Below are 72,089 nucleotides of genomic sequence, written 5' to 3' on the forward strand. Positions count from 1 at the left end.
CCCACAACTGAGCAATCTTTAAGGAGGTCACTGAACGAGGAATAGGGGCTGACCTTTCAGGTGGAGAGCAGAGCCTGGGAGCAGGAACAAAAGCAAGTTTCCAGGGCTGGCGGGGTGGGAAGTGGTGAACAGGCAGTGGTAAGTTGTGATGGGCTCCTGGAGCTCAGAAATGAAGGATGGTCCGATCACTGGTGATGTTCAGAAGGAGTCACACTTGCAGTGTAGAGACACACGTCTAGACGCCATGCTGCAACACTCTTCCATGTGGATACTTGAGGGAGAGAGGGTGCCCCAGAGGAAGCGGTTCAGAATCTGCCCCTGAGACTTCCCATGGGTCTTTCTTCAAGGTCCCCTGGCACCCCAAGCTCACCTCTTCCAGTGCACTGCCTACCATGCTCAACTCTATGTTTCTGTATATCGTTTCATGGTGTGAGCGTCTAGCTTTCTTTCTAGGATACTCAGAGCCTAGAGACCAATTGAATTTATTTTATTCATTTTTTTAGTTGGCTGCGCCGGGGCTTAGTTGTGCATGCAGGATTTTCAGTTTTGGCATACAGACTCTTAGCTGTGACATGTGCGATCTAGTGCCCTGATCAGGGATGGAACTCAGGTCTCCTGGGTTGGATGCACAGAGTCTTAGCCACTGGACCACCAGCAAAGTCCCGAGACCAGTAAGATTTAAACAAACAGAAAACTCTGCAAATCACCTCTAGTGCAATCACCCCACAAATAAGCTCTGTAAACCACTCAGTGAATGTCCTTTGGGCATTTTTTTCCTATGTGTTCCTTTGTGTGTGGTGTCTGCAGTCAAAATTAGCTTCAAAATATACATGTCCTTTTCCAGCCTGATTTTTTCACCTCACAATGTTTATATTGGAACTGTATGCCAATATTCACTTGTATCCACCTACACCATAGCGTTTAGCAGCTGCCTCGTGTTTCACAGCATAGTTTTGGTCACCAATCTGTGGCCTCTGAAATATTAGGTTGTTTCAAATAGTTCAGTTTTTATAAATAAGGTACAGTGAGTACCCCTGTATGCATATCTTTTCACATTTGTCTAAATATTTTTTTAGGACACATCCCCAGAAGTGAATTTGTTTCATTAAAGATATATACAATTAAGGATTTAGAACTTATTGCTAAATTATTCTTTGGAAAGTTTATCTCTGTTGAGCAATATCTGAAGGTGCCCATTTACCCCACAGTCTAGCAACACTGTGAATTGTGAATTTTTTTCTTCCAAGCTAATAAGCAAACCATGGGATTTAGTTATTATTTTATGGTGAATTGTGGTGTTTTTTTTTGTTGTTGTTGTTGTTGTTTTTGCTATAAATGAGCATCTCTTGGACTGCAAGGAATTAAATGAGTCAACCCTGAAGGAAATCAACCCTGAATATTCGTGGGAAGGACTGATGCTGAAGCTGAAGCTGCAATGCTTTGGCCACCTGGAGCAAAGAGCCAACTCACTGGAAAAGATTCTGATGCTGGGAAAGATTGAGGGCAGGAGAACGAGGTAAAAGAGGATGAGATGGTTGAGTGGTATCACCGACCCAATGGGCATGAGTTTGAGCAAACTCTGAGAGATGGTGAAGGACAAGGAGGTCTGCAGTGCTGCAGTCCAAGAGGTCGCAGACAGTCAGCCAGGAATGAAGACTGAACAACAACAAACTCCTTCATGTGTTAATTGACCGTTTATATCTTTTCCTTTTGAAAATGCCCAACTCTCTGCCTATATTTCTATTGGAGGGTTTGCCTTTGTTTTCTTAATGATAAATAAAAAGATTTTTATGAAGATAAACTTCTGTCATTTACGCGGAAAACAAAACTCATTCCAGTTCGTCTTTGACACGCTAACTTTGTTTATGGCATTTTAAACTATTCGGAATCTGTTTCATGTGATGCAGTCATATTTAGCCCCTGTCTCTTTTATGGTTCCTGCCTTCAGGGTCAGGCTTGAGCGTCCATCCCCCCCCTGCGATTAGGTCAATGTAAACCAGATGTCAGTGCCGTCAGTCCAGCCGTGGCGACCGCAGCCACAGGCTCCGTGCGGAGGAAGCTCGGTCCATTCACTGGCTTCCCCAATAAATCCACTCACACCAATTGTTTGGTGGAGGGCAGGGAAGGAGGTTTCACGAGGAAGGAAACATCACCATTAAATGCAAAGCATCACACCATCTTTTTCTCTTTTGCCAAATCTCCCTTTAATTTCTCTCTCTAGTGAGCACACAATGTTCTTTTATTATGTGTAGGAAGCAATGAACCATCTTTTGATAGGTAAGTATTCTTTGAGGGTCCTGACCTGTACCCCAAGAAGCTTATCAAAGATTTCTGCCTGCAGGACTTCCTGGTAGTCCAGTGGTTGAGAATCTGCCTTCCAAAGCAAGGGAAGCAGGTTCGAACTCTGTTCAGGGAACTAAGATCCCACATGTCTGGGGACAACTAAGCCACAATTCAGCCCACTCACGGCCAGTAGAGAGTTCAGGCACCGCAACAATGATCCCACAACTAAGACGCAATGCAGCCAAATTAAAACAAAACAAACAAAAATTCTTCCAACCAAGTATGTTGCTGTCTTCTGAAACATTTTGGTGAATACTTTTTCCTCCAATTCATAAATTACACAAATCCAATTATGTAAATCTGTTACCATATTTTCTTATAGTGATTAATACAGTTTAATACTTAATATTTGAATATTTATGCTATTGGAAATTATTTTTGTATAGAGAGCATAAAACTATAAGATAACTATTACAATTCTTGTCTCCATCCATAAAATCATCACTAGACAGGGAGCTGGAGAAGGCCGTGGCACCCCACTCCAGTACTCTTGCCTGGAAAATCCCGTGGACGGAGGAGCCTGGAAGGCTGCAGTCCATGGGGTCGCTAAGAGTCGGACACGACTGAGCGACTTCCCTTTCACTTTTCACTTTCATGCATTGGAGAAGGAAATGGCAACCCACTCCAGTGTTCTTGCCTGGAGAATCCCAGGGACCGGGGAGCCTGGTGGGCTGCCGTCTATGGGGTCACATAGAGTCGGACACGACTGAAGTGACTTAGCAGCAGCAGCAGCAGACAGGGAGCTGTAGAGGGGTAGCAGATGTGTTTGTTTCTCTTTGTATCCTCAGTTCTTTTCACGGTGTCTGATGCATGTGTATACATGTGTGATCAGTTGCTTCAATCATGTCCAACTCTTTGTGACCCTATGGACTGTAGCCCACCAGGCTCCTCTGTCCATGGGATTCTCCAGGCAAGAATACTGGAGTGGGTTGCCATTGCCCTCCTCCAAGGGATCTTCCTGACCCAGGGATTGAATCTGCATCTCCTGTGGCTCCTGCATTGCAGGCAAATTCTTTACTGCTAAGCCACCTGGGAAGCCCATCTGATTCATAGTAGGTGCTTAATAAATACATATTGAATGAATAGGGAAGGTACAATGAAAAGTTATTGAGACCAAATTTTTCTTTCTGCAATTGAAATGAGGCTTGCCCTCTCGAGATGAAACTCAAGAACTCTTTCTCCACTGAACTGATCGGAATTTTCCACCTTTGTTTATAGTGACCTGGAGGAGAAGAATCATTGCAGCTGCCCTGGGTCTTCTTCCCCTTCATTTGGTAACTGCACCTTGATTTCCGTTTGTGAGCAGAGCCAGCTGCTTTGGGGCAACCAGAACACTGCGTGACTATGGCCATGTCACTGGTTCAGGGGCAGGCATGTGCCTCAAGCCACACCAAAGAGACGTTCCCCAGGGCTTTTGATGGACGTTTCATGAGAGAGATGCTCTCTTCACCTGGGGATGGTAGTGGGGAGGTCAGTATGCTAAACTGGTATCAGTGTGGAAAGACATTGCACGGTGACCACCTCTGCCAAACTGGAAAAATAAACCAACATCAAAGAGGTAAAACTGGGAGATAAAGAAAGATTGATTTCTAGAAAGTGCATTTGAAAATGCACTGGCTCTAGTCTGCATACTTTATTTGTGACAGTAAATATTCCTCTCTTAGGTTTAAGTCAACTTGTTGGATTTCTGTCCCTTGAGCCCCAGGTATTCACAATCTCAACTAAAGTATAAACCTTGCATCAGAGACCTGGGCTTGTTAACACAAAGATCTCAAAATGGTTCATAGTTCTGGTCCTGGTCATCCTTATGATCTTCCTGGACTAGCTAGAATCCTTAAATAAGCATCTTCTTGGAATGGAGCATGATTAGCTGTTGTTGATGGAGTCTCTACTTGACATTGTGAATACATTCATTATCCCTATTCTTTGCAACAATTATCGATGCTAAAGGAAATCAACCCTGAATATTCATTGGTAGGACTGTTGCTGAAGCTCCAATACCTTAGCCACCTGATGTAAAGAGCTGACTCATTGGAAAAGACCCTGATGCTGGGAAAGATTGAGGGCAAAAGGAGGAGCAGGTGGCAGAGGATGAGACGGTTGGATCGTATGGACCAATGGACCTGAGTTTGAACAAACTCTGGGAAATAGTGAAGGGCAGGGAAGCCTGCATGCTGCAGTCCATGGGGTCACAAAGAATCAGACACAACTTAGCAACTGAACAACAACAATGGAATGTTTGAGTCACACAATCGTAACTGAGAGGCAGTTGTGTGGTGGTTATGAGCATGGTCTCTGGAGTTAGAACATTTAGACCCAACTGTCTATTCCTACTACCCAGTGGCCACAAAACCTTGGAGAAGTTACTTAAACTGCCTGTGCCTTACTTTCTCTACTGATAAATGATGATAATAAAAGAACTGTGTTGTAGAGTTGCTCACAGGACTCAAGGAGAGATCAAAGAACAGAGAAAAGGACAGGGGCTGACCATGAACAAGTACTCAACAGGAATGAGCTACTACAGCTTCTTGGTGTAGATAGGGCTGGAGGGGGCAATCAGAAGCCCGCACCACCAAGAAATACACATGTCACTGGGATACTCCACCAGTAGTTCTAAAATCACTTTCACCTAGGGTTGCCAAGCCCGGTTTTAGCTGGTGAATGTGAAGCCCAGCACATCCTCGCTTCTTTATCATCCTGAGGGTAGAACAGGAAGGATGTGGAGCTTGAGACACTGCTATCTTCTCTGCTCAGCGGGGGACATTTGTCCTGCAGAGGAGAGACAGAGAGAGAGAGAGAGAGTGTGTGTGTGTGTGTGTGTGTGTGAGTGTGAGTGTGTGTGTGTGTGTGAGAGTGTGTATGTATGTGAGAGAGAGAGAGAAAAGAACTGGTAAGATGACTTGAGCTCAGAATCAACTCTTAAAAGGCACCTTAGTCCTTGCGCTTTGCATTTATAGAAGCCAATAAATCTCTCACTTTTCCTTAAGCAAAGTCTGTAGGGACATCTGTTGAAATTGAAAAGATCTGAAAGATACAGTCCCTCCATTTTTTAAAAGACTTTGTACTTTTTGGAAGGCATTGCTCTGAATCTTTTATTTGCTTTTATTTGTATTCATTGGAGTACAGCTGCTTCACAATGTTGGGTGAGTTTCTGCTGTACAGCAAAGTGAATCAGCTGTATGTATACATGTAACCCCTCTTTTCTGGTTCTCCTTCCTGTTGAAGCCACTACAGAGTATTATCCTCCCATCACTCCTAAAGAATTGTGTCTCTCAGCCAAAGTGGAAGGTAGGTTACGTTGCTCATTCAGCTGTTCGTTCATTCATTCTTTCATGCGCTTTATGAAATCTTATTGGGTCTCTACCCTGTGCCCACATGACTTATTTCTGCATTGACTATGACATTAGCCTGGTGGCCTCACTTGGTCATTATGAGTCCTTCTTCCTTCCTTTGTGAGAGAATGCTGAGTATTCCTAACTTCCAGAATTGTTTTGGTGACCAAACAAGACAACGTTTGAAAACTGAAGTCCTCTGAAAATATGAGATGATAGCTCTATGTTCTGGAAACCTGAGCAGAGAATACAACATCTACACTATTGTAAATGCTCATTTTACTGCTCCTCTGGGAAGCAGGTAAGATATAATGGTTAGTTAAAACGTCTTTGGTAAATTAGACTTACCACCAGGATTCCATATGTGAAATAGCGTGGTGATAAGCACGTAACTGTGAAGTTGTCTATTGATTTCGTGAGTTTTTTCACAGGCTTTCTTTTGTCTTGCAAAAATTCTTCCAAATGCAGAGTGAAACAATAGGAGTACATTTCTTCTTATCATAAATAAGATAGAACAGGGTAAGCCTAATTGTAAACTCAAAAATGGAGTTTTTAAACACTCGCTATGTGCTAGGTAAGCATGTGCTAAGAACTCTGTGATTTTCTTTGCAAAGTTTTACACTCCCTATATGTTTTCCTCATTTTATCGCTGAGAAAACTGAGGTTCAGAGAAGTTGCTGTTCTAGTCCCAAACCATAGCGCTAGTGGATGAAAGGGCAAGTCTCGAGTAAGTCTGATTTTCTTAATGACTATTTCTCAGGGAGCTTTTATAGAATGTGCAGTGTCTGAGGCTGGCATTTTAGAGTAGGTACAACTTGGAAAGGTGGAAGGGAGTCGTGTGAACGTCAGGTGGAAAGATGTGGAGTAAAGAACATGAATGGGAAACAATATGAAACTGACCAGGGGATAGATTGTTTACAGTAAAATTAAGATTAAACAAATCCTTTAGGGACAGATTGTGGAAGGCTTTGAGTGACAGGGATGAGTCAAAGTTTATTTCATAGACAATGGGGAGAAACAGAAAGTTAAAGCCAAGAAGTGGCACCTTCAAGATGTTACCTAAGGTGGCCGCTCTGCCTGCCATGTGCAGAGCAGACAAAAACCCTGACATATATACACTGCCATAGGTAAAATAGATGGCTAGGGGGAAGCTTCACAGGGAACCCAGCTCTGTGATAACCTAGAGGGGTGGATTGGGAGTGCGGGAGGCTCAAGAGAGAGGGGAGGATATAGTTATGGCTGATTCTCATTGCTGTATGGCAGAAACCAATACAACACTATAAAGCAATTATCCTTCAATTAAAAATTTTTTTTAAAAAGAGAATGATCCGAGGGTCAGCTGGGGCGGCCTAGGAGACCACCCCAGATCTGAAACAAGGCAGACTTCATGTCTGCCAGTGAAACATGAAGAGGAAATTTGATTGTCGACACCAAGGAGACATCTTTCTGATGACCTAATTGAGACGTTTGGGTTTTGTTCCTTGGTTTTGTTTATTTCTGCCGAGCGTCAACTCTGGCTTAATGTCTAATAAAGCATGTGATTGCCTTTACGATTCTGCAAACACATAGGCAGAGGAAAGGCAACCCTCCCTGCAGCTTCTGGAGATCTCCCCCTCCAAGGACTCTCTCTCCTTGCCAAGAATGTGAGGTTGGAGCCAGCCAGTTCTGGCAAGCTCCCCTTCTTCTTCCTGCAGTCCAACTCCCACCAAGTCTCTCACCCGGAGCCCAGCACGCTCCACCCAGAGTCAGGAAACCTGCCAATGCCTCCCAGCCTCCAGTCGGAGCCCCTTCTCTCCCAGTTCAACAAGTTTGGCCTCCTGGCCAAAAACTGAGTGTTTTGGACTTTGAAGAAAACATGCTCTGTTTTCCCCTGATGGCATCTCCGGGGCAGAGGGAAATAGACTGGCCTTTGTTCCTTTGTCCACAGGAGGAGATTACGGGAGGTCCCCAAAGCCGGGGCCGGGGCTGTGTGGGGAGGTAAGGTCTGGGCATTGGATTCAGCATAAGGCCGGCATTGTCCCATGGGCTTCTTAGAGAAACAAAACTCTTCAATTACTGAACTGCCCACTTGGGCTCAGAGCCAGGCTGACCCGATTACCTAGCACATTTTTTTTTTTTTTTCATGAATGTCCTTATCTTCCAGGTTCTTTTTGGGCTTTGAACATAGCTACCATATTGACATGCAGAGTGCACCTTCCTCACGTAGGATGTTTCCTGAAAGAAAAAAGAAAAGCCTAAGAACCTCAAGGGTCTCAGGCTATATCTGTAGGCAGCACTCTTAATGACTGGACTGGTCCGGCAAGCAATTGTGAAAAACGAGCTATGGGGTCCACTCAGCATTGGTCATCGCTTGAATGTGAACCGAGGAACCACCTACATCTAACTCCACATTCTCCCTGCTAGCACACTATTTTTTGGTTTTATTTTTTTATTGAGCAGTGAAGTCTCATTTTCAAATAAAATCATACATAGAGTGCAAATATGAAAATTATATTGAAAACTCAAAGTGGCATGTCGGCATAAATGTCCATTTGTTTAAACTCAGAATCTATGTTTAAAACACAATGAAACCACTTATGGACACGGGGAGAGGAGAGGAGAGGATGAGATGTATGGAAAGAGTAACATGGAAACTTACACTACCATATGTAAATAGATAGCCAATGGGAATTTGATGTACCGCTCAGGAAACTCAAACAAGGGCTCTGTATCAATCTAGAGGGGTGGGATTGGGAGGGTGATGGGAGGGAGGTTCAAAAGGGAGGGGATATATGTGTACCAATGGCTGGTTTGTGTTGAGGTTTGACAGAAAACAACAAAATTCTGTAAAGCAATTATCCTTCAATAAAAAAAATAAATAAAAAAAAAAAAAAAAAACAATGAAACCAATGAGTCACTGCTAATTTACACCAGCAAACTACAGTTGAGGCCACAGACAGCAGTCACAGTTTTCTGTAAGTTTCAGAGTGTCATGTATGTCTGAATTTTATTTCTGTTGCACAGAATTGGATAAATTTCTTTCCCACAAGATTTGTAGCTGCAAAGGGCTGGCAGTTCCTAAGGAGCTCATCTTGGAGTGTCAACATCTTCGGTCTTCAGTAAAATTAGTCCACATATTACAAAACTGCATTGTTACTAATATTTTAGCTATAGGATTTCATTCAGTGGTTAAGACTTCACCTTCCAATCCTGGGGGCTGCAGGTTGGATCCCTGTTTGGGGGGAACTAAGATCCCACATGTCTCATGGCAAAAAAAAAAAAAAAGAAAACCAAAAACGTAAAACAGAAGTAATATTGTAACAAATTCAATAAAGTCATTAAAAATGGTTGACATCAAAAAGTCTTTTTTTAAAAAGCTTGACTGTGACTCTACACTTTTTATCTTCAATGTCTGGTTCATATCAGTAGCTCTTAAAATGGACAATCATCTGAGAAATTACCTGTTGGGATTGTTGTCACCAGGTTCAACAGTTCAATTTCCTTCCCCCAGCACTTACTTATGCACTTAAGGAATACTACAGAAGGGTTCCTATGCATACAATTTTACATGAGAGGGCCCTGATTGAGCCTGAATTTAGAGGGAAAAAAGAAAGAAAAGAAACAAACAGAAAACAACAGCCTTTCCAAATCCATGCCACATTCCAAAAATATTCAAAGACACACATTTTAAGCTATCAAGAAAGATTTACTATAGCCTTCCCCAAAGTTAAGACAATCTGGCAACTCAAAGTATCTTATTGATGACCTCAGTCATCAATGAGTTAAAATGTAATCTGTAAGGCACTTACATGAGTGTTGTTTTATATAGACAGTTTAACAGCGATTTCAAATTGTGTGAGAAAAATAATTTTAAATACTTCAGGAATTCCTGAAGTATTTTTTTTTTTAAAAACTACCCGATGATTACATGTAGCTGACCATCAGTACATACGTATATACAATGGGATACTACTTAGCTATAAAAAGAAATGAAACTGACTCGTCTGTAGAGATATGGATGAACCTAAAGTCTGCAACACAGAGTGAAGTAAATCACAAAGAGAAAAACAAATATCACATATTGACACATATATGTGGAATTTAGGAAAATGGTACAGATGAACCTATTTTCAGGGCAGGAACAGAGGCCCAGGTGTAGAGAATGCACATGTGGACACAGGGTCAGGCATAAAGAGGAGGGATGAATTGGGAGGTTGGGCTTAATGTATGTGCCCTACCATGTGTAAAACCGATAGCTAGTGGGAACCTGCTGTATACCACTGGGAGCTCAGCTCGGTGCTCTGTGATGACCTGGGTGGATGGGATGGGGGTTGGAAGGTGGAAGGGACATCTGAGAGGGAGGTGATATGCATATTCTTATACAGCAGAAACTAACACACCTTTGTAAGCACCTATATTGTTTTTGGTAGTGGTTGCTAAGATATATCCAACTCTTGAGTTTGGGTAGGCTCCGGGAGTTGGTGATGGACAGGGAGGCCTGGCGTGCTGCAGTTTATGGGGTCGCAAAGAGTTGGACATGACTGAGCGACTGAACTGAACTGAACTGAACTTTGTGATCCCATAGACTATAGATCGCCAGGCTCCTGTGTCTGTGAGATTTCCCAGGCAAGCATTTCCTTCTAGGGCATTTTTCCGACCCAGGGATCAAACCCACGTCTCCTGCATTGCAGGTGGATCCTTTACCACTGAGCCATCTGGGAAACCCAAGATGACTATACCCCAATAAAAAACAAATTAAAAAAAAAAAAAAGACATCATGAAGGCTGACCCTTCTCCTTCCCTGACTCTCTTCTGTGAAATGACATGGGTATGAGCAGAGGAGGATTTACCAGGAAGGTAAGACGTTTCTGCCTCACGTCTCTCTCTTACAGGAGTCTATTTCAAGGCACTCCTCCTGCCATCTGTCTTTTTGAAAACTGCCAAAATAAGAATTTGTATTCTTTTCCCAAGAGGGCCAGGCAAACTGAGTAAGCCTCAGGCTTCATGAGACCTGGATCTGGGCCTGGTCATTGGTGGTGAGGAGTAAAAGCCCTCTGCCCTTGGTAGCTGTTCAAGTGAGTGTGTATTGAGCACCTACAACGCAGCAGGCAATATGAAGCTCTGTTTACTCCAACTTGGAAGTAGAGAGAAGGAAAGGGAAAGATTATGGTTCTGCACCTCACCCTTACTTCTGCCCTAACTCTGATGCTCCCAAGGACCGTATCTGTTTAGATCCTGCCTTGTGCTACCAGAGATATGAGGCGGCTCATGGGAAACACATTCAACAAAACTGTAAACCTCAAAAATAAAACCCGAGTCAGTGGAGACACCAAACCGAGCAGGAGCTTTGTGGATGCAGCCCGTCGAGTTGTTCCATTATCTAGGAGGTCAAAGAGGAAAACTTAAAGCTGGCGGGAATGGGAAGGGGGCTGCATGGAGAAGGGGTGTCAGGACCATGAATTCCAGGGCACATGGTGGCTGGGCATCTGGCTGGGCAGCCAGAAAGGTAACCCAGTGGTCGTTCAGCCAGTGAAGTCGTTATCACCAAAATCTCGGCTTTCTCTGCCCACCGAAGTCAAATAACAAAATTATGGAGACAGAGTTGGGAGGAAATAGAAAGGTGGCTTTAATCTTGAGCCAGTGGAGGAAAGACACAGTAGGTTCATGCCTCTAGGTCTGTGCCCTGCCTTCCATGAGGAATCTGGAGGATCTTACAGAGGAGGGCGCACAGTCAGAGGCAGGTGATAAGGGACAAAGTTGTGAGCATCTTGTATTCTTCTTCCTCTTGCATTGTTTTGAACACAGTCATATGCTGGTGTCTGGTAGCCCGGGTCGTTGGGTCCATTGTCTTCTGTTTATTGCACCGCGGCTTTCTTTCTGAAATGCAAAAAGAGAAAATCTACAAGGGGTGGTCTGCAAACAGTGCTGTAAAGGTGATCACCAGATACAGGATGTGATAAAAAAGAGTTAAAGGATAATATACAGGTAGGGCAGTGGTAAAGAATTCACCTGCTGATGCAGGAGACTCAAGAGATGTAGTTTCAATCCCTGGGCTGGAAAGATCCCCTGGAGAAGGAATTGGCAACCTACTCCAGTATTCTTGCATGGAAAATTCCAAAGGAGGAGGAGCCTGGCGGGCTACAGTCCATGGGGTCGCAAAGAGTCGGACACCACTGAGCATACATGCACACATACACAGGTGCAGAACATAGTTCCTGCAGAGTTAGAGGGTGATGGGTGTGGGATGTAATTGACATATCAGGTCAGTCTCTTGAAAAACAAACTACAGATTAGGAACAGTTAAAATCAAAAAGATTAGTTACAGACTACAGACTAGGAATGGTTAAAGTTAAAAAAGAACCCATCAAAGGGCAAGAGAAAAAAATAGAAAAACTTTTTCCACTGCAACAAAGTAGTCAAGGGCAAGGCTTCGTGGGTCATGGATACTTGCTACAGAGCTTGGACTTCTCCTGTTGGAACCTGGGAGACACTCAAGCATTGTGAGCATCGTGGTGACGGTACTGGATTTGTTGGTGACATGAGACGACTCTCAAGACTTTGTGTGATGTGATTTTAGGTTGCTCAAAAGACCCTCTGTCCCTCTTTCATGCATTTTCCTACATCCGGCTGTCTTTTTGTTGTTGTTCAGTCACTAAGTCATGTCTGAGTCTTTGCACCTCCAAGCATGCCAGGCTTCCCTGTCCTTCGCTGTCTCCTGGAGTTTGCTCCGATTCATGTCCATTGAGCGGGTGATGCTATCTACGATCTCATCCTCTGCTGCCCTCTTCTTCCTTTGCCTTCAATCCTTCACACTGGTTATCTTTCCTTTATGCTTCTACCTGCACCACCTGGCCTGAGAACTTTCTCTCTTGGCCTCCAAGGTGGTCACAAGACCCAAGATCCACCATCATTCTCTGCCTTTTGAGAATCTGAATGTTCAGTTAGATACGCAGATATGATGGCCATGGCAGCAGGTAGAGCAAAGTTTTCTTGTAGCAGCCATGGGAGAGAAGGTTCACCTGTTCTACTTCCCAGGCCCTCAGGGCTTCCCTGGTTCATATCTTTCCTAAAGTGTGGTTACTCATCCTCATTTCCGAGAGCTTCCCCAGTGTTCTTCAAATAGATACATTTTGTGCTGAAGTTAAAGGACATTTCTGTTATTTGTTATCAACGCTTGGCAAATGTACCTGCAAATATAACCCTTGATTTCTCCCTTGCAAATAGCTAATGACTGTACTTTCTATAGTCTATTACTTAGCTTTTATCACTTACTGATAAGCAATGACTCTAGGCAGAAAAGACTGTGGGTTTCTCTAAGTCATTTACATGTTAGCATGAATTATTGCTAACCCTTTAATTAAGGAGTATCTTGAAAGTGGCAAAGACAATAGCGTGGAGAATGGGGGAAGTATGTCACTGGGCAAGAAAGAGGAAATAGAGTTTCTAGAAGGCCCAGTTAATGGATTTCAGAGTTTCTCTAATGTTAATCCCATCTTCCTCATATTCTCCTCTCTCTTATTTCTCCATTCTTGACAACTCCTGTTCTCTTCAAGACTTCTGGACATCTCTAAGAAATCTAGAACATGTTGATCGTGACTGTCACAAACAGAGGGGTACATTTCAGGTCATTTAGACTCTTCCATGCACAAGGTCACTCTCTCACACTGAGCATGTTGTCTGTAGATGGACAGTCCCAGCTACAGAAGACTTGCTGTTGCTCCCAATAGTCAATTCCTGTGAGGGTTAGTGCTTGTCCAGAGCTGAGTCTGACTTCCTGCAAGGTTCACACATTGGCTCTAAATTTTTTTTCCTGAAACATGCCTGCTCCATCATCTATGGTTAGCTTACAAACAGTTGAAAATAGACATCATGGGAGTTGAAAGATTTCTCTGAGCGAAATATATCCACACAAGACATATCTTTTCATTGCCGGTGAGCTCCTCACACTGGATTATTTCCCCATCTTGTCCTTGTCTTTTTGGAAACATAAGTCCCGGAGTTGGACACAGAGAAAACTCCAGATGAGGTTTAATCAGTTAAAGCACACAGATCACTTCCTTTGATCTGGAAATATACACGCCTAGTTCTATTGCCTATTTTGTTAGTTTTCGAAATAACTGATTTGTTGCAAGCTTGGTTTTTTTCACATGAGAAGAAATTATGGAATGGAAAGTAGACAGAACTAAGTCATAGAGGCTCATATGCTGTGCAAAGGTATTTTGACTCTTACCTGTAGATGGTAGAAAGCATGATCTGTAGTCAATAGGTCTTGAATCTCTTAAAAGTTTTGTTTCCAGTTGAGTTTTTTGAACCAAAATACAGGAGCTTCCATTTGTCCCAGCGTGTGCCCTGAACCGGGGGGTTGCTTCTATGGATTTGACCCTCTAGGGGCTGAGTCATACTCTATACTGACTTCCTCCATCCAAAGAGATTTCCATTTCTTATTTTTAAGCATAGCTGCATCAACCGTGTGCTGTACTCTGCTCAGATGTTCAGTTGTGTCCAACTCTTTTGCAATTTCATGGACTGTAGCCTGCCAGGCTACAAAACTAAAGAACCTCTTGATGAAAATGAAAGAGGAGAGAGAAAAAGTTGGCTTAAAACTCAACATTCAGAAAACTAAGATCATGGCATCCAGACCCATCACTTTATAGCAAATAGATGGGGAAACAGTGGAAACAGTGGCTGACTTTATTTTGGGGGGCTCCAAAATCACTGCAGATGGTGACTGCAGCCATGAAATTTAAAGACATTTACTCCTTGGAAGGAAAGTTATGGCCAACCTAGACAGCCTATTAAAAAGCAGAGACATTACTTTGCCAACAAAGGTCTGTCTAGTCAAGGCTATGGTTTTTCCAGTGGTCATGTATGGATGTGACAGTTGGACTATAAAGAAAGCAGAACACTGAAGATTGGCACTTTTGAACTGTGGTGTTGGAGAAGTCTCTTGAGAGTCACTTGGACTGCGAGGAGATCCAACCAGTCCATCCTAAAGGAAATCAGTCCTGGGTGTTCATTGGAAGGACTGATGTTGAAGCTGAAACTCCAATACTTTGGCCACCTGATGCAAAGAGCTGACTCATTGGAAAAGACCCTGATGCTGGGAAAGATTGAAGCCAGGAGGAGAAGGGGACAACAGAGGATGAGATAGTTGGATGGCATCACCGACTCAGTGAACATGAGTTTGAGTAAACTCCGGGAGTTGGTGATGGACAGGGAAGCCTGGCGTGATGCAGTCCATGGGTCTGCAAAGAATCTGACACAACTGAGCGACTGAACTGAGCCTGCCAGGCTCCTATGTCCATGGGATTCTCCCAGCAAGAATACTGGAATGGGTTGCCATTTCCTATTCAACCAGGGGATCTTCCTGATGAAGAGATTGAACCCATGTCTCCTGCAGTGGCAGGTGAATTTTTTACCACTAGAGCTACCTGGAAAGCTCCACAACATTCATACATATATATTATTCATTAACTCATTCCATCCTTAACTTAGAAAAGGAGGGAAAAACTTGAAATGGAAAATCTTGCATTTCTCCCTGTCCAATCTCATAATGCCAATTTTACCTTGGCTTTATCTTTCAAGATCATGCTGAATTTTGATTCTATCATTTACCTTATTATCATTTATCCTATCATTTACCCTATCTATCATTTACCTTATTATAAACCTCCCTGTCAAGTTTGTTTCTCCTTCTTATTTTCCCATAAACCTTCCATATTTTTCCCAAGGCAGAGGATCCTGGCACAATTTAATTGTTTCAGAAATCAATAAATGTTGGGGAGGACTTTGGAATCCCACTGACCATGGAATTATGGGGTTTGAATCAAGCTACCAAGATTTCAGGGCTTAGCAGGTGGTGCTAGTGGTAAAGAACCCACCTGCCAATGCAGGAGATCTAAGAGAGGTGGGTTCGATCCCTGGGTGGGGAAGATCCCTTGGAGGAAGAAATGGCACCCCACTCCAATATTCTTGCCTAGAGTATCCCATGGAAAGAGGAGCCTGGTGGGCTACAGTCTATGGGGTCATAAAAGAGTCAGACATGACTGAAGCAACTTAGCACACACATGCACCAAGATTTCAACAGGCAGTGGGATTCCAGGTGATAAGTGGGTTCCCCTGGAGAGATCTGACTTCAAACAGAAGTGCAAAGACTGGCTGATTTGCACCTCCTACTAGGAGACTGTTCAGGTGCTGAGGCAATGGAGGCAGGAGCATAGAGGGTCATAAATTCGAAGGCAGAGTGGGAGGAGGAAGAAACCCGAAGCGGCTATTCCCAGGTTCCCTGCTGGATCTACTACGACTCTCAGTCTAGCAAAAGGCCCCTCTGCCTCCTCTGCCTCTCCGCTCCAGAGAACGGAAAAGTCAGCATTCTCCCCATGCTGATGACATCTGTTACTGCCAGGGATTAAGAACGGCCTCCAAAGATATCTGCCCTGTTATCTGTTATTTCCAGACTGAACAGCCTAAAGTTATCCACTCTAAAACCAAAATAATTTTTTTTTTGGTTTTGTTTTTTTAATGGTCTAGTAAGACCTGCTAGGGAAATTCTCCAGGCTAAGATGATCAGGCTCATAATCTATGGAAATGGATGGCTCTTAGGCCAGCTAAGGAGGTCTGTGTGCATCCTCAGCCTTTTCTCAACCACAGTGATATCACTTTTATATGTTCTTTATATGGGACTTCTGCATCGAATTTACCTAAACAATGAGTTCTATGCTTTAATTAAGGTCTTAAAAGTGTTGCCTGGAGCTTTTTGAAATTAATCTTGCTTCTGTTTGTCTTTGGGTGGGAGCAGAGGGAGAAACATGGCATTTCCTGGTGGCTAAGATGGTAAAGAATCTGCTTAAAATGCAGGAAACCCAGGTTGGATCTCTGGGTAGGGAAGATCCCCTGGAGAAGGGCATGGCTCCCCACTCTAGTATTCTTGCCTGGAGAATTCCATGGACAGAGGAGCCTGGCAGGCTACAGTCTATGGGGTCACAAAATATTGGACGTGACTGACTAACATACACACACATAGAGGGAGAGACAGTGTTTGGAAAAAAAAAAAAATTGACTCTGCCATAGATTATCTTGAGTCACCTGCAGGTAGATGAGACTGTGGCCATATGTGTTTGTTAATTGCAAGAGATTAAAAACCCTCCTTAAGTTTATCAAGGATCATTCATTTGCTTATGTAATGGGTAGTGCAAAGGGTACCTGCTTCAGGCACAGCTGGATCCAGGTGCTCAAAGGCTGTCATCAAGCAGCTGCCTCTGCTCTCATTCAGTGATGCTTTCTCTTTTCTTGACTCTTTAATTAATCAGATGACCAATTTTAAACTAATCACCTTGCTCAGGAGATGGAGAATGCTTGCTGTCCAGCCTGGGTCATCTGTCCACATCCATAGGAAGGCCAACAGAGAGAAAAGGGGAAGTCTCTAAAAAGAAATGAAAGGAAAAGTGTTGGATGAACAAAATGATAAAATTTATTCCTACCACTGTAATAGAATAGAGACCCCAGAAATTAAGCATGTTTATATAGAATCTAATATATGGATGCAGGTAGTTTGACAGATCAGTGGGGAGATGAGATTCTGTTTACCAAAAGGTGTTGATAAAATGGTCACTCATCATGGGAGGAAAAAGGTGAAATTGGATCACTGCCTGACACTGCACTAAAAATGAATTTCAGATAAATGCGAGACCCAAGGGTCATTGTAAAAACTTTCAAATTCTTATGTAATGTAGTGAAGAATATCTTTCTCATTTTAGGATAGGGAAAAAAAATAAAGATAAAAAGCACAAAGTATAAGAGACTGAAAAATTTAAGAACATTATAATTAAGAAATTTTGTTAATCAAAAAAGACATATTAAAGAAAATGAAGAATCAAGCTATAAACTAGAATATATACAAACGACACACACCAGGCAAAAGGTTAGTATAAAAAGACACAAATATCAAAACATTTAAGAACTCTTACAATGCAATAACAATATGATAAATCAATAGAAAAAATAAGCAAAAGACATGGAAAGACATATTACTAACCCAAAAAATATGCAATAAACTTATGAAGAGCCGTTCAACCTCAAGGGTAATCAGTGAAATGCAAATCTAAATAAATCCTGATGAGATGGAATTTTATGTTCAGGTAATTGACAGAAATTTAAAAGTCTAACAATATCAAGTGTTGATCAAAATGTGGAACAAAAAGAATGCATATTATACACTGCTAGCTGGAATGTGAACCGGTATCATTATTGTATAAGACAGTTTGGCATCATTATGTAAAGTTGAACATTTATAACCTATAAAGAAAGCTGAGAGCCAAAAGGCTCTGAGAGTCTCTTGGACTGCAAGAAGATCAAACCAGTCAATCCTAAAGAAAATTAGTCGTGAATATTCATTGGGACTAATGCTGAAGCTGAAGCTCCAATACTTTGGCCACCTGATGTGAAGAACCGACTCATTGGAAAAGACCCTGATGCTGGGAAAGATTGAAGGCAGGAGGAAAAGGGGATGACAGAGGATGAGATGGCTGCATGGCATCACCAATTCAGCGGACATGAGTTTGAGTAAACTCCGGGAGTTGGTGATGGACGGGAGGCCTGGTGTGCTGCAGTCCATGGGGTTGCAAAGTCAGACAAGGCTTACTGACTGAACTGAACTGAATCAATGAGGAGTTCACTCCTAGGTACACCCCTAAATGCATTTCTTACATATGTGTCAGCAGATGTGACAAGATGCCCATAACGATGCTAACTTTAATAGTAATCCAGAGACAACCCAAATGCCCATGGACAGGAAAGCGGATACATATGGTGGTATATTTGAAGGGGATTCCCTGGTAGCTCAGCTAGTAAAGATATCCATCTGCAATGCAGGAGACCCTAGTTCAATTCTTGGGTCGGGAAGATCCCCTGGAGAAGGGATAGGCTACCCACTCTGGTATTCTTGGGCTTCTCTAGTGACTCAGCTGGTAAAGAATCCATTCAGCAGTGAAAAAAGATTGGTTGAGGCCACAGAAAACAAGAAAAGTGTACCTTCATGACGATATACAGCATACTTTTTCAATACAATTCAAATAACCACTGGAAACAAAAGTTATCTCTTTTAGGCACGCATTTATATATGTGATAAAACTGTGTCTTAAAAAAAAAAAGGAGATGACAAAGTAAAACACCGAACGATGTTTACTTTAGGGTGAGAAGGACCAGGAAAAGAGCAGGCGAAAAGCACGTAAATGTGTGGAAAGATCTAGCTCTGGACATGCCCTTGGCTCACGGGTGTTCGTTGCATGGATTGACTCTGACAGTGTGTCATGACTGGAGGATTTTCATTCATCTGACTCTGTGCTCCAGAGATCCGTTTGATTTTTGAATGGTAAGCTGTTGGATAAATGCATGCAAATATGAAGGCAAAGATCAGTGCTTAAGAGAGACAATCAGAAGCTGATGGTTCGAAGATGATGTTTAAAGCCTTGGGAAGAATTTGGATGAGGAGGAAGAATTCAAGGAGGGAGGCTTGTGGTCCCCACTGTTTAGAGACATGGCAGAGAAGCTGAGCCAAGACGGGGCCCCGAGGAAGGAAGAAGAACACTTGAGTGTGGTGTCTGCACCCTAAGAAAATAACGCATCTGAAGAAGAAGGTAGTGGTTAGCTGTGTTGAGAAAGGTCAGGCCAATGAAGTGACCACTGGATTCCAAGGTCACTTCAAGGTCATTGGTGACCTTGAGCAGAGAAGTTCCTATGGAGTGCAGCAAGATGAAACCTCTTGATCTTTGATGTCACCACCCTGCGTCAGACCCTTTTCTGTTTATCCCCCGTGACATCTCTGCCTCAGTCTGGTTCCCCACCAGCCCGTCTGCACCATATTAGACACAGGCCCGACTATGACTGTCCCTGCTGATGTCTGCTGATGCTGTATCTTCATGACAAGACAACTTCACCAGCAACCTTTCTTGGTGCTCTTGTCTCTTTAGTCTATTTTGAGCTTCTCAGAGTCACGTGTCTGCCCACCTCCAGGTGTGTGGCCTTGAGGGCCCATCTTTGCCCAGCCAGCAGTCTCTTAAGACTTTGCTCACATAGCCCGTGCAGAGTCTTCCCAGTCTGACCCTCCCTGTCTTCTCCTCATCTGGCAGAGTTTCTGGAAGGGGGCAGCAAGCTGAGAGATGTGGTCACCTCGCTTCTGACTCTGACTCTGCCACTGATAATCTTGGTGACTTGGAATCAAGCCCTTTCCTGCTCTGGGTTCTCTATGTCCTAATCTCTGAAAGGAGGGGGTTCAACTGGGGTGCTTTGAAGGCTCCTTCCCTCTGGGATATTCTGATTCTAGGGACAGAGGTATAGATTTCTATTCTGAACTCCTGCCATCAAATGTTTAGACAGAGTGACCGTAATCTTCTGTTCATAGGAAACTCACCTGGCCTTTGGCCAGTCAAGAAGTGGGGCTATGGACACACAGTGAGAGACTGTACATGGCGCCCAGTTGCTGGGTGGTTCTCCACCTAAGATCAGGGCTCTTTTCCTCAACAGCTAAGTATGGCCAGCGTCTAAGACTGGCTAATGCTTCCTAGGTATGGCAAAGAACCCATCTGCCAATGTAGCAGACCTAAGAGATGCAGGTTTGATCCCTGGGTCAGGAAGATCCCCTGGAGGAGGGCATGGCAACCACTCTAATATTCTTGCCTAGAGAATCCCGTGGACAGAGGAGTCTAGAAGGCTACAGGCCATAGGGTTGCAAAGAATGGGACACGACTGAAATGATTTAGCACCCACACATAATGGGGCCTGTCTGAGTCCAGCACAGCCAGTTCCTGGTTCCTTGGCTTCTTTGAATTGCAAAGGCTTTGGGGAATAAAAGGGAATTTTATTTTAAACCATTATTATGCGACACCAAAAGTGTTTCTCGTTTTGAAATGCCTAGTGACGATCGGTTTTATTTTTATACCCACCATTTCCTTGCAAAGAAATTAAACAAATAAACAGATGCCTCTCTCTCTCTGTTTTGGCTTGGGTCCACAGAAAATACAGTGCTTCCTGCACCATCTGCTGGCTCTGTAAAGGTAATTAACAAATGCACACTATTCCCAGATGAGGCTGGTTTCTAAAGGACAAATCACACCAGGCAAACGGGAGAGAAACAAAATTAGACCGTGGCAGGCATGCCGGCGGCTACAGACCCGGCCTCCACCGGAGTGCGTTGTTACAGCCGCTTGTCAAATTTTAGCTCCTGGAAATGAATTCAAATGGATTTAGCTAAGGAAACTGAATTTCACTCCTGCTGGGAGGCCCTTAATAAGGGGAGAGGACAATTTCAGGGTGTCCAGGATGTTTGTTTCTCAGATCTCATCCTCTGTCTTTATTTATCATCATTTTCTTAAGAAGGAGAAATTAAAACAGACCTCAACAAAAGCTCAAGATATAAGGTGGCATGGGACTCTGAACTTTGGTTTCAGAGGCAGGTAGATTTGGAATCTCAGTATCTGTCTGATCTGCCAGTATCTGTCTGATCTGTCTGATCTGTGTAGCCCCTCTGAGCCTCGTTCTCACACCTGCACGCTGGGGACAACAGTGATACGGAATGTTCAGACTCATTGTCACAATGAACGAGATCATGGATTCAGGTCAGGGGCCACATCCAGTGTCTGGCCAGTATGGAGCCCATGGTCAGTGGTAGCTGCTGTTAACATCACTATCAGGTAAGGATTCAGGACAGATGGCCTAATCCACTCTCAATGGCAGGGAATTAATAACCCTTCTAGCAAGATCTATATTCTAAAAGGGGCAGAAGCTCTGAATGTAAAAGGAGAGACTAGAAGAGTTGACCTTAACAAAAACCTAACCCATTTGAAAAGACCCCAATGCTGGGAAAGATTGAAGGCAGGAGGAGAAGGGGATGACAGAGGATGAGATGGCTGGATGGCATCACTGACTCAATGGACACGAGTTTGGGTGGACTCCGGGAGTTGGTGATGGACAGAGAGGCCTGGAGTGCTGCAGTCCATGGGGTCGCAAAGAGTCAGACACCACTGAGCGACTGAACTGAACTGAACTGAAGTCTTAAAAAGATGCATTTAGGGGCAGAAGATACAATTACCATCCATACATATTCAAAATATCTAAAACCCAACAGAGTAAGTGCTCATTTGGACTAAGATTGAGGGGCTGGAGTAGGAGGTATGGGGTGGAAATTTAAAAAGTGGAGGAGAAAATGGGCTGCAATAAGATTGAAATAAGAATTGTGGAAGCAGAGAATTGTCTTCCTGGGAATAAGGAATTATTTGATATGCTTAAAGTTGTTGTTGTTGTTCAGTTGCTGAGTCGAGTCTGACTCCTTACGACCCCATGGACTGTGGCACATCAGGCTCCTCTGTCCTCTACTATCTCCCGGAGTTTGCTCAAATTTATGTCCATTGAGTCAGTGATGCTATCTAACCATCTCATCCTCTGCCACCTGCTTCTTCTTTTGCCTTCAATCTTTCCCAGCATCAGGGTCTTTTCCAGTGAGTCAGCTCTTCACATCAGGTGGCCAAAGTATTGGAGCTTCAGCTTCAGCAATAGTCCCTCCAATGAATATTCAGAGTTGATTTCCTTCAGAATTGACTTATTTGATCTCTTTGCAGTCCAAGCGACTCTCAAGAGTCTTCTCCAGCACCACAGTTCAAAAGCATCAATTCTTCAGTGCTCAGCCTTCTTTACAGAGTTAGAAAGGACCAAACAGGAGATAATGAAAAGATGGGGAATCCTGGCATGCATCAGTCCATGGGGTTGCAAAGAGTCAGACATGACGTAGCAGCTGAACACCAACAACAAACAGGAGATGGTTCTGTAATCTTATAGAAGCTCAGAAGCTACAGAGTGAGGGGATGAGGATGGTGGCTTCTTTGTTTTCTTTGCCTCTGACTGGTCAAGTCAGGGGTCAAGGAACCTGCTTCTGGTTCCCCAGAAAAAAAAAATCCCAGAAAACACTGTTCAATGAGAGACCCAGGGCTGCTGGAAGCAAAGTCAGAAGGTGGATGTTTGTTTTCCGATGGCGGCAAAAGATGCCCCGGCCAGTAAAATGATAATGTCTGCGGCCCTTGGACCCCTCCCTGATGGCTGGAACTTCATTTTTGTGGAGGGAAAGAGTCTTAGTAAATGTCAAATTCACCCACACTTGCTGCTGGTGCTGGATCTCTTAAAATATCACCTGCTAAGGGGCACCTGGCCCATGGCCAGAGGAGCCAGCAGCCAGCAGGCCCACCTGGAGAACAAAAGCTACCTCCATCTATCTGCCCTGAGCTTGCTCAAGGAACTTTGTCTTCTTCCTACTCAACAGCCTTCGATACTGACCTTCTCCTTGGTGACAGCTAGGAATTCAGAGCACGGTGACCTCAAGGCATCCAATTCTTCCTTTGAAATGCTTTGGAATTCTACCTCTTCCCTGATGTGTTCCCGAAAACCAGGACCAACCGAGGATAAATGCTCCTCCTCTGTTCTCTCTTCACGTTAGGGGCATCCTGCCATCACCACTCCTCTGATCTACTTCCTCATAATTTACATAAAAAAAAAGAAGTAGCAATTACTGTAGACAGTACGGTAGTGGGTGTGTTAACTGGGCACATGATGGCAGAGAGAGGCTTCTTGTAAGAGAAAATCCTCAGTTCCGAGTCAGGAGTTGGACTTTCCTAGATCGATGAGATTGGAGAAGGAAATGGCAACCCACTCCAGTGTTCTTGCCTGGAGAATCCCAGGGACCGGGGAGCCTGGTGGGCTGCCGTCTATGGGGTCCCACAGAGTCAGACATGACTGAAGCGACTTAGCAGCAGCAGCAGCAGATTGATGAGGGGAGAATGGAATTCCAGTATAGAGACTTGGAGAAGCCTTGATGGGTGGAATCACGACTGTGGTCCTATTTTCTTGGCTGGAGTATTTAGGGGGCGCTGAAAGCGGGTTGCAAAGCTAAAATCAGAAACAGCTTTGCTTTACAATGGCCAGGCCATGGAAGCAACCTAAATGTTCACTTACAAAGGAACGTGTAAAGAAAATGTGGTATAGAGAGATCCACAATGGAATATTGTCCAGCCATACAAAGAACAAAATAAAGCTGTTTGCAGCAACATGGCTGCAACTAGAGATTGTCATACTGAGTGAAATAAGTCAGACAGAGAAAGACCAGTATCAGGATATCACTTACATGTGGAATCTTTACAAAATGATACAAATGGACCTGTTAACAAAACAAAGAGTCACAGATGTTGAAAACAAGCTTGTGGCTACCAAGAGGGAAAGTGGAGGGGAGGGATAAATTGCGTGATTGAGACCGACGTACACACACTACTAAATATAAAATAGATAACTAATGAGGACCTCCTGTGTAACACAGGGAACTTACTCAGTACTCGGTAATGACCTGTATAGGAATGTGTGCTTAGTTGCTCCGTCGTGTCCGACTCTTTGCAACCCCATGGACTGTAGCCCACCAGGCTCCTCTGTCCATGGGATTCTCCAGGCAAGGATCCTGGAGTGGGTTGCCATTTCCTTCTCCAGGGGATCTTGCAGACCCAGGGATTGAACCCAGGTCTCTTATATTGCAGGCAGATTCTGAGCTACCAGGGAAGCCCATGGTATATGAGAATAGAACTTAGAAAAGAGAATATTTGTTTGTGGGTGTGTGTTAGTTACTCAGTCGCATCTGACTCTTTGTGACCCCATTGTAGCTCACCAGGCTCCTTTGTCCATGGGATTCTCCAGGCCAGAATATCAACCTGGAGACCTTCCCCATCCAGGGATTGAACCTGGGTCTCACACATTATAGGCAGACTCTTTACTGTCTGAGCCATCAAGGAATCCCAAATACATGTATACGCATATGCATATGTATATGTATATGTGACTCATTTTGCTGCTCAGCAGAAACTAACACAACATTGTAAATCAACTAGACTTCAGTAAAAATTCATTTACAAAAATAAAGGGCTTTCCATGGCCTGTCAAGGAATTTAGCCTTTGTCTTGGAGACAAAGAAGTCCATTCAGAGTTTAAATGGTGATGACATGATTCTATGTGTTTGAGAAGGCTCATTCGAATGTCCATGGGGAGAAGGGATTGGACAGTAGCAAAGGAGACCAGGGTGCAGGTTATTGAAATCATCTCTGTGAAAAACGAGAAGGGCCTGAGATATATATGAGATATATATATATATCTATATGCAGTCAGTGCCTTACATATAGAAAGTGCTCACGTGGTGACATCACTAGCAATGGGCACGACTCGGGAGGAATCTCAGATGACAGATGACATCCAGGTTGCCCACTGGCATATTTGCTTGGGCCTGGAATTCCTCTATTAATGAGAGAGAGATTTGAGGATGAATTTTTCTCATTTCTCTTTTGCCTGTCCAGTGACTATTTTGGTGGCGTAATTATTGAATTCAGTGGAGTTTGCTTGGGGTGGAGATAGGACGAAGAAAGTATCTGGGTGGCAAATTTAATGCTTGGACGATTATTTTGCATTTTTTCACAAACACAGGCTCTCTTGATAAAGCAGGTGCATTTGAGCAGATGGCGCTATCATCCCCCGATTTTACGAAAGGGAACTGAAGGGCAGGGACTGAGGCGCCTGTGCAAGGCTGATTCCTGAGGAGTAGCTTAGAGCCCAGGACGCAGCCTCTCAGGACAGAGGCCCCCTCAGAACTCGGGCATCCTCAGAGGAGGCGGGAGCTTCTTTACCTGTATTTTCATGGGCATCCTCTCCCTCCCAACTGGACCTGGCCGCTGGTAGCAGAGCATCCAAATGCTGAGGTCTGAGTTGGAAATTCTACAAATACCTGCAGTGGACACGAGGCCAAGGACGGGCATTTCTGTAGCACCCAGGCCCTCTCTTTATCACCCCAGCTCCCACACACGTCACACAGCTGAGATCTGTGATGATAAGTGACAAAGACTATACTGTAATCTCCCTGGGTCAGGGAGATCCCCTAGAGGAGGAAATGGCAACACATTCCAGTATTCTTGCCTGGAGAATCCCATGGACAGAGGAGCCTGGTGGGCTTCAGTCCATGGGGTTGCAAAGAGTCAGACCTGATTGAGTGATTGAGCGTGCATACTGCAATCTGGGGGTTTCACAGGTGGCTCAGTGGTAAAGAATCGCCTGCAATGCAGGAAGCACAAGAGACTCAGGTTCAGTCCCTGGGTTGGGAAGATCTCCTAGAGTAGGAAATGGCAACCGACTCCAGAATTCTTGCCTGGAAAATCCCATGGACAGAGGAGCCTGGTGGGCCACAGTCCGTGGGGCCACAGAGTCGGACACAACTGAGTGATTGAGCACAGCACGTACTACAATCTAGGCTTCTCTCCACCCTTTCATCTGCTTTCTTCCCTGTTCCCACCCTTGAAATGGCATCGTAATATTTATGGAACAAGTTCAAGTTCCCTGCCTGGCACTAGAGAGCACCCCTGACCCCATCTGTCTTCTCTTTCATCATCTGTCCTCCTGTCTTTACATGCACCTTCTCTTGTAACCAGAGTGTAGATGACGTTGGCTTTCCTGCCCCTGGGGTTGCCTGTACACTGATAGGGTCGGGTAAACTTGAGGTCAAGCCCACGCTCTGTAATTTATTAGCTGTGTGATCGTAGGCAGGTTTGCACAACTTCACTGAGCCTCAGTCTGTTCTTTACCATGAAGCTAATTATCCTTTCCTTGCAGACTTGTGTTAAGAATGAAGCAAATGTATGCCACGTGTTAGCACACACCAAGTATGCCGTACTATCAACAACCACCCTCTAAGATCAGTTCAAGACCAGCCCCTCTCATATCCCTGGTCATCACACAGAGCAATCTCCCTCCCTTCTGCCTCCTGGAAACATAATAATTGCTGAGATTTATTGAGTATTGAGGGCTTCCCAGGTACAGTGGTAAAGAATCCACCTGGAAATGCCAGAGACACAAGAGAAGTGGGTTCGATCCCTGGGTTGGGAAGATCCCCTGGAGAAAGAAATGGCAATCCACTCCAGTATTCTTGCTTGGAGAATCCCATGGACAGCCTGGTGGGCTAGAGTCCATGGGGTCACAAAGAGTCAGACATGACTGAGCGTGTGCACACACGCATTGCTATTGACTCTAGGCCCAGTACTATTTTCATGGATGATCTTAGCTGACTGCACCACAAGCTGAAGCATCTTTCCTACCTGTTTGTTATCGTTGTAGAAACTAAGACTCAGGAAGAGTCAGCTATTAGCCTAAGGTCAGGAAGCTAAGTAGGAGGGGAAGGATTCCAACCCAAGCATTCTCATGCAGGGCCAGAACTCTTAACTGTGCTGCTGGATCTAAGATGTCTACACCTGAAAAGTATATCCTGGGAGATGTAACTAGAGTTCCTCTTACTGCGTGTTCCACTCAGACATTCATGGAGGCCCTTGCGTGTGCCAGCCATGCACAGAGAGAACCAACAAGCAAGGTCCAGTTGTAAGGACCTCAGAGTCAGTTGAGAAAAGGATGTAGGCACCCAAACCAATGCCACTCAACACTGCAGGCATGGCAGCTGAGCTTGTGTGCAAGTGAGGTCAGTGTCAATCTGGGGAGGTCAAGGAGGACTCCGTGGAAGAGGTGGTCATGTGTCTTTCCCATCTGGCATCCTTCTCAAGAATTAGCATTTCTGGATCGTCCTTTAACTTCCAATCATTTTCCTTCTCTCACCCTTTGGAGGGAGAAGCTTGTTTTGTAATCTTGGGGTGCTATAACAAAACACTGTAGACTGGGTGGCTTAAATAGTAGATATTTGTTTCACACATTTCTGGAGGCTGAGATCAAGGTGTTAGCAGGATCAGGTCCTGGTAAGCACCCTTTTCTCAGCTTTCAGATGCTGCCTTCTCACCGTGTCCTCACACGTCAGAGAGAGGGAGCTCTGGTCTAAGGCGTCCTCTTCTTATAAGCTTACTAAGTACATTGTGTGCCTACCTTCATGACCGCATCAAGCCCTGATGAACTCTCCAAGGCCTGTCTCCAAATACTATCCCACTGGGGATTAGGACTTCAACATATGAATTTGGTTGTGGGGGGTGGGGGTTGTGGAATAGAAGCTTTTGGTCCATAATAAGCTCTGGGAGTTGGTGATGGACAGGGAAGCCTGGCATGCTGCCGTCCATGGGGTCGCAAAGAGTCGGACACAACTGAGCAACTGAACTGAACTGAAGAACTTTTTGGTCCATACAGAAGTCTTTAAAATAACCAAGTGCCTGCTAAGTTGCTTCAGTCATGTCTGACTCTTTTAAACCCTATCGACTGTAGCCTATTGGGTTGCTCTGTCCATGGGATTCTCCAGGCAAGAATACTGGAGTGGGTTGCCTTGCCCTCCTCCAGGGGATCTTCCCAACCCAGGGATAGAACCTGCATCTCTTATGCAATTCTTCAGGTGTAATAGCATGGTGATGTCATAAAGTGAGAGAGAGGAAAATGAGGGAGTTATTTCTTTGCATTGTGGGTGCTCCTCTAAGGCTCTGAAGCTTGGAAGATCCAGCATAACTATTTTCAGGCAGGAGAAAGTCAGCAGGCAGGAAGCCTCAAGGTTCTGAGGCAGTCCCTCTGGAATCCAAAGATAGAAGGACTGAGAAGGAGGAGAAGGGGGTTTCAAGAGAGGATGGGACTCCTAAGTCACCCTTCCAGGTAGATTCTGCCAGAGAAGGACAGGTTAAATGATGCGAAGGTGGAGACACGTTTTGTATTTCCATCCAGGCTCCCCGTGTACCTGTGACCAGCAGGGATCAGACTGATGTGTCCAGATGCCCTTCTTTACAGTGAGATTAACTCAAGCAAGAGACAGACAGCAAGATCGTCTTTGTGAAGTCAGGAACGTGGCTCTGCCTCCTGTGTATGAACAGTGCTCCACCTGAATGTTGAACCCACCCTCAGAGGCAGCTCCCTCATCAGGGACTGAGTCATGACTGATCACGCTCAACTGTGTAGCCAGCCCAACCTCGTCCCAAGCCCCTGTTCCCCCTCTCTCTGCTAGTCTAGCCTGTCACTAGACCTCCAGCTCTGCACTTGACCCCTAGTCGTTCCCTCCGCCCACGCCCAGGGGCCCCCACGCTTCTCTCCCTGTTGTCTATTCCGTCTCCTCCCTACAGTTGGTCAAGTCCGAAACTTACAAGGTTTGTGATGGGTTGCCATGGGGCTCTTGGTTCTATGTATGTTTCCCTTTTGGTGGCGCAGTGCTCCAAGCTGGGTAGCACGGTGAGCATCTTATACTGGGTGGGATGATAAAAAAGATCCTGGAGTTGGTGTCAGAAAACCTTTCACCTCAACCCCAGCTCCTGCACTTACTGGCAGGGAGATGTCGTGTGTGTCCATCTTTCTGATCCCAAGCTCCCTCCTGCCAGGGTTTGTGAAGGTCACCACCACAGCCCAGGGGTTGCCACTGCCCACCCACCATAAACAGGGGTGAAATGTGACACCCACACAACCAGGGCTGGCGAAAAAGCCCCATCCTGGGCCCTGTTCTCTAGGAGGGCAGGGGTGCAGCTTCCGAGACTCCAAGCGCATCAGGTAAACAAGCCCATAAGAACCTGACAGGCTCTTTCCCAGCCTCAGTTAGGGAAACAAAGGCTCCCTTTAGGCTGCACCCTTCTCCCAAAGTCCCTGAGGCTGCTCTCTGCTTCTCAGAACATCCTCAGAAACAACTGGCCCTTGTATTGATGACACAGAAAATCAGGATCAAAGAGACTGATGACTCATTTGAGGTCACTGGAAAAAAAGGTGTTGGATCTCTACTGGGTTTCTGCTCCTCCCAGCTCTACCCCTCTGCTGCTAATTAAGAATCTACCTGGTGAGGCAATTGCATTTACAAAACTCCCTCTGTTTGCAAAGTGCTACTGAAATGTGGTTATAAGGGGAGTCCTCTAGGAGGCCTCTATCCTGGAGGACTTTACAAGCTGAGCCCAGACAAGTGACAGATGACATCTGATCAGTCCTGAGTGGTGCTAGGGGCTTGTCCTGAAGCTGGAAGCAGGTAAGGCTGAATGGAAAGGGTGAGTCTGAGTAATATTAAGAGCAGAAATCACAAAGCACAGAGAAAAGTGGAGGAGGCGTCATTAGGAGCAGCTGCCAAATGAAAGCGGCAGGGCCTCGGTGGGTGTGGACTTGCCCACCGACTGCCTCTCTGGGGTTATCCTCCCCCACCTCCCCCCATCCTCCACCTCTGGGCCCCCCCAAAAACCAGGACCCCAATTGGACTTGCCGTTGCTGGAACACGCAGGGCTCTTTCCTGCCTCCCTGACTCTGTACACGGAGCTCCCTTCCCTGGAATGCTCCTTTCCTCTCGTGCCTACAGGAAGAAGAAAAATTGACTCCATCTCTCCTCTTCAATGAGGCCTTTGCCAGCTTCTATAGACAGAGATGACTGCTGCTGCCTCAGGCCCCATTTGAATTGCAGTGAAAAGAACAGTGGGTCCTTGAGGGTTTGGTGTGCACGCATGTGTGTGTTTGTACATATGTGTATCCATATGTGTGTGGTCTATATAGAAATCATAGGTAGCCAGATAAGGTGGTAGTCCCTAGTGGTGCCCAGCTCTTTGCCATCCCATGGACTGCAGCCCACGAGGCTCCTCTGTCCCTGGGGTTCTCCAAGCATGAATACTGGAAAGGGTTGCCATTCCCTTCTCCAGGGGATCTTCCCAATCCAGGGACTGAACCCAGGTCTCCTGCATTGCAAGCGGATTCTTAACCGTCTGAGCCACCTGGGAAGCCATAGACAGATAAAAATCTCAATTTTTAGAGCAAGTCTGTGATATTAGCCCCATTTTACTGCTGAGCCTCCATAACAGAGGGCTGGAGACTTTAACTTTCCTGAGATGATTCAGCATCTGAGTTTGGACTGAGGCTCAAACTCTCACTTCCTCTCTCAGACAGGCTGCTGCTGCTAAGTCGCTTCAGTCGTGCCCGATTCTGTGCGACCCCATAGACGGCAGCCCACCAGGCTCCCCCATCCCTGGGATTCTCCAGGCAAGAACACTGGAGTGGGTTGCCATTTCCTTCTCCAATGCATGAAAGTGAAAAGTGAAAGTGAAGTCGCTCAGTCGTGTCCAACTCTTAGCGACCCCATGGACTGCAGCCTACCAGGCTCCTCCGTCCATGGGATTTTCCAGGCAAGAGTACCTCAGACAGGAGGAAGTCCTTCTCCATTCCAAAGACGGTGACATCTGATTCACCTGCCTCACGGCTGCCCCTGCTCTCAGGGCCCAGCTCTGGAGCGGAAATCCAATGCACATCTGTTGAATAGAATTGATTCAAAGAGAGCTGGCAATTAGAAGGCTTTTGCAGACGTTGGTGGGACGAGGTGCGGTGGCATAAAAGATGAGTGAGGAAAGCAGGAGTCAATTAGCAGAGGATGCTCCAGCCTATGATAAGGAGCTTTAATTTGACGGGAGACAATGGGGAGCCATTCATTGCCGAGCTCGGGGAAAGGTGGTGACAAGCCCCTAATGACACATGAGGGCCTTTGAAACCTCTAATTGCTGCCTGCAATTTTCCTATTTCCTTGCAGAAGTGACGGGCCAGGCCCAGAGGATGAGCAGGGGGCTGCCGTTTCCCAGGCTGCCCCGCCCACAGCAAGGTCTCCAAGATATCACCAGCCCTTCCCCAAGGGCTGAGCAGGGAGGCTGTGAAGGAGCCCAGTCACTGCCCCTGCCTGTACCTGAACCCTGATCAAGGTCCTCCCAGCCTCCCACACCCAACAGCTTATGTGGCTCTTGGGATGGAAGGAGTCTGCAGGGACCCTTGGACCCCTCACCCCGTCACAACCCTCAGGTACCATCACTATTGGCCTTTCTGCAAACTTCTACCCTTCTCCACCCTTCCTGTCCCACCTACAAACCCTCCCTGGTCTCTGTCCAAAGAGAGCGTCCACTGCTTCCCAGGATGTCAATTGCACCAAAGCAGGAGGCTTCCCCGCCCGCCCCATCACCACGTTAAGAGTCCCCACACAGAGAGAGAGGAAGGCGATCATGAAATCCTGCTTGTCGGAAGATGGCGGGCTGCTGGGGATTTCATCATTTATTTTTTTCCAAGCTTGGGATCCCTCGCTTCTTCTGTCTGGCACAAAACCGTGAGGAGACCAGTGCCTGGGGCTCTGGCCTCCCAAAGCCAGTGATCCGCCAACAGCAGAACAGATTCCAGGCGCACAGGACAATGGGCTCTTGAAGCCGCAGAAAGTCGCTCAGTGCTGTATTGTTTGCGTGTGATGCGGCTTCTTGAGCACACACAAACACTCCCTTTTTTTTTTTTTTTAACCAGCCCCGTGACAGTGACTTAATTACCGCCAAAGATGCTGAGAAGGATTCAAATTGCAAACGTCTTCCCCCACCTTCCCCCCAACCCCGCCCGCCCCGCCAAAAGGGAAGGAAATAAAACCAAGCCCCACACATGAGACAAAAAAGCCAGGCACTGGGCAGGAATGTGAACTCGGCAGCGGGTACCAGGTGCATTAATTACACTTGATTGCGTGTGGGTTTACGACTGTGATCACTGGCGTTCGATCACTGGCCCAGCATCTGTGCCCAAGGAAATCCTTGGTATTTTGCAAAGCAAGATGAATATTGGCCAGATGGTGACTTCACAAGGGCATCACTCATGTAGCATTTTCTTGCCCCAACACAGATTTCTGTGAAGGAATCTTGAATGCCACGCCGAACAAAACAGAACAAGAAAACCCAGTCCCCCCAGGAGGCGCAGCCGTAAGCTGAAGATGAATGGTTTTGACAGTGACTCCGACAGGAGCCCACATGGCAGGCAGGTCCCAGGCTCCAAGCTGCAGATCCTACCAACCCTGTCACAAAATGACATCATCCCGGCATCTTCAATGCCCAGTGGGAGGGGGAGCCCCGAAATGTCACTCTGCAGGAAACTGGCTCCCTTACCTATTTTTTTTTTTTAATTAAGTTTGTGTGGTGATGGGTCTCATCAGCACCTGCTTGCTTGGTAATTTGATTTTGATGGTGACCAAGTGGTCTTGCCTGGAAATCCCCACAGACAGAAGAGCCTGGCGGCTACAGTCCGTGGGGTCTCAAAGAGTCAGACACGACTGAGCAGCTAAACAACAAAGGGAAGAATGTACTTTTGGCTTCAGCAACCAGGACTAGTTCCCAGGCACTGGAAGGGACACTGAGAGCGAAGCAAATGTCTTTTGAAGCTCTTAAAAACAAACAAACCAAAGCCCTGGTGTTATCAGGCCACTCTCTAGCAAGCAACATAGCCCAGTTCCGAGTTGGTCTGAGAAAGGTCTTGCTCTCTGAGGACTAATGTGCATCTGACCCACATGGAGTTAGAAGAGTAGGCGTCGCACACCTGCCAGTGGCATTTGAAGTGTGGTCAGCCTGTCTGGAATCCATGCAACTTCTACAACCTACACACTTCAGTCCAAAACCACAAAATAAGGACATGCAGCTGAAGGTCACGCTGCTTCAAAACAAGGTCAGCCCGAGACAGTTCAGAAGCAGATATAACCAGAGTATGCAGCTGGGGTGTGGCCTTTTCACCCTCAGGGTTTCTGCTCACAGACCCTCCAAGTCATAATGACGTGGGGCAAGATAGGACAAAAACCAGCCTAGAAGACGACGTCGCAGCATCGTTTTCCTGATGTTGTTCCTTGTCTTCAAAGGCATCATCCGGTTGTGTTAAAGAAATAAATAAGAGTAGTAACCCCAACCGGGGACACACCCACTTGCACACCCACTCTCTGAGACGCACGCTTCCCCACCCATCAGTCCCTGTAGCCTGCTGCCTGGTGTACTTGTCCAGAGAACGGGCCCTGACGTCCAGGGCCCCGCTCCCCCACCTACCTGCTGTGTGACCTTTTTCAGGTGACTTGACCTCTCTGAGAGTCAGTGTTCTCAAGAGGTAAACAAGGACAAGAAAGAGAACCTAGTGCACAAGCCGGTCAGGACTGAGGAGATGCTTTGACAGCGCGGAAGGGAGCTTGGCACTTGGCAAGCGCTCACGCTGTTGTCGTCCAGTCGCTAAGTCGTGTCCAGCTGTTTGCGACCCCATGGACTACAGCACACACCAGGCTTCCCTGTTGTGCACTAACTCCCAAGCTTTGCTCAAACTCATGTCCAGGGAGGCAGTGATGCTAGCCAACCATCTCCTCCTGCCTTCAGTCTTTTCCAGTCTTTTCCAATGAGTCGGCTCTTTTGCTCAGGAAAGTGCTTGTGAAAGGTCAGCAACTATTTATTACGCAGCGCGGCAGCTGTGGAAGTGAAACAGGACCTTCGGACCTCCACCAAGGGCACATCTGTCTTAAGTGGTAAAAATAAGATTGGCGGAACCCAGGCCCTTCTGGGCTGTTGCTTCCTGCTCTGTTCGACGGATGCAAATTCGTGGCACGAAGCCCAGGGACCGCGGGGCCTTCTCCGCAGGCGTGATTTGGCAGGCCACACTGGCAAGCAGCCCACCTTACCCCATTTAAAAAAAAAAAAACCTCTATTGTTTCTGAGAAAGGCTATTTGATCCTCCAAATAAAATGCTATTCGCTGTGCCCCCGGAACAGAAACAGCTCAGGGGAGCCAGCCCCTCCTACTAAGAATCTGCGGCCCGACACCAGCCAGGAGGGGCCGAGCCGGGTGACTCAGCAGAAAACGGCCTGTTGCTTACTTACAGCCCGCCTACCCCGCAGGCCAGGAGAGGAAGGCCTCTGTGAGGCAAATGGAAAAGGACTCTGCTCCCCACCCGGGGCCCAAAGCATCCTTTGTCCCCTGGGACTTTAGACAAGAACCTCCGTGTTGACATTTCAGCTGGCAGAACCAGCCAGGCCTGGCCCAGAGAGGCAGGAACCCCCTTGGGGTGCTAGGAGCCTCCGTCCACACCCTGCGGCCTCCTTCCTGAGCCCTTTGTACATATTCGCTTGTTGAATCTCATTGCTATGAGTTGTCAAAGTATTGTGTCTCTAATCCGCACATTTAGGCATCAGTGTTCTCTCAACTTCTTTTTTTTTTTTTAATTTATTTTGATTGCAGGCTAATTACAATACTGGGGTGGTTTTTGCCATACATTCACATGAATCAGCCATGGGTATACATGTGTTCCCCATCCTGAAACCCCCAACCTCTTCCTTTCACTGGCCTCTCACCACAAACCTGGGAAAGACCCAGAATTCACATCCCCTGCTGAGCTTACTGTGGAGAAATCAGGGGCTCAGAGAAGTTGTCACCTGGCCAGTGTCACAGAGCGAGTAAATTATGGCTGGAATCAGAAGCCGGATTTTTGACTCCTGGCCTAGGGCTATTCCGTCTGGCCCAAATTTCCCAAACGCTTGGGGTTTTAAAATCTTATGACCTGGGGGTCCAGATTTGAGACAAATTAAGGAAAATTCAGATGCGAAATGTTTTATAAAGAGCCTTAGTAGCCTTTTGTTTCTAAATCACTCTCAAACTATAACAGTCACTCTTTATTGTATTTGCTATAATGACTGTCATTTCTTATAGCAAATAGTGACCAATGTCAAAATGGTGAATACCGTGAGATTAATAATTGATGGGCGGTGAGTGGTCCTGAGTGATGCTCTTGGGGCCTGAACCAGAGCACAGGTGCCTGTAACTTCAGAACATGTCTGGGAATTTGAGTCTGGTATCTGCCCGGCCCAGGTCTTGACTGGTGATGCTGTTGTTCAGTTGCTAAGTCATGTCCAGCTCTTCATGACCCATGGACTGCAGCACTCCAGGCTTCCCTGTCCTTCACAATTATGCCCGTTGAGTTGGTGATGTTATCTAACCATCTTATCCTCTGCTGCCCCCTTCTCCTTTTGCCTTCAATCTTTCCCAGCCTCAGAGTTTTTTCCAATGAGTCAGTCCTTTACTTATCTTTCATCCTCAGTTGCTCAGTCATATCCGACTCTGTGTGACCCCAAGGACTGTAGCCTGCCAGGCTCCTCTGTCCATGGGAGTTTCCAGGCAAGAACACTGGAGTGGGTTGCCATTTCCTTCTTCATTATTTGTCTTTATTCCTCATTACATTTGAGTGCTTCACATCTTTCTTCCAAGGCAACTCAAGAACTAGAACAAAAGTTATAGATAGACATGGAGACGGAAAGCACGCACCTACCAAGGGCCTGTCTTGTCCTATGCACATCATATCCCTCACATTAGTTCATCCTCACAGCCATCAAATGAGGTTAACTGGTTGCCCAAGGGGACACCAGTAGGAGTGGTGGAATGGATTGGCCCCTGGCACTGGCCCCTTAATTACTGCAGTAAGTACAGTCTCTAGGTCTAGCTAACATTCTGCCATCTCCACACACTCAGTCAGCCCCAAACTCACGGGGCCTCCCGAGTGCCTCCCTTTATTTATTTGCTGTTTAGTTTCTAGGGTGTCCCTGGTGGTTCAGCTGGTAAGAATCCCCGTGCAATGAGGGAGACCTGGGTTGAATCCCTGGGTTGGGAAGATAAAGGCTATGGATTTCCAGTAGTCACGTATGAATGTGAGAGTTGGACTGTGAAGAAAGCTGAGTGCCGAAGAATTGCTACTTTTGAACTGTGGTGTTGGAGAAGACTCTTGAGAGTCCCTTGGACTGCAAGGAGATCCAACCAGTCCATTCTAAAGGAGATCAGTCCTGGGTGTTCTTTGGAAAGAATGATGCTAAAGCTGAAACTTCAATACTTTGGCCACCTCATGCAAAGAGTTGACTCATTGGAAAAGACTCTGATTCTGGGAGGGATTGGGACAGGAGGAGAAGGGGACAAAAGAGGATGAGATGGCTGGATGGCATCACTGACTCAATGGACGTGAGTCTGAGTGAACTCCGGGAGTTGGTGATGGACAGGGAGGCCTGGCGTGCTGCGAGTCATAGCGTCGCAAAGAATCGGACACGACTGAGCGACTGAACTGAACTGATTATGAGATAATTGGAAACTTAAAGACTTGCAAGAACAGTACTCAGATTCAACAAGGGTTACCTTTGTGCTACACTTGCTTCTCTTCCTATGGTCATGGACACCTATTAATTTTTTCTTAAAACTGGATATCCACATGCAGATAAATGGATGTGCACCCCATCCACGAAAATCAACTTAGAAATGGATCAAACATTTAAATGTAAGACATGAAACAGTAAAATGCCTAGAAAAGCTCTTGAACATTCATCTTGGCAATGATTTCTCGGATATGACACTGAAATCACAGGGAACAGAGGCAAACATGGACCAGGGGGATTATGTAAAACTAAAGCCTTCTGCACAGCATGGGGAATGAGCGACAAAATGAAAACGCAACCTACAAACTGGGAGGAAATAATTGCAAACCATATATCTGGTTAAAAAAAAGTTAATACCCAAAATGTCCAAGAAACTAACTCCATGCCATATCTTTAATCTTTAATTTTCTTTAACCTGGATTTCTTCCTTAGCCATTTCTTTATGGATGACTTTTGAAAAGACTACAGAGCAGTTGTTTTTAAAAATGTCTGTCAGTTTCCTAATGTGATATTTCCCTATGATTAAAGTAATGCTTTTATTTTTGCAAGAAAAAGAAAAAAACATATATGGTTTTTTACCCCACTTCCATACAGTGTCCTCTGGAGTTAACGGTTTTTATCTCTCTCTCCACCACGACTTTTCTGGTCCACCTTCAATGCAGGAGACCTGGGTACAAACTCTGGGTTTGAAAGATCTCCTGGAGAAGGGAATGGCTACCCACTCCAGTATTTTTGCCTGGAAAATCTCACGGACAGAGGAGCCTGACAGGCTACAGTCCACCGGGTCACAAAGAGTCGGACACGACCGAGTAACTAACGCTAACACACGGCCACTGGCCAGTGCACTGGCTATCTTCTAGAGTTCCCTTAGGGACAACACCTCCATGGAGCGTTCCCCATGCACTCCACCCATCCAGATTATTATCACTTCTGATTCCTATAATGGCTTCTGGACCACACATTCGGTTCTAAGCCAAGGAAGCCTTAGTCAACTTTTATGAAGTTATCTGGTCTCAGCTACTCGTTTACAAACTCAGAATAGATCTCTGCTGTAACCAAACATCTCTAATTTTCCAGGACAACAGTGAATCAAAATTTGTGCTTGTTATAAGATCATAAGCCCTGATTTTACTTTAGAAAGTAGAGTAGATGAAGATCTGTATATCCCATCTTTATCTCCACTTCTTAATGCAGGGTATATAATAAAAATAGGCCAGGTCTGACTAGGTTTTTCTTTAGCCATGTAACCACACGTGTGTCTTTTTTGCTCTCTTGGCCTGCTAGTTTTAAATGGTGTAATTGGCTTAAAAGAGGGGTTGTTGTTGTTGTTCAGTTACTAAGTCGTGTTCAACTCTTTGTGAACCCAGGGATTGTAGCATGCCAGCCTCCTCTGTCCTCCACTATCTCCCGGCTGCTGCTGCTAAATTGCTTCAGTCGTGTCCGCCTCCATGAGACCCCATAGACAGCAGCTCACCAGGCTCCCCCATCCCTAGTATTCTCCAGGCAAGAACACTGGAGTGGGTTGCCATTTCCTTCTCCAACTATTTCCCAGAGTTTGCTCAAATTCATGTCCATTGAGTCAGTGAAGCTATCTAACCATCTCATCCTCTGCCACCCTCTTCTTCTTTTGTCTTCTGTCTTTGCAAGCTTCAGGGTCTTTTCCAATGAATCAGCTCTTCACATCAGGTGGCCAAAGTACTGGAGCTTCAGCCTCAGCATTAGTCCTTCCAGTCAATATTCAGGGTTGATTTCCTTTAGGATTGACAGATTTGATCTCCTTGCAGTCCAAGGAACTCTCAAGAGTCTTTTCCACCCCACAATTCAAAAGCGTCAGTTCTTCAGCACTCAGCCTTGCTTTTGGTCCAACTCTCACATCCATTCCTGACCACTGGAAAAACCATAGCTTTGACCATAAGGACCTTTGTCAGCAAAGTGATGTCTCTATTTTTTAATATTCTTTCTAGGTTTGTCATAGCTTTCCTTCTAAGGAGCAAGTGTCTTTTAATTTCATGGCTGCTGTCACCATCTGCAGTGATTTTGGAGCCCAGGATAATAAAATCTGTCACTGCTTCCACTTTTTCCCTTCTATTTGTCGTGAAGCCATGGGACCAGATGCCATGATCTTTGTTTTTTTAATGTTGAGTTTCAAGCCAGCTTTTTCACTCTCCTCTTTCACCCTCATAAAGAGATTCTTTAGTTCCTCTTCACTTTCTGTGTACATATCTGAGATTGTTGATATTTTTCATGGAAGTCTAAATTCCAGCTTGTGATTCACCCAGCCCAGCATTTCACATGATGTACTCTGCATATAAATTAAATTAAATAAGCAGGATGACAATGAACAGCTTTGTTGTACTCCTTTCCCAATTTTGAACCAGTCAGTTGTTCCATGTCCAGAGGCGTTGTGAGAGTATAAACTTTGGAATTCTTAAAGTTCTAGAGACCTTTTCAAGAGTATTCTTGGAGAGAGGGTAAAAAAGGAGATAAGCCAAGAGATAGGTTCCATCTCTTCCAGGTCCTCACTCCTTCTGCAGAGATGTTCTTCTTAAATCTATTTCATGGGTTTATGTTTCATGCCTACAAAGCATTCTTCCTGGCTTTAAAATATTTTAAAATTACTCTAATAGATTATTTCTAAAGTCTTTTTGTTTTTTCTCTTTTGCCTGTTGCTGAGGAGAAAGGAAAGTAATGCATGTATCAAGCCTTACTATATGCTGGGCACTGTGCTTACTGCAGACACTCTGATTAACCCCATTTTATAGGAGACATGAAGGGTTTGCATTAAGGCTCCATGATGGTGAACAAAGTCAAGATGTGAACTGAGTGCAGTAGCCATTACAGCAAGTCCCCTACATGTGAACAAGTTCAGTTCTGAGACACATCATTCATAAGTCCAATTTGTTTGTAAGTCCATTAAGTCTGACTCTTTGTGACCCCATGGACTGCAGCATTCCAGGCTTCGCTGTCTCTCACCACCTCCCAGAGTTTGCCCTGGTTCATATCCATTGAATCTGTGATGCCGTCCAACCATCTTATCCTCTGTTGCCCTCTCCTCCTCCTGCCTTCAATCTTTCCCAGCATCAGGGTCTTTTCCAGTGAGTCAGCTGTTCACATCAGGTAGCCAGTGAGTCAGCTGTTTGCATCAGGTGTCCAAAATATTGGAGCTTCAGCTTCAGCATAAGATAGCATAGGTACCCAGCTAACACAATCCGATATATAGTACTGTACTATAATAGGTTTAGAAAACTTTCCACAAAAATAATACATACAGAACAAACACACACTTAAATAGAGAAAACATTTTTAGTCTTACAGTACAGCACCTTGAAAAGTTCAGTGGTACGGTACAACAGCTGTCATACAGGGACTGGCACCCAGTGAACAGGCAAAAAGAGTTATTGACTGGAGAGGGGAGAGGAGATGGGAGATGGTAGAGCTGAAGGATGATCAGCAATAGGAGGTGGAGGGCAAGCTGTGATTCCACTCACGCTTGACATTGATGGAATGCGTGTTCGCATCTTTGAAAGTTCACAACTTGAAGGTTCTATATATGTAGGGGACTTACTGTACCTGACTTTTGTGGGTTGTCCAAAGAGATAGGTAAGGTGCTGGAGCATGCCCATACTTCGCCAGCATTTTGATGAGAAGACAGCCTAAGTGATAAATCAGAGCATATGATCTCTGCAGAGCTGGTGAAGGTGGGTCAGCCAGCTGGTCAACCTACATCTCATCTACGAATGGAAAGCTTGGATGGGAATGCCTGTGATGTCCATGGCTGGCATATATTCTTCTCTCTCTGACTGTGTTGGTTGAAGTCTGGAGGAAAACTGGGCTTGCAGGGCCTTAACTAGACCTGACCTTCTGAGGGTTTAGCATTTCTGGCAGCAGGACTGACCTCTTCAAACCGCAAACCGCAGCATGGCTCAGAACTCGAGGTATTGAATTGAGCCCAAAAGAGCCTTCCGGAAGCTTGCCCACAAACCAAGATACACAAGGCAGGTATTTCTAGCCAGTGAATACCTTATGCATGACTATGCAAAGCCAAGACTTTACCAACACTCAGAGACACTAAGAAATCTTAAATGGAAAATGTGGACAAAGGAAGCTGGCAATTTGATTCAAAGAGAACAGGTTCCCAAATGAGTGGTTCCAAGACAAGCAAGACTTAACCATAGTCAGACCATTTGCCTAAGAACCCTCACCAGGAACCAAATCACACATAAAATCTGTAAGTTCCACATGCCCAGTGGAGCTGCCAAGGTGTCTGAGACCAGCTGGTCCACCTGCCTATCAAGCCCATCGAACCATTTTCCCCTCTGCTGACAAGTGTGCTCTGGGTGCCGCTTGATTGGAAGCTAGATTACTATTTAGCAAAAGCTTTTCCAAGAAGCCAGTGTTCCAGGAGCCATGATTTAATTTTGCTGGGAAGTCGTGAGCCTGATTTTGAAACTGTTGATATTGTTATGGAAATTATCGCTGTACTCAATTCCAATGAATCGTTTATTTACTTATTTTTCTTTTTTAAACTAGGGCAGAGGAATTGAAAGAATGTGGGAAATTAGGCCTGTAGCAGAGAACAAAACACAAGAGAGCATTTCAGAGGATGAATACAGTAAATTACAAAGCTTAAAGAAAAGAAATGGCATTTCTCTGAAATTCTACCTATTTTCCACCTCCTTCTGCTCATCCTTGGAGGCACCTCCTCCTTTTTCCCAAAACACTCACAGTTGCCTTAGCTTTTGATACATCACCTCCTGATGCGGAGGTTGTAGGATGGTGAGGTCTCGAAACCCAGACTCTTGAGGACAGATATTAGCCCTTAATAGACTAAAGGTCTATCTTTCTTCTGAAGCTCTCAATGGCCTAGAATAAGGCCCTGACAAATAAGTATGTGTTCTCAGTCATTCAGTCATGTCTGACTCTTTGTGACCCCATGGACTGCAGCCCGCCAGACTTATCTGTCCATGGGATCCTCCAGGAGGCAAGAATGCTGGAATAGATTGCCACGACCTCCTCCAGGAGATCTTCCCAACCCAGGGATCAAACCTGTGTCTCTTAGGTCTCCTGCATCGGCAGGTGGATTCTTTACCACTGAGCCGCCTGGGAAGCCTGCATGCACTAAATAAATAGAGCAGATGTTATCGAACTTCTATTTTCTGAGCAGAAAACTGAAGGAATTAACACCCAAGCAGAAAGGCCATGGCTCCTATATTAATCTTTTCCAAATCTGAGGGGTAACCGTTATGTGTGTGTGTATGTGTGTGTTTTAAGTGGAGGGAGAGGGACTTCTCTAACAGGTTCTAAAGAATAAAGCTGTTTTCATTTTTTTTTTAATGAGAAAGAAGATGGAAGGAAGGAAGGAGGGAAGAAAGGGTAAGGATGGGTGGCAGAGAGCAAAAATAAAGCCAAGACTACAATCACACACTGCAGAATGAACCTACCAACAGAGATTTTGCCTACAGTATCTGTTGATTGGCAAAGCATATAGAAAAATAGATATGACTCCATCTTCTGGTAGTGTGGAGTAATAGCAGGAGCAAACATGCATTTCTCTGATGTCTTTTTGTTTTGTTTCTATTTTAAGGTACTCCTCGAGGTCTGCCTCTTCTACGGCAATGTCATCAGAAGATGACTGCCTTATCAATACTTCTATTCCCTAAAGCAAAAAGGGGACAAGGAGCAGCTTTCAAGGACGCTTCAGAGTCTGATGCTAAAACGCACCACTCATCTGTGTGTACAGGCCAGAAGTCATAGCTGCCTTCCTTGCACAAAAATGGGGCATCTCTCTCGTAGCTCAGTCGGTAAAGAATCTGCCTGCAATGCAGGAGACCTGGGTTCGATTCCTGGGTTGGGCAGATCTCCTGGAGAAGGACATGGCAACCCACTCCAGTATTCTTGCCTGGAGAATCCCCAAGGACAGAGAAGCCTGGCGGGCTACAGTACATGGGGTCTCAAGAGTCGGATATGATTTAGGGACTGAACCATGAACAAAAAGAAGCAACACTCTTGGGATTAGCTCAGTGAAATAAACACACACCATGGCCCTGAACATTCTAGAAAGATGAATGTTGTCGACTGGTGCTGGGTGACAACCCCGCCCCACAGCCCCAGCATACCAGGATGGTGCCTGTTCTGCAAGTACGATGGGTCAGGGTACACAAGCACCACCCTCACCTGCTTCTCAACAATGACTAATTCTTCCCCAAGATAAAAAAAAAAAAAAGTCACAGAACCCAGACCCACCCAGAGCACATTTCTGAGCAAGAATCCTGTGAAATGTTTGTGTGGGGGCGGTGAGAACTGGAGGACAGAACAGTGCTGACAGGAAGATGTGGTCATGCTTTCTTTTTCCTGAGATAAAACGGAGAGTGGTGTGAGAAGCCGCTGGCTGAGTCGGAGGGCTGGACAAGCGCCTCACTTGGGTTTCCTGCCTCTGTGTTCCCCAGAGGTGCCTGGCCATAGAGCGTTTCTTGGGATTGACTACCAGGGTCTTCCCAGCTGGGGTGGGCTGGATGGAGGGTTGACCCAAAAGGCACATCATTCTTTCCCTGAATCTCAAGTGAAGGTCCCCAACATCCCACGGAAACAGCAGGCTCTGTAGAGGTCAGATGAGAGCAGTGCTGTGAGACCTGAAACTGGAGGCAGGAGCGGGGAATGAAGTACCTACCTGGGCGACAGAACCAAGGGCGTGGGTCTCTTCATTCTGGAGCCAGGAAACCATCTCAAGTTTCATATCAAAGGACAAGCTAAAACCAAGAGGAAAGACCCACACATGACATCTTGTGGGATCAGCGATTCCTCTAGCGGGCGCTGCCCCCGGTTCTCCCTGCTCCCCCATTCAATCGCATTCTGGGGCGATTGGGAACTCAGCTCATCATGATATTGGCTACAACAGTAATGATAACAATAGCACCCAACCAAAAAATGGGTCAGTCAGTCAGTTCAGTTGCTCAGTCATATTCAACTCTTTGTGACCTCGTGGACTGCAGCACGCCAGGCTTCCCTGTCCATCACCAACTCCCAGAGCTTGCTCAAACTCATGTCCATCGAGTCGGTGATGCCATCCAACCATCTCATCCTCTGTTGTCCCCTTCTCCTCTCGCCTTCAATCTTTCCCAGCATCAGGGTCTTTTGTAATGAGTCAGTTCTTCACATCAGGTGGCCAGAGTATTGGAGTTTCAGCTTCAACATCAGTCCATCCAATGAATGTTCAGGACTGATTTCCTTTAGAATGGACTGGTTGGATCTCCTTGCAGTCCAAGGGACTCTCAAGAGTCTTCTCCAACACCACAGTTCAAAAGCATCAATTCTTCGGTGCTCAGCTTTCTTTATAGTCCAACTCTCACATCCATACATGACTACTGGAAAAACCATAGCCTTGACTAGACAGACCTTTGGACCTTTGTTGGCAAAGTAATGTCTCTGCTTTTTAATATGCTGTCTAGGTTGGTTATAGCTTTTCTTCTAAGGAGCAAAAAATGGGTGGAAGATGTAAATAGAAATTTCTCCACAGAAGACATTCAGATGCGTAAAACAGCACATGAGAAGATACTCAACATCACTAATTAGGAGAGAAGTGCAAATCAAAACCACGATGAGGTATCACCTCACACCTGTCAGAATGGCCGTTATCAAAAAAGTCTACAAATGAGAAATGCTGGAGAGGGTGTGGAAAAGAAGGCTATGCCCCCACGTCTCCCAGTGTTGGTAGAAATGCACACTGGTGGAGCACTATGGAGAACGGTATGGAGGTTCCTTAGAAAACTAAAAATAGAGCTGCCGTATGATCCAGCAATCCCACTAACTCACATATATCTGGAGAAAACCATAATTCCGAAAGATACAGGCACCCCAAAGTTCACTGCAGCACTGTTTTCAAGGACATGGAAGGACATGGAAGCGATGTAAATGTCCATTGACAGAGGAATGGATAAAGAAAATGTCATGCATGCACAGAATGGAATAATACCATTTGCAACAACATGGATGGACGTAGAGTTTGCCATGTTGAGTGAAGTCAGCCAGAGAAAGACGAATACCATATGATGTCACTTACACGCGGAATCTAAAAAAGGATGCGCAGATGAACTTACCTACAAGACAGAAATAGAGTTACAGATGTAGGAAACAGATTGATGAGTGCCAGGAGGTAAGGGGTGGAGGGATACCTTGGGAGATTAGAACTGACATATACACACTGCTACATGCAAAACAGAGAACTAATAAGGACCTACCATATAGCACAGGGACCTCCATTCAAACTCCATAATGGCCTGCGTGGGGAAAGAATCTAGACAAGAGTGGATACATGTATATGCATCACTGATTCACTTTGCTGTACACCCGAAACTAACACAACACTGTAAATCAACTATACCCCAATAAAATTTAAAAAAAATAGAAATGACCTAATTGTCCAATTATAGAGTTGGTTAAATGAACTACGGTATAGTCACCTTCCAGAATCCAATCCTTCTCTTTGCCTGAAAGACCTGAAGATGTCTTCTTTGAACTTCATTCATTTACCTAGTTGATTGTTCATTTAGCTAGTCGATTGTTTCAGATAAATTTTCCCTAGTACCCTTTAACTCTATCAACTTGTAGACTAAGGCTTCCCAGGGGGCCCAGTGGTAAATAATCCTCCTGCCAATGTGGGAGACGCAGGTGACTCAGTTCCAATCTCTGGGTCAGGAAGATCCCCTAAAGGAGGAAATGGAAACCCACTCCAGTGTTCTTGCCTGGAGAATCCCATGAACAGAGGAGCCTGGAGGGCTACAGTCCATGAGGTCACAAAGAGTCGGACACGACTGAGCATGCGCTCAGCAGAAGCGTGTAGATTACGGGACTTTTCTGGACTTAGGATTTTAAATACCAGCTCTGGCCCATTGTTCTGATTCTCTTCCCCAGTCATAGGTTTGCTGGGCCACCTTTGCAAATTGTTTTACATTTCACCCACTTTCCCTTTGAAAGTGGGTGAAATGCTTTGTTTGTTTCCTCATTTTAATTCATTTTTAGTCTTTTTATTTTTTCTTTAATCCCCCTTGTTAAATCTTTTACTCCATCAGTACTTTGGAATTTAGTCTTCATTGTGTGTCTTAGTTGCTCAGTCGTGTCCCACTCTTTGCAACCCCATGGACTGCAGCCCCCCAGGCTCCTCTGTCCATGGGATTCTCCAGGCAAGAATACTGGAGTGGATTGCCATGTCCTTCTCCAGGGGATCTTCCTGATCCAGAGATCGAAACTGGGTCTCCTGAATTGCAGAATCTTCATTACTGATATATTTTTTCTCAATTTCTCTCCCAAGTCTAAGTAGTTTTTTTGAAGGAAGGAGGGTTAAGGGGAGTCTGTTCCTGGTCTTAGTTTTTATATTTCTGATTTTAGGTATTATTTTATATTCCTAAATGAATTTACTTTGGTGTGTTTCTTTCCAGTTGTTTTGAGTTTTCTTCTGCTTCTTCGAATTTTCTGGTAAGACTTTTCATCAGGAGAAATGCTTTGATTCTCATTTTCAATTATTTTTACAATAATTTTATATGGATGTTGATCTGCTTTTCTGTATTCTTATTTCTTTCACAACAGGGTCCCTAGTTTAAGAACTCCTTGGTTCTTCCCCCTTTTGTACCATTTCTTTTATGGGTAATTTGGGTTATGGTGGCATGGGGAAAGGAGGGTTTATTTCCCTGAGAGTCCTTAATCATTCCTACTTATTTCTTTCATTTTTTCATTGATTTGTCTCCAAGTGGTATCACCCCCTCTCTGTATATCTGTAACCCTTCCCCAGAAGTAACGCTTCCAAATTCTGCCTTTGCGTTCCCACACACAATCAAAACCCTTCCCCGCCTTCAGTGCTGTGAACTTCCAAGTTGCAGCCTGCGTTTCGTACTTTCTCGTTTAAAGTTGACTTTCTATTCCCAGGGTAATTTCACTTGTGCTTTATCAAGATTCTCTGCTATCTTCCACCCTTCTCTTAAGCCGCCTCTTAAACTCACACCCTTTCTGTTGGAATTCATCCTGCCCTCCACTTGCAGGTAAATGAAAGGTCATGGAATCTCTGTCTCCTAGTAACGTCATGATCCTGTGTGGTTTGTTTGCTCTCCTGATTGTTTCTGTGTGTTTCCCTTTGGGAAGCTTCCACTGTTCTGTAACACGCAAGTCTCCTCTGCCTGGCTTCAGAGACAGTCAGCAAAGCCACACTTCTCCCTAGCTCTAAGCCTCACTCAGTTACAGCTTTGGGGCGACAGTATGTTCCAAAGCTCCAGCCATCCGTTTCTTCTTATTGTTTTCAACTTCCTCTCAAAGATACAAAGTTTTCAATGATTTTGTCTACTAAGAAAGAAAATCCTGTTGCTTAAGTAATAATTTCTTCATTGATTCACTTATAGCCAACAATATCCTATCTGAAAGCAGTATTAGCGGAGTTGATAAAGTAACCATCAAGCAAAGAGACACTTCATGTATCCAAAGCTGAACATTTAACAGTGAATGTTGGGTACTCATTAAAACTATTTAACATTGAAAATCACTTGGATTGTTAGTTGTTGCCTTTATAAATGCAGTCTCTAGGTTGGGATTATTGCCCTGTCCATTAAACCTCATTTAGTCAGCAACCATTTACAGGCAACTAGGGTTACAGAGAAGGAAGAACTTTATCCCAGCCATGAAGAAGGTCTTTATGGATGGGGCTGGGGGTGGGGTGAGGATAGATAAGTTTAAATTATCATTCAGAGTTATGAGGACCTGAATACATGTTTGTTCCTGGTAGAGTAGGGTCAAAGGAGAAGAAGAATCACGTCTGCTCGGGTGAATCAGAAAAGATTTCATGAAGGATATGTCTGATCCACATCTTAAGAGGATGAGTAAAGACGTTTGTAAACTCAGCTTGTTCCAGGAATCAGTGCCTCTCAAAATTGCCTTTGAAAAACAGTCAGAATCACAAGTTGGAGCCACCTCCACACCTTCACTGCTCAAACACATAAACACACACACACACTTACACGTGAAACTCAAGAGAAATTGAATATATTCTGTTCTTTTAAAGTGATGGTTTTAACTATAGGAGCATATCAGAATCATCTGAAGAACTTTTAAATCTTCAAAACGCCCAAGCCAGAGGCCTCTCTGTTAACAATCTTGCATCATGCAATCACTGACATCAAAGTTTACACAACCTTGCTCTCAGATGCAGAGAGAATTAGACTAAAGGACCCCTGTCTATCACTGTAGATTTCCCCAAGGCACAGAAGACTTCTCTCCACAGAATTAGAATTCTCCCTTTTAGACTGTAAAGGCATGTCAGTCAAAATAGCTTTTGAATATTTCTAGGGCAAGACACAGAAGGCTTCAGTTCTCAAAGGGTAAGTTCATGAGCTCCAGGGCGGTGGGGAGTGGGCAGACAGGACTGTTTCCCCAGCCCCCTGGAAGGTGAATCGAGTCAACAGTACTGTCTGAGCACTCACAGTGAAACAGCAAGTCACTTTCCCTAGTGCTCTCTTTCTTCCAGGAAAATATAAACCCATTGCGTTGGTCATTAGTTCATTCCGCTTCGCTTGATCAGCGTGAGCAGGGAGTCTCCTGAGAGCCCTCTCTTGGGTGCAAAGGCCAGCAGAGTCCCATCACCCACCCCTGCCAGTGACATCTAACTGTGTTTGATGAAAAGCTCTGGGGCTTTGTGTGTCAACATTCCGGTTTTGCCAGACAGCCGCAGTCGGATGTTCGGCAACATGTGGGCACATATTGCAGGAAAACGCTTTGGATTTTAAACTAAGGGGCCTGTTTTTCAACTTCTCCGGGTCCAAGCTGCCTCAAGTCAAGGTGATGGGGGCATGGGGATAGTAAGAAGGATCAGAGATGAGTTACATGTTGGGGAGAACCCCGCCCCCACAAAGCCCGGACCTTTTGTCGGGGACTTGCCGGCAGCTATATTCTTTCTTTCTAACCTCTCAGGATTCTGTGAAGAAGCATAAGACATCTTCTTTTCTCCTTTTCAATCTCAAATCTGGCAGGGTTTACAGACTCCATGAGGGGAGAGATAAGAAAAGCTTAGGAGTTGAAAACCATCCAGTCATTGGGCACTTGACCTGACCTGACTCCTCTTTGAACTGCTGGGGAAAAACATGAGAACAGTCCCTGCCAACTTTTTTTTTTTTTAATAGATTGGCACAAACTTTTTAAAATATTTATTTATCTATTTTTATTTGGCTGCACCAGTCTTGATTGCAGCACACCGGATCTTCTGTTGTGGCATGCAAATTCTTAGTTGTGGTGTGTGGGAATCTAGTTACCCGACCAGAGATCAAAGCCAGCCTCCCTACATTGGGAGCATAGAGTCTTAGCAGCTGGACCGCCAGGGAAGATCCCCCCAGTCCTTGACTTCTTCAAGCTTCCTGCCTAGGAAGAGAGAGAGAGACCAGGACACAGCTGGATTTTAAAGCGCTCAGCATCCTTGTAGACACCCAGGCAGGAATGCAGCTGCCCCCAAATTAAGCATCCCAGTGACCTAAGAGCCACCTTGCCTTCCTCCCCAACCTCCCCTCGCACTCTCCCACCTTTCGCTCTCGGCACATTTATTTCCTACTTGTTGCTCCGAATCGCGAAGCATTTTCCCAACTCCAGGCCTTTGCATCTGTCGTGGCCTCCGTAGGAAAGTACATTTTCCCCAGGTTTTGCTAAGTCTGCCCCATTTTTGTCCTTCAGCTTGTTTGTCTCTTCCTTGAAGAAACTTTCCTTGAAGTCTCCTCTGACTCAGAAGCTACAGGTTTTACTTTTACCATTTTAATTCTTCTTTAAAACTTCTAACTTGGTGAAAAAAACAAAAGGGCTGGACTTTTAACTGAAATATTTTGACAATTTGTTTGTGACTCCTCCTTTCTCCCTTTCTCAGGCCCCTGGCCATCAATATTCCATTCTTGCATTCTATGAATTTGGCTATTTTAGATCCCTCGAATGGATAAAAGCCTAGAGTGGTTGTTTTTCTGTGCCTGGTTTCTTCTGTTTGGTGTTTCCTCAAGATTTATCTGCGTGTCACATAGTGCAAAATTCCCTTCTTTTTAAGGGCTGAGCGGTATTCCATTGTATGTATAGATCGTGTTCTTTATCCGTTCATCTGTTGATGAACATTTAAGCTGTGTCCACATTACAGCGATTGTAAACAATTTTTCTATGAATATTGTTGTTGTTTAGTCACTAAGTCAAGACCAACTCTTTGCAATCCCATGGACTGCAGCACACCTGTCTTCCCTGACCTTCGGTATCTCCTGGAGCTTGCTCAAACTCATGTCCTTTGACTCAATGATACCATCCAACTATCTCATCCTCTGCCTCTTTCTCCTCCTGCCCTCAATCTTTCCCCTCATCACAGTCTTTTCCAATGAGTCAGCTCTTTGTATCAGGTGACCAAAATATTGGAGTTTCAGCTTTAGCATCAGTCCTTCCAATGAATATTCAGGATTGATTTCCTTTAGGATTGGCTGGTTTGATCTCTTTGAAGTCCAAGGGTCTCAAGAGTCCTCTCCAACACCACAGTTCAAAAGCATCAATTCTTGGGTGCTCAGGCTTCTTTATAGTCCAACTCTCATATCCATACATGACTACGGGAAACACCATAGCTTTGACTATAGGGACCAGGGAACACAGGAGTGCTAAAAAAAGAGAGGACTGGACTCTTGTTGAAGGCAACAAGACAGATTTATTCCTATGACTGCTGTAAGGGAGTCTCCAGCATAGACTGAGCTCCACCGCAACTAAGACAAAGGTGGCTGAGGATTTCAAAGGGAGACAGACAGGGAATATAAGAAGGGTATTAAGGGAGCTTAAAGGGAGACCACAGAGAAATGGAAAATTGCAGGAGGGGAGTAAGTGGAGAAGTACTGAAACTGGCTTGGCAATGCGGCACATTCTGCCCTTCGGCAATATTGTGTTTTCTTGAGTAAAGACTCAGCTCAGAGGTCACGTGTGAGGACACCGCCTACTGCAGTTAGAAACCAGATAAATGCGGTCAAATCTCCTAGCACGGTGTTCAGCTAAGTCCTTTGTGCCATATGGGAATTCGTAGTTTTCAACTATGCTTAAGGTGCTTTGCTTTTTTATTTTATCAATATCTAGAGTTAATGGATGGCACCCCACTCCAGTACTCTTGCCTGGAAAATCCCATGGACGGAGGAGCCTGGTAGGCTGCAGTCCATGAGGTCGCTAAGAGTCGGACTCATATGACTGAGCGACTTCACTTTCACTTTTCACTTTCCTGCATTGGAAAAGGAAATGGCAACCCACTCCAGTGTTCTTGCCTGGAGAATCCCAGGGACGGGGAGCCTGGTGGGCTGCCGTCTCTGGGGTCGCACAGAGTCGGACACGACTGAAGCAACTTAGCAGCAGCAGCAGCAACAGAGTTAATTGGGGCCTATAACTTCTTCCCAAATAGGATGAAATCTAACCAAATTTTAAATTCTCACATTTCTTTGTTCTGCTTTCAGTTACCAAATCTGAGATTTATCATATATTTTAATAATCAAAACACTTTTATTCTTTGAAATACATTGTATTGTTTTTTGTTTTCTCTTTTCCTTTCTTACCCCATATCTTCTTCTTCGATTTATTTTGGTTTGTTTCACCAAGTGCAATTTCTAGCAATTGTTTCAGTCAAATTTAAGGGATGGCAAAACATTCCAGTCACTAAAATGTGCTTATTTCATCCTCTCATTTTTGAATTGAGCAATATTTTGACTGTGTATAGAATGCTGATTAAACAGTTATTATTTTCCTCTCCCATTCAATGATATGGATGAGAAGACTTATGCTAATATGATTCTTATTCTTCTGTAGAGAAGCTTTTCTCCCCCCTTGTCCAAAAGGTTTCTGGACCTCCTCTTTTTTGGTGGCCCGTAATTATTCTACAGTATTTCTGGGTGTGGTCATTTTATATGCCTCCTGCCCGACACCCAGTAATCCTTTTTAATTTAACTCATGTATTCCTGAAACAGAATATGTATCTTTCATGATTTGTTGACTCCTTCTATCTGTCCTCTGCGTTCTTTTCTTCCAGAACCCCTCTTAGAACTTCCTATTTCCAATCATTCTTTAATGTATTCATTTTTGCTATTTAACTTGGCCTTTTGAGAAAACCTGTCAGCAACAATTTTCCAACTATGAATTCTCTTCTCAGTTCTGTGCAGTTTGCTATTCAGTACATCTACTAATTTCTCCTTTTATTTCAACAACTGTCTATAGTCAAAGTCTCTAGTCAAGTCTCTCTTTTTGAATCCAATGTCCTTTCTCATCTCTCTGTATTTGCTACATTAATTCGATTTCCTTAGTTCTCACAACTAGTGTTGGTTGGGTTTGCTGACTTGACTGTTAGACTGACTTTCTTAAATGTTGCCTAAGTCTTGGTTTTCTGCTTGTCTTTGTATCTTTTACCAGTTGCCTATTTGAAAGCTGGATTATACTACCTGTTACCAGTGATAATAAACTAAAGGTGGAGGTACTATCAGCTAGGAGGTCACTAGCTAGTCATTTTTGTTGTTTAGTCGCTAAGTTGTGTCCAACTCTTTGAGACCCTGGTGGCTGCAGCATGCCAGGCTCCTCTGTCCTCCACTCTCTCCCGGAGTTTGCTCAAATTCTTGTCCAGTGAGTCAGTGATGCTATCTAACCATCTCATTCTCTACTGCCCTCTTCTCCTTTTGCCTTCAATCTTTCCCAGCATCAAAGTCTTTTCCAATGAGTTGACTGTCCTAGAGACGCCTTATTTCCCTTGAGTATCACCAGCCACCCAGGGGGCTTTGGTGCCTCTCGGGTCCAACGCCTCCACTTCGTGCTCCAGCCTAGGGACAGACACTCCTGTTCCCACCTCATGAGTGTGGTAGTGGGGAGGGGAGGGACCAAGCCATCTGGACTCTCCTACTAGGGCACTGTAGAAGCCACTTTGACTGCTAAGAGCTCCTTAGAGCTCTCTCATATTCCGGTATCCAGTCCTCAGCATTTAGACAGAGTATCTGAAACCACTCCCTGCTGGGAACAAGCTCCCCAGGGTGGGGTTAGGGCCACAGCCTCATCAATTATTCATACCCCATCTGCCTCCAGCCTTTCAGAAATCCCTTATAGTTTCTGGTCTAAGGAGAATAATCCCTTTTGTCTTATAGCACTGTTATAGACAATTTTCTCCTATATATTTAGAGGAGGAAAAGGACATTATAGCATACACTCAGTTTATCATCTTAATAGCATCTTCTGGGTTTAATTTGCAAATTTGTTTTTGATTAATAGCTGTACAAGAACTATAAGCATAAGGGTATATATCCAATTTATTTGTACACATTTAAATAATATTGCAATTAAAATAATTGAACAACACAAGGAAATCACTATGCATTAAAATATTCTTGGAAATGATGTCTATATATTATTCCTGTTGGAGAAATATTGTCTGGGTTCTTACATGAGAACTTACTTCACCTAGAGTTGATTGAAAAATTGCAGAGGGAAACACTAAAAATAACACTTCCCCTGCCTCAGCCGTAAAGCCTTAACCACAGAAGCAACGCAAGTGCCAGTGTCCTTTGTAATGACCCCTACCTTCAGGTTGAAGCAATGTATTTTGGTCCTGCCAGTCTGCTGGCCAAGCAGAACAGGTAGAAGGAAGGGAAAGAAAGCTGGCAAATGAATGATAGGGCTTGTGTCATATTTTCAGTGTGCCAGCTAACATTCAAACGTGTTACATTGACTTGTCCTGACAATAACCTAGATGCCTTGATGTCCAACGGTTGGGTATTAACCTCCATTTTACAAATGAGAAAAACAGAGGCTCAGTGAAGTCAAGTGACCTGCTTGAGGTCCCCTGCTACTCTTGATTAGGAAACCAAGGTCCTTTACAAGGCATATCCGTCAGTATCCCAGGGGGACAAGGATGACGTGCTGTACTTAGGAGAGTTCAAGGAGGCTTTAAGTAAAGGGACTGGACTTCCCAGGTGGTGCTAGTGGTAAAGAATCCACTTGCCAATGAAGGAGACTTAAGAGACCCGGGTTTGATATCTGGGTCACGAAGATCCCCTGGAGGAGGGCACAGCAACCCACCCTAGTATTCTTTCCTGGAGAATCCCATGGACAGAGGAACCTGATGGGCTACAGTCCACAGGGTCACAAAGGGTCAGACATGATTGTAGTGACTTAGCGTGCACACACACAGTAAAGGAATTACTTAAATGGTGCGATGGAGAAGGAAATGGCAACCCACTCCAGTATTCTTGACTGGAAAATTCCATGGGCAGAGGAGCCTGGCATGCTACCATCCATGCGGCTGCAAAGAGTCAGACATGATTGAGTACAACACATGCAAATGGTGTGGCAGGGAGTAGAGAAATGATCAATGCAGGCCCCCCAAGCCAGTGAGAGGAAAGTGGTCCCCACCACTAGGCTCAATGCAACAAGGAGGGGAGGTGATTACTGCATGGATTCCTAAACTTTTATCAGTCTGGGGGACCCAGAAGACCCCAACTCAAGAATAATGTTTTTAAGTGAATTTGATAAAATACTTAGAATTGCCAAAGAAACCAATTCTATTAAAAAATGATGCATAAAATAGTCAAATAAAATATGTCTGTGATGAGTGAATTAAAGTCACTCAGTCATGTCCAACTCTTTGCAGTCCATGGAATTCTCCAGGCCAGAATACTAGAGTGGGTAGCCAATCCCTTCTCCAGGGAATCCTCCCAACTCAGGGATCACATCTTCTGCATTGCAGGCAGATTCTTTACCGTCTGAGTCACTAAAGAAGCCCCAAAATAAAGATATGTTGTATTAAACCAAAATTCTTCTACATAAATAAATAGAGGTGTGTTTTTATTTTCTCCATTAGAGTTTACAGAGCTTCTGAACTCAATCCACAGGCCCAAGACTAACAACGCTTTGGCTACTGGGACCCAGAAGGAGCAAACAATGCAGAGGGCACATTGGAAAGAGCAGTGGCCTTTGGCAGAGGGACGCACATCCACACAGCCGGCCCAGGGAAAGGCCACGAGGAGGGAACTGGATAATACCTACCCCAGTGTCCTTTGCTTCTTCTGTCTGATCACACGCGAACTGTCCACTTTGGTGTAGTTCATACAGAACGCCTTGCCAAGGCAGAGAGCAGGGTTAAGAAGGCTGGAGAGGCAACCTAGGGGCAACTCTTCAAAATTCTGCACGTCGGCCTACTTTTGAATTCCACTTACAGGCAACCTACCTCTTTATTCCAAAGACGCAACTGGCTTATTTTAGTTCTAGAAAGCACTCAACTGCTTCCAACTTCAAGAGACACCCCCCACCCACAGCCCAGGAAAATTTTGCCTAACCACCATTCATATCCTATTATGCTTTCTCATTGAATAAGCTGATCCCCATTCCAGTAAAATATCAATAAGTGTATCATTTATATAAACATTTGTTTAGTGTTTTGGATCAAGGGGAATTATATTTGGTGGCTTGTAACAAAGTGGCTCAGCTGGTAAAGAATCTGCCTGCAATGCGGGAGACATGGGTTCCGTTCCTGGGTTGGGAAGAACCCCTGGAGAAGGGAAAGGCTACCCACTTCAGTATTCTGGACTGGAGAATTCCATGGACTGTATAGTCCATGGGGTTGCAGAGAGTTGGACGTGACTGAGCAACTTTCACTTTCAACAAAAACCCAAAGCCGAAAACAAAGGTTTCAACATAAATACATTCAGTTCAGTTCAGTTCAGTCGCTCAGTCGTGTTCGACTCTTTTCGACCCATGAATCGCAACACACCAGGCTTCCCTGTCCATCACCAACTCCTGGAGTTCACTCAGACTCACGTCCATCGAGTCAGTGATGCCATCCAGCCATCTCCTCCTCTGTCGTGCCCTTCTCCTCCTGCCCCCAATCCCTCCCAGCATCAGAGTCTTTTCCAATGAGACAACTCTTCGCATGAGGTGGCCAAAGTACTGGAGTTTCAGCTTTAGCATCACTCCTTCCAAAGAAATCCCAGGGCTGATCTTCAGAATGGACTGGTTGGATCTCCTTGCAGTCCAAGGGACTCGCAAGAGTCTTCTCCAACACCACAGTTCAAAAGCATCAATTCTTCGGTGCTCAGCTTTCTTCACAGTCCAATTCTCACATCCATACATGACCACTGGAAAAACCATAGCCCTTATGGGGAGGGAGGTGGGAGCGGGGTTCAGGATTGGGAACACGTGTATACCCATGGCGGATGCATGTTGATGTATGGCAAAACCAATACAATATTGTAAAGTAAAAAAAATAATAAAAAAAAAAAGGAAAAACCATAGCCTTGACTAGATGGACCTTTATTGGCAAAGTAATGTCTTTGATTTTCAATGTGCTATCTAGGTTGGTCATAAGTTTTCTTCCAAGGAGCAAGCATCTTTCAATTTCATGGCTGCAGTCACCATCTGCAGTGATTTTGGAACCCAAAAATAAAGTCTGACATTGTTTCCACTGTTTCCCCATCTATTTCCCATGAAGTGATGGGACCAGATGCCATGATCTTCGTTTTCTGAATGTTGAGCTTTAAGCCAACTTTTTCACTCTCCAATTTCACTTTCATCAAGAGGCTTTTGAGTTCCTCTTCACTTTCTGCCATAATGGTGGTGTCATCTGCATATCTGAGGTGATTGATATTTCTCCTGGCAATCATGATTCCACCTTGTGCTTCTTCCAGCGCAATGTTTCTCATGATGTACTCTGCATATAAGTTAAATAAGCAGGGTGACAATATACAGCCTTGACATACTCCTTTTCCTATTTGGAACCAGTCCATTGTTCCATGTCCAGTTCTAACTGTTGCTTCCTGACCTGCTTATAGGTTTCTCAAGAGGCAGGTCAGATGGTTTGGTATTCCCATCTCTTTCAGAATTTTCCACAGTTTATTGTGATCCACATAGTCAAAGGCTTTGGCATAGTCAATAAAGCAGAAATAGATGTTTTTCTGGAACTCTCCTGCTTTTTTGATGATCCAGCGGATGTTGGCAATTTGAACTCTGGTTCCTCTGCCTTTTCTAAAAACCAGCTTGAACATCTGGAAGTTCAAGTTTCATGTATTGCTGAAGCCTGGCTTGGAGAATTTTGAGCATTACTTTACTAGCATGTGAGATGAGTGCAATTGTGCAGTAGTTTGAGCATTCTTTGGCATTGCCTTTCTTTGGGATTGGAATGAAAACTGACCTTTTCCAGTCCTGTGGCCACTGCTGAGTTTTCCAAATTTGCTGGCATATTGAGTGCAGCACTTTAATAGCATCATTTTTCAGGATTTGAAATAGCTCAACTGGAATTGCATCACCTCCACTAGCTTTGTTTGTAGTGATGCTTTCTAAGGCCCACTTGACTTCATATTCCAGGATGTCTGGCTCTAGGTCAGTGATCACACCATCATGATTATCTTGGTCGTGAAGATCTTTTTTGTATAGTTCTTCTGTGTATTCCTGCCACCTCTTCTTAATATCTTCTACTTTAATATGTTACCATGTGTAAAATAGGTTGCTAGTGGCACATTGCTGTATAACACAGGGAGCTCAGCTGCGTGCTCTGTGATAACCTAGAAGGGTGGGATGTGAGGGGAGTGGGAGGGAAGCTCAAGAAGGAAGGGATGTATATACACTTACAGCTGATCACGCTGTTCTACAACAGAAACCAACACCGCACTGTAAGGCAGTTATCTTCCAATTTAAAAATTTAAAAAGATAAAAAACATATCGAGAGCTTTGCTTTTACTACAGAACAAGAAGTCCCAAAGTAGGCAGGATAGGAATAACTACGTGGTGCCTTGTGATCGAGTTGTGGCTTCATAGGCACGGGGAACAGCGTCAGCAAAATTGTGGAGGCTTGCGGACCTCGTCTTTGCAAGGTATCAAAACAGGGAATTGTTACGTTGAGAAGATAAAATGTGGTGAGAGATGAAAGGTGGGGAGGGACGGGGAGCAGGTTCTGAGTGTCTGCAGTGGGTTGGGTTGGCCTCAAAGAGAGTGATTCATGTGGGAAACTGGGTCACAGCAGTTTCTGATGAAGGCGAGGATTAATGGCGATCTGTGTGTTACTGTTCTTATTAAAAAAAAAAAATTAATAGTATGACTGTCTTCCTTAGGTCTGATGCCTGTTCCCAATTTGATCTCTCATTTAATTACCTGCAGAGAACACGAGCACCGACATGATTGTTGCCTCCGCCTAGTTTGTGACTCACGATGGGAGTTTCGGAGTAACAACAGGTCCTTGTCACCCCGAAACCTCATCTAAGATCAGGCTTTGGGAAAGACAGGCTGAAAACAGTTGGTGCCACCAACACCTTTGTTAACTACACCTTCTCTCCTTTTTGTCTCGTTTTCTCTCTTTCTTCTTTCCCTGTGTTTCATCTTTCCTTCACTTTTATTTCAACTCAGGTTAGTCATGTAAATGAAAACTATGCCGCATGGCAAAGATATGACCAACTCCTCAGCAGGCAGTCAGCCAGCCCAGCAGATGGAGGAGAGAATCCAGCTGAGGGTTACCTGCCCCTCATCCCTACTGGCTGGCTTGACCTTTCTCAGCCCTCTCACACCTCAGTGGGCATGAAATAGAGCAGGGCCGTATGGTCCTTCCCCCCATGTCCTCTGCCTCCCTTTACTCTGTGGGAAACTTTAGTTGAAGAATAAGTTTAATCAGAGAAATGAGAACATGCAGAAACAAAGGAAAGTCGTCAAAGGAGACCAGAGAGTCATGATGTAGTCATCAAGCATAGTCGAGGACGTTTCTTTCCTTCTCAATGGCTGTTGATAATATTCTGAGCCATCTTCTAGATGCTGAAACCCCCACCAGGTGGAAGAAGTTAACTACATGATGGCCAGGCTGTAATCATGACATAAACTGCTACAATCCTGAGAACTAACCTCAAGGAAATGGAAACAAGCTAACCCTGGGAGTGAAGATTAACTGTACCTAAAACCACTAAGATGACACTGGTCAGACCATCAGTGATCAATCTGAAGACGGCTGTCAGAGCTGACTGTGCTGTTTCATCATGTAACGCCCTCTCCCTTTCTATAAAAGCTCTTATCCCCTGCTTGTCATGGGAGATGTTTGCCCTCCCGCCCAGCAAACCCCACCCTCCAGTTGCCGGCATCTGAAAGAAAGATGCCTCCACCAACCTGTTTATTGGCTTTTGAGCAGCAAGCAGCCAGACTCCACATCTTCTGGTAACAGGCTCGCGTGAATAGTTCTAACCAAAGGAAGGTAGGGGAAGCAATGTTTTGCCTCCAGTCAGAAGGGCTTAAAGTACATGGGCCATCTCTACGCTCTAGCTTCTGCTTCGTCACTTGGCAGGATTCAGAGGAAGACCCCAAGAGTCTCAGAGAAGACAAAGACATCGGTAAAGAGAGGTCACTGATCCACAATGACTGTGCAGCAGAGAACACCCAACCTTACCCCCTCCAAATTTTGATCTCTTTTTTATTAATTTTTATGAGAGTATAGTTACTTTACAACTTTGCGTTAGTTTCTGCCTGTACAACAAAGTGAATCAGTTATACTTGTGTGCACATGTGTGTGTGTGTGTGTGTGTGTGTATTAGTCGCTCGGTCATGTTTGACTTTCTGTGATCCCATAGACTGTAGCCTTCGAGGCTCGTCTCTCTATGGAATTCTCTAGGCAAGAACACTGGAGTGGGTTTTGTCATTCCCTTCTACCAGGGATCTTCCCAACCCAGGTATCAAACCCGGGTCTCAATTGCAGGCAGATTCTTCACCATCTGAGCCACCAGGGAAGCCCCCAGTTATACATATATCCACTCTTTCTTAGATTTCCTTCCCATTTAGGTCACCACAGAACTCTGAGCAGAGTTACCTGGGCCATACAGCAGTTTCTCATTTTTTTGCTAAGTCGCTTCAGTCATGTCTGACTCTGTGTGACCCCATAGATGGCAGCCCACCAGGCTCGCCCGTCCCTGGGATTCTCCAGGCAAGAATGCTGGAGTGGGTTGCCATTTCCTTCTCCAATGCATGAAAGTGAAAAGTGAAAGTGAAGTCTCTCAGTCGTGTCCAACTCTTAGTGACCCCATGGACTGCAGCCTACCAGGCTCCTCCATCCATGGGATTTTCCAGGCAAGAGTACTGGAGTGGGTTGCCATTTCCTTCTCCAGGGGATCTTCCTGACCCAGGAATCAAACCCAGGTCTCCTGCATTGCAGGCAGACACTTTACCATCTGAGCCAACAGGGAAGCATGTATATATATCAGATCAGATCAGTCACTCAATTGTGTCCGACTCTTTGCGACCCCATGAATCGCAGCACGCCAGGCCTCCCTGTCCATCACCAATTCCGGGAGTTCACTCAGACTCACGTCCATCGAGTCAGTGATGCCATCCAGCCATCTCATCCTTTGTCATCCCCTTCTCCTCTTGCCCTCAATCCCTCCTAGCATCAGAGTCTTTTCCAATGAGTCAACTCTTCGCATGAGGTGGCCCAAGTACTGGAGTTTCAGCTTTAGCATCATTCCTTCCAAAGAAATTCCAGGGCTGATCTCCTTCAGAATGGACTGGTTGGATCTCCTTGCAGTTCAAGGGACTCTCAAGAGTCTTCTCCAACAGCACAGTTCAAAAGCATCAATGCTTCGGTGCTCAGCCTTCTTCACAGTCCAACTCTCACATCCATACATGACCACATGAAAAACCATAGCCTTGACTAGACAAACGTTTGTTGGCAAAGTAATGTCTCTACTTTTCAATATGCTATCTAGGTTGGTCATCACTTTCCTTCCAAGGAGTAAGCATCTTTTAATTTCATGGCTGCAGTCACCATCTGTAGTGATTTTGGAGCCCAGGAAAATAAAGTCTGAAACTGTTTCCATTGTTTCCCCATCTATTTCCCATGAAGTGATGGGACCGGATGCCATGATCTTCATTTTCTGAATGTTGAGCTTTAAGCCAACATTTTCACTCTCCAATTTAACTTTCATCAAGAGGCTTTTGAGTTCCTCTTCACTTTCTGCCATAAGGGTGGTGTCATCTGCATGTCTGAGGTGATTGATATTTCTCCTGGTAATCTTGATTCCAGCTTGTGTTTCTTCCAGTTCAGCATTTCTCATGATGTACTCTGCATATAAGTTAAATAAACAGGGTGGCAATATACAGCCTTGATGTATTCCTTTTCCTATTTGGAACCAGTCTGTTGTTCCATGTCCAGTTCTAACTGTTGCTTCCTGACCTGCATACAAATTTCTCAAGAGGCAGATCAGGTGGTCTGGTATTCCCATCTCTTTCAGAATTTTCCACAGTTTATTGTGATCCACACAGTCAAAGGCTTTGGCATAGTCAAGAAAGCGAAATAAATGTTTTTCTGGAACTCTCTTGCTTTTTCCATGATCCAGTGGATGTTGGCAACTTGATCTCTGGTTCCTCTGCCTTTTCTAAAACCAGCTTGAACATCAGGAAGTTCACGGTTCACATATTGCTGAAGCCTGGCTTGGAGAATTTTGAGCATTACTTTACTAGAGTGTGAGATGAGTGCAATTGTGCGGTAGTTTGAGCATTCTTTGGCTTTGCCTTTCTTTGGGATTGGGATGAAAACTGACCTTTTCCAGTCCTGTGGCCACTGCTGAGTTTTCCAAATTTGCTGGCATATTGAGTGCAACACTTTCACAGCATCATCTTTCAGAATTTGGAATAGCTCAACTGGAATTCTATCACTTCCACTAGCTTTGTTCGTAGTGATGCTTTCTAAGGCCGACTTGGATGTCTGGCTCTAGGTTGGTGATCACACCATCGTGATTATCTGGGTCTATATATATTAATCCCAGTCTCCCAGTTCATCCCACTTCCCCTTCCCGCTTGGTGTCCACTTTTGTTCTCTACGTCTGTGATCCTATTTCTGCTTTGCAAATAAGTTCATATGTACCTTTTCTAGATGCCACGTGTAAGCAATATTATACGATATTGAAAATAAGCAGCCCTCAGAGTCTGATGGCTATGGGGCCAGCTTATCAAACCCCCTCAAGCTCAGACCACCACAGACAGTTTCCATTTTTAAGAGCTGGCCTCCTGGGATTCAGGTAGACAGAGAAGATCTGAGATTGTTGGAGGGGTGGGGGAGGGAGGAGGAAAGACAAAACATCTGGAGTCTGTCCATCCTGGCCAGGTCTCAGACTCTGAACAAGGTTGAAGATAAGATGATCTGATGAGCTTTTTGATTCTATTCCATCTAGGCCTTGCTCAGGGGAAGAATGTCGACAGACTTTGCTCCTAGTACTATGGATACATGGAAATGAAATGGTTGGCTTCGGATGTCATGGGGCCGAGAAGGACACACTGGGGATATAGTGTGACTTGACACCAGGTCACCTAGAAAAAAATCCTGCAAAGTTAAAGCTGAAATGAAAGTGGCAATTTAGGTACTTTGCACCACCTGACTTATTGGTTCTTGTTCTACCTGAAATCTAGGAAAGGTAATTTCTGGGTCCACATCTCTTTAAAGCTTGTTTGAGCATCTCTTTTTATTATTTTTAAATATAGAGCACACATAGATTTCATGCCTTAAGCATCCTTTTCATCCCTGTTGGTAGAAATAAAAAAGCTACCCAGCTGTTCAGGCTGTTTGTACCAAGTTGGATCTCTTCTGAACACTACGATTCTGATCCTGCGAGACTGTGCAGATGGACAGAAGGGCTAAGCAGAAAGGATACAGTGACAACTCTGAATTTTTTTTTTTTTTTACAATTAACTAGTTTGGGGTCAGATTTGTTTTGGTTGAGAAAATACTACCCTTTGTCCCCTGTAGAGATTTCCATCCATTGTTTCACTTGTTTGTTTAGTTTTGGGGGTGGAGTTTGGCTCCAACAAACATGGCATGTGAGATCTTAGTTCCCCTACCAGGGATTCAACCCATGCCCCCAGCATTAGAGGGGCAGAGTCCTAGCCACTGGACTGCCAGGGAAGTCCCCAACAAGTCCACTGTTGCAGGGAAGAGTCACTGACACAACATCATGTTTACTGTAGAGAAGAGAAGGGAAAAGAAAAGAGTTACAGGCATTTAGCACGCTCTATCTACCACATGCTCTTTATTATATAATCATCAAGACAACCCAGTCATATAGGAATCCTTTCTTGTAGCTTCTACAGAATAGGAAACCAAAGTTTAATCTAAGGGACTTACCCAAGGTCATGTAGCTGTGAAGGACAGAAAAAACTCAAGTTTATCCTGGCTTGAGAATTCACAGCAACAAGTTACTATTAGGGCTTCCCTGCTGGCTCAATTCTAAAGAATACACATGCCAGTGCAGGAGATGTGGGTTCAAGCCCTGGGTCAGGAAGATCCCTTGGAGAAGGAAGTGGCAACTCACTTCAATATTCTTGCCTAGGAAATCCCATAGACAGATGATCCTGGTGGGTTATAGTCCATAGGGTCCCAAAGAGTCAAACACGACTTAGTGACTAAACAGTGACAAAGCTGACATTACCAAATATGCAATCCAGTCATCGAGTTTTCAAGAAATGGCCCAAGAAGATAAAACAGGCCATGTACACATAAATAATGCAGTCAATCTCACCCATAAATATTGAATAAAACTAACGTGAAGTAACAATCAAGTGAGAGTATTTTAAGAATGTGTCCAGGAGGTGGTGAGATTTGAGGAGATTTGAGCCTGCTCATTTATGGATATTATTAATTTGTAAACATGATTAAATGTGAATTTTGCAATATAGGATATTACAGTATTTTGCTGTGAAAGCTATGTCATGCTCTTTGCTTTATTTATTTTTATTGAGGTATAGTTGATTTACAATCTTGTGTTAATTTCTGCTGTACAGCAAAGTGATTCAGTTATACATACATATTTTTTCCTATATTCTTTCCCACCATACACCATAGTTTATTTCAGAATACTTAACATAGTTTCCTGTGTAATGCTCTTTTCTTAATGAATTTATTTCAAAAATAAATTGAGCCCATTGCTCATTGCCTTTAGGCCTGAATAATCCTAATTAAATATGATTCTTGACAGATTTATACACAAAGCTGATCCTTCTTGGATTCATTTGTATATGAATTCACCAAACACTTACTGAATACCTCCTAGGTTTTAAGGTTAAGATGCCAAAGCTTTGTTTTCAAGATACAGTCTCACAGTCAGAAGATAAATAAATATACAGTCACAAAATAACATGGCAAGTTTTATGCTAGAGATTATGTATGAGATACAGGATCCAGACGGGCGGTTCCCATGTCATTAGGGAGAGGTTTCATGGAAATAGTGATGTCAGGAAAGTCTCTGAAGGGTGAGGAGGAAATAGCTAGGTGGGCAAACTAGGCAGGTTGTCTCAGGTCAGGGCAAACGTGTGCTGAAAGGCTCAGAGAAGTGACAGATTGTGCGGACTCTTGACTAGTTTATCGGAGAGTGGCAGAAGGTGAAGTTGGACAAGTAAACTGGAGGTAGACCAGAAGGATGATCTCTGAATGCCATGGGTCTACTAGACATGCTAAAACTGCCCTTTCTCTCCTTACTTTTAGAGTAAGTAATCCATGGGATTGCACATTTAAGTTCATGCTTTGCCTTCTCTTTCAAAGTACTTTCTTTCTCCTCATCCCACCACCATCTGGGCTCCTTCTGACATGTGTCTTCACCAGAGAACCAGACCTTCACTTGCTCAGTTGTCTGCAGTGTGGCTTTACAAGTGAGAGTCTCTGGTCCCTCTCTCAGAACAGACACAAACTCTGATGGCTGGTTATACTTCCTTTCTCCTAAATCTTTCATATTAAAGACAGTTCTTCAAGCTCTAAAAGAATTCCAGCATTTACAAAGTACTTGGTGACTTCTGAGGATTGCAAGATGCTATATGTGAGATACAGTGGCAGAAGGCTAAGAGGCCTTGAAAACAATATCGTTCATGAAACAAATTAGAAAACCAGGTCATTGCCACCTTTCATGGTCCTGTCAGAAGACAAGAATTAAGGCAGGACATCGTGTCAAGGTCATTTCAGATGCTATTATTCTTCTTGTGAAACGATAATGATAATAAAAATGGCACCTTTTTTCATGACTTACACATTTGCAGAGCTCATTCATCTATGATCTTCTCTGAGCAGCTGATGGGGAAGGTGAACTTGGAGTACCAAAAAATGCTCCCAACCAAACCTCATGGTTAAATGATATTTTAAGTGGGAGATGTGATATATGGAACAATTTTTAATCCATCATTCTGGATTTGATACCAAAAGATGATTTCATGGGCAGCAAAGTTGGCCTCCATGTTTCTAAACTTGAAATTTAGGTATATTCCAAGAATATCCTATTATTTCTATATATTATTTTTATTTGCTTATAAAATATTTAAAGCTATTTAAATTTTCATCTTTTTTTTCTACTATGGAAAAAACTGTTTTAAAACTTGTCATTTCCCACAACATACTGTAAATTTTTTTCGTTTGTACTAAATGTACCCTTTTATACTTGCAAACAGTAGTCCATAGTTATTAATGATTGCAGTGTCACTACTAACAAAGAGAATGTGTTTCAGAGATATACTCATTTGAGATAAATATAATAACTAGAGACAGAAATGATCTAGGAGACTTGGAGGAACTTTCCAGAAAACCATGCATAGGACCAAGAACTAGAAATCTTGCAAAGTGTGTAAACTTTGGGGAGAGAGGGAAAAAGGTAGGACTTGGGTAAATGTATCTTTTCCCCAAGTGTATTCTGTGGAACCCACTCTGCTTCAGGTTTTATGGTCAAATAAATTGGATATAGCACTTAATATATCATATTAGACTAGCAAAGGCACTGAGAAGTCCTGCAGTAGAGTACTTTGCAAATTTTATTTAATCCAGAGTTTTTCAACCTCATTGACCACAGATACTAAGGTTTTTCCAGATAGTTCTACACGAGGGTTCCACAAAACACGTTTTGAGAAATGTTGCTTTGAAGCTGGGGAAAGCATGAGAGAGCCTGACCTACACTTAGGGAGAAAAATTGATCTACCAGCACTCTCAGCAAAAACAAAAGATTATTTTACAGTATTTTTTTAAGAAGATTTTTAGAAACATGCACGGTAAGGTATCTAGGGAGAAGAGTTCTGATGTGCACAACTCACTTTGAAATGTATCCAAAATAAACTGAATTGATGGTTGCACAGAGGAATAGACAGATATGTGGTAGAATAAGTTCAGTTCAGTTCAGTCGCTCAGTCGTGTCCGACTCTTTGTGACCCCATGCATTGCAGCACACCAGGCCTCCCTGTCCATCACCAACTCCCGGAGTCCACCCAAACGCATGTCCATCGAGTCAGTGATGCCATCCAGTCATCTCATCCTCTGTCGTCCCCTTCTCCTCCTGCCCCCAATCCCTCCCAGCATCAGAGTCTTTTCCAATGAGTCAACTCTTCACATGAGGTGACCAAATACTGGAGTTTCAACTTTAGCATCATTCCTTGCAAAGAACACCCAGGACTGATCTCCTTTAGGATGGACTGGTTGGATCTCCTTGCAGTCCAAGGGACTCTCAAGAGTCTTCTCCAACACCACAGTTCAAAATATAGGTGATATGTATACAGCAGGTATTCACTATAATTTAAAAACTTTTCTTGAAGTCTTGTTTTAAATTTAGATAAAATGTTGAGAAGAGAGAGAATACACAGGTGATCAACACTTGCATGAAGTACAACTCAAAAGGAGGTTGTCAGCTTTCCATAACAGTTCCCATCTGCTGACCACATACCAAGCATTACGCTGCATACCTGACAAGTGCATGTTATCTCATTTAACATTCAAACCAAATGAAAGGGAAGTTTGGGGATCCCCATTTTAATGATGAGACAAGACTCAGCAAAGCTAAATGTTGGGACAGAATTCACCTTTGTTAAACCATGTTTTTTTTAAGTGGTGTGCAAAAGGCGCCCTAATTATGATTCTCATCTTCCCATTGCATTCTCCACTCAGGAAAATATGGCAATGCCTAGGGGAATTTTCCGCCTCCCTTCAGCCACTAATCTCTCTGTAGTCTTCAGCTGTACTTCATAGTTGAGTTATTTTATAGTTAAGTTGTGAGGAGAAGCAGAAAAGTAGAAGCAAATTATCTACCCCAGGAAAAGCCAAAATTAACTCCGGGAAAGGGAGAGAGGGGCAAAAAGAAAGAGGGAGAAGAAGGAAAAGATAATTTGGAGGACACGGATTGTGCTGGAGCGGATGGAAATGAACTCTCGAGACAGTTTTAGGAACAAGAGGAATGGAAGGAAATAATTTACAATACTGCGGTCACATATAGATGAGATTTCTTTAATATTTTTTGAGAGATGCAGTGTAGATTGAGGTTAGCTTGGTGCCTTTGTTTTCTGGACTGTCTTTCTCAGAATGTGACATTTCTTTGCCTTAGCTTTTCTGAACTGTGTGTAAGAAGCAGATTTCTGTTGCTAAGAAGAAGGCATTCAGCTTTGGCACCTGTGATCACGTGACTTCCGCACCGGCCGGGACGATGGAAGGGATACGTGTTGGGAAGGTACAGGCGATGATGGGGACAGACACCCTCCTCTTCTTAATACAATCTGGGAGCTTGAGCTAGCCAGCCACACCAATCCTCACCACCATTACACCAGCCAAAGTGGTCTTAACTGCAGAGAGCTTTGGGTAACTATCCATGGGATTCCTCAAGTCACCATAAATGGCAACCCACTGAAGTACTGCTGGAAGTATGTCATCAAAATCTTTAGGTCTGGAGAAGACAGGCCTGCCCGTAACCATTTAGCAAGACCAGGCCTGGGCTTGGTTTCTGGCTGCTTCAGCCTGCAGCCCCAAAAGATAACAGAGTCTTTAGCCCAACTGATGATTTTAGGTCTTTATGTTGAGCCAGAAATTTAGAATGACGTACTGAATACAGTTGGACCTCTGAATCCAAAGGTTCTGCATGCCTCCCCCCACCACCACCCCGTTTCAACCAACTACAGATCAAAAATAACTGGAAAAATGAAAAACCTCCAGTAAGTTCCAAAGACTTGTATTTACTACATACCCACTGGCAGCTACTTACATACTATTTGCATTATATTTACAACTTATTTACATAGCATTTACATTGAATTAGGTATTGTAAGTATTATAAGTAACTGAGAGATGATTTAAAGTATACTATACGGGAGGCTTCCCATCTATCATAGGCAAATACTACACCATTTTATATAATGGACTTAAGCATCCTTGGATTTTGGTATGTGGGAGGGATGACTGGTACCAATAGCTCAGTTGGTAAAGAATCTGCCTGCAATGCAGGAGACCTGGGTTCGATTCCTGGGTTGGGACGATCCTCTGGGGAAGGAAATGGCAACCCACTCCAGTATTCTTCCCTGGAGAATCCCACGGAAAGAGGACCCTGGCAGGTTACAGTCCATGGGGTCACAAGAATCAGACAGGACTTAGCGACTAAAAAGAGAGAGAAATACTTAGGGAGGGCTATCTTGTCTTTAAGCTATGCCTTTGCCAGTAGAAGCAACCAACCACTCATACAGTCTTAGAATTTCTTTTTCCAGGTTCTCTGGCACCTTCTACAAGTTCCACACCTTGCCTTCCCTGAGCGTTTTATTATTACTGACCACACCTGAAAATTGGATCCATGGTTTTGCCACCCCCTGGCATATTGCCAGAGATCCATCCCTCATCTGGAGCTGGATTTTCCCTTTCTGTGGCCCATCCTGGCCAAATAGTCCCAATCTTACCCGTGCAGAGGTTAAGAGCAGAGCTGGCGGCAGAAGCTGCCTTCACAGCTCTTAAGAAGACCTCTCTCCACTGTTCCCAGGGACACAGGTCACTCAGCAGTCAGTCTGTCTCCATTTTCTGCTTGGTCTCATCTTGGTCTTGCTCTTTTCCCCAAGACTCCCATGTGATGTGGTGAGTGCCTGGGCCCTTTGGGAGGGTGAGTTCACCTGTACTGGAAGGGGCCACGCACAGGAGTTATTCTCGCTTTGTGGGGGTTGACCCTAAACTCTATTTTGATTCCTCCACGCGTCAATAAATTAGTGAGCTATGTCTCAGTGTATCTCCAAAATAAGACCCAGAAATAAGGAAGTCTAAGAAAAGGACCACTCAGATCTCCTCTGGAGAGGTGCAAAGAGTCAGACATGACTGAGCACGCACATTATGTATCTGAAGGAACTTTGTAAACTGTAAAGTGCTGTCCAAGAAATGGATTATGCTCCTGGAATAATCTTGACCTTTCTTCCTACTTCCCTGCTCTCTGCTGTTTCTGAAACAAACGCATACTTTGTCTTGTCTGTCCTTCCCTGCACTCACCCCCACTGTGTTCTAGGCGCTTCCTCTGATTACAAAACTGGTTTCACAATCTCACCAGGACAGGTTGTTTCATTCTATTCCAACCTAGTCTAGATAACACAGATTTAAGAGTTTGTAATCCATCCTTCATTGATCAATGTTCTTGGCTGTTACACACTTGCCTGAACTCCATCCCATTCAGTCATAGCGTCAAAGGCTTAAGAACAATGAGTGGTTTCATATCTCTCTCATATCAGCTGGGAAGCTTTCTTTTAACCCTCTCCTCCTAAAGTGGTCCCTAAGTTTTATTGGGCTTTTCACCTCTCCGAGACTCTCGTGAGGGCTAAGGCTCCTCTCCTCAGGAAGAAATAAAAATAAAAGCACACAAGCCTATGTACACACACATACGCACATAGGCACACAGATATACACACATTCACAAACCAGGTGCAATTCTGGGGGATTCACAGATCCTCATAAACCCCAGGACTGTGGGTGCAGGTCTGAGGTGAAACATGGATCTCTGATATCAGATAGATCAAGTTTTAAATGCTGATTGTAAAATATTTTAACAATGATCCTGGCCCACAGTACATGTTCAACAAGTAACAGTTGTATCATTAAAATAACACAGCATCTCCAGAGACATTATTCAGTCCCAGGAGATGTTCAAGAAAAAAAACCTGGATAGCTTAAAACAGAGATTTCCGTTTCCTAGAGAAAAGCGGTTTACATTCCACCATGGAGGAGCCCAGGGCAGGTTCTCCCCCTGCTGGCCCGTGGTCAGCTTGCATCCTTGGTTTTGATCGCACTGGGTGTGGGCGTGGTCCCTGGGAAGGCAGTGGGAACAGACGTGGGAGATGAGGAATTAGAGGGCCTGTGGGCTACTTCCCGGAGCCAGGGAACATACTGGAAAAGCTAAAGACAGGGAAGCGTGTCTCTCCCTTTGTTTCTCTCCTTTTTCCTTCTTTAAGCCCTAATTACTATATTTGCTGAGCACATTCTTTCTGGGTATCTGCTGTGGAGAGACGGCATGATCCCACATGAATAAGACACAGCCCTGCCCACAGATGCTGGGTCTCACCCTTAGGAAGCTTGCCTTTCCTTCTTGACTTAGAGTTTCAGTTGAAATCAGAGAGCACAGATCTACACTGGACGGCGTAATGAGTCAAAGCAGGGGCTTTGAACTCTGACGCACAGCCCTGCCCTTATTCGTGGAGTGATGGGTTCACTGGGCCTCTCTGAGCCTCAGTTTCCTCGTCTATAAAACAGGGTTAATAACAGCCTCCCCTCCCCCTCTAGCTTGGTTAGGCAGATTTGTAAACAGTAAGTTGGGTGCACCGTAGACAGTTCAGCAATAAAAAGAACTTAAGTGGTAAGTATCTGGGCCTCCGTGGTGTTTCAGACGGTAAAGAATCCACCTGCAATGCAGGAGACCCGGGTTCAATCCCTGGGTTGGGAAGTGAGTAGCAGTATTTTTATTCTAATATAGAAATCAATAATCAATAAAAACCTTTTTTTATTTTTAAAATTCCACAATAATACTTGCTTGTTACATAAGGTCAAACCACTTGGAAATTGCTAGCATTCAACCAGTTTTGACCTACAAAGCTAGCACATTTCCCTATGGTGGTGGTTTAGTCGCTAAGTCATGTTTGACTCTCATGACCCCATGGACCGTAGCCTGGTTCCTGTGTCTATGGGATTTTCCAGGCCAGAATACTGGAGTGGGTTGCCTTTCCCTTCTCCAGGGGATCTTCCCAACCCAGGGATGGAACCCAGGTCTCCCACATTGCAGGCAGATCCTTTACCAGCTGAGCTACCAGGGAAGCCCTAGGAGTGAAGTCTTGATCAAATCAGGCTGTTGCTTTTTTAGCTTAATCTGACAAGTGAAGGAGGGGTCAAATTTTCCAAGAGGGTAGCAGCAGGGTTATGAGTGGAGCATGTGGACATTGAAGTCATTACTAATATCCACTCTGCTTGAGAGAGATGTCCTGTTTTCTGTAGGATTCCGCCAGCAGCAATAGCCAGCCTGTCCGCCTGCCCCCCTCCCCACCTCCGGCCCAGGGGCAGAGTGCTGACTCAACAGGTACACTTGGCTTTGGTGAGAGAGAGATGTGGCCTTGGCAAGCTGTTTCGTCAGCTCCTTAAGATGAGATGAATTGTTACTTTGACCTTATAATTTCCCAACCTCTCTGGGTAATCAGGATTTGGGCTAGAGCACAATTGCTTACTGGAGTAAAACTGTGGTAGAGTTAAACCCTCTGTCTCTCTTTATTGTTCCAAGCATTTTGCCAACATCAACAACTCCTTGCTATTTTTGGAACTGGAATGTTGCTATCAGGGTATGCACAGCCTAGAAGGGCTTAGTCATGCGTATCAGAAGTTTCTTAAATGTACAGAAGTTCCTGTTCAGGGGCATAGAGGGAACTGTGTCCAGAAGGGTCTGCTTCTCAGTCTTCTGGCCTTGGGGCTGATGAAATTCTCATCAATGTACACACAGCTTAACGACTGTGCCATCACTTACTATAGACGCTCAGTTTGTTCCCACTACTCCAGTGAAAGAGTGAATGTGGTGGTATAAGACCACAAGGCTAGGGCACAGGGGCCCTGGGCTCTAATGCTGTTAGCTGAGTCCGTGACTCAGAGCAAGTTACCCATTCTCTCTGATCTGTAGTTCCCAAGAGAAAGAGCAATGGTTTGAATCAGGCAATCACTAAATTCCTTTCTGTTATTGTCTTCAAGCTCTCTATACCTAACAGAAATCCTTTCTTCTCTTTCTCTGAGTCCATCACTAGGAAGTAGCAAGAATTTAAAGGTCTAAGGGGGAACTAGAAATTATGAGAATTTGTGTTGTTCATTAAACACACGATAAAGAGAATAAAGAGGCAACATAGATTATAGTTCATGTATCAGACAAAGGATGTAACCCAACATATACAAGAAAGAAAGAAAAGTGAAGTCGCTCAGTCCTATCCGACTCTTTGTGACCTCATGGACTGTAGACTAACAGGCTCCTCCATCCATGGGATTTTCCAGGCAAGAATACTGGAATGGGTTGCCATTGCCTTCTCCAGGAGATCTTCCTGACCCAGGGATCGAACCTGGGTCTCCCGCATTGTAGGCAGACACTTTACCGTCTAAGCCACCAGGGAAGACCCAACATATAAAGAACACCAATACATCAATGGGCAAAAGGGAAGATAATTCCTACCCCCAAAAAGAAGTAAGTATTTCAACCAAAAGGGATATAGAAATAGTCCATAAATTTGATAAAAAGGTACTCAATTTT

General features: G+C 44.5%; 2 long non-coding RNA genes across 3 annotated transcripts; one reads left to right on the forward strand and one right to left on the reverse strand.

Moving 5' to 3' along the window:
- Positions 1 to 11,265: 11,265 nt before the first annotated feature.
- Positions 11,266 to 23,303, reverse strand: LOC133249873 (uncharacterized). Its single transcript, XR_009737151.1, has 3 exons — positions 22,974 to 23,303; positions 16,857 to 17,076; positions 11,266 to 11,531 (listed from the first exon to the last, which is right to left on the reverse strand). It is a non-coding gene; the product is annotated as an uncharacterized LOC133249873 (long non-coding RNA).
- Positions 21,197 to 33,097, forward strand: LOC133249872 (uncharacterized). Of its 2 annotated transcripts, none has more exons than XR_009737149.1 (4): positions 21,197 to 21,340; positions 28,353 to 29,625; positions 31,159 to 31,421; positions 31,908 to 33,097. It is a non-coding gene; the product is annotated as an uncharacterized LOC133249872 (long non-coding RNA). The 2 variants fall into 2 exon arrangements; XR_009737150.1 differs by having other exon boundaries at positions 32,271 to 33,097.
- Positions 33,098 to 72,089: the final 38,992 nt, after the last annotated feature.

The sequence above is a fragment of the Bos javanicus genome, chromosome 6 (assembly GCF_032452875.1).
Source record: "Bos javanicus breed banteng chromosome 6, ARS-OSU_banteng_1.0, whole genome shotgun sequence".
Lineage (NCBI taxonomy): Eukaryota > Metazoa > Chordata > Mammalia > Artiodactyla > Bovidae > Bos > Bos javanicus.